This window comes from Colletes latitarsis, chromosome 1, assembly GCF_051014445.1.
Source record: "Colletes latitarsis isolate SP2378_abdomen chromosome 1, iyColLati1, whole genome shotgun sequence".
NCBI classification, from domain to species: Eukaryota; Metazoa; Arthropoda; class Insecta; order Hymenoptera; family Colletidae; genus Colletes; species Colletes latitarsis.
Window position 1 is genome coordinate 24,131,791 of NC_135134.1, and position 72,089 is coordinate 24,203,879.

Sequence of the window (72,089 nt, forward strand, 5' to 3'; positions counted from 1 at the left end):
GGTACTGATAAATATTTTTGAGGGAAACGCATGTTAGGTCTAGGTTAGGCCTGGAATTTTCCCTCATCCGACACATACTTTCGCATTCTTCACATACTTGTTGAACGTATCCTGGGTTTTTTCTGGTTTGGATCACGTAGCGATGTGGTACCACACTGAAACTGTCGATTAAACCTGCTTCCGATCAATATTTTTGAGAATAACTCATGTTAGGTCTAGGTTAGTTCTGGGATTTGCTCTCATCAGGCTCGTACTTTCGCAAATTTCTCATACTTGATGGACAGATTCTGTGCTTTTTCTGGTTTGGATCACGTAGTAATGTGGTACCACACTGAAACAGTCGATTAAACCTGGTCTTGATAAATACTCTTGAGGGTAACGCATGTTAGGTCTAGGTTAGGCCTGGGATTTTCCCTCATCCGACACATACTTTCGCATTCTTCACATACGTGTTGAACGGATCCTGGGTTTTTCCTGGTTTGGATCACGTAGTAATGTGGTAGCACACTGAAACAGTCCATAAAACCTGGTTTCGATCAATATTTTAGAGAATAACTCATGTTAGGTCTAGGTTAGGTCTGGGATTTTCCTTCATCAGACTCATACTTTCGCATTCTTCACATACTTGTTGAACGGATCCTGGGTTTTTTCTGGTTTGGATCACGTTGTTATGTGGTATCACACTGAAACAGTCCATTAAACCTGGTTTCGATCAATATTTTAGAGAATAACGCATGTTAGGTCTTGGTTAGGTCTGGGATTTGCTCTCATCAGGCTCGTACTTTCGCATATTTCTCATAGTTGATGGCCAGATTCTGGGCTTTTTCTGGTTTGGATCACGTAGTAATGTGGTACCACACTGGAATAGTCGATTAAACCTGGTCTTGATAAATATTCTTGAGGGTAACGCATGTTAGGTCTAGGTTAGGCCTGGGATTTTCCCTCATCCGACACATACTTTCGCATTCTTCACATACGTGTTGAACGGATCCTGGGTTTTTTCTGGTTTGGATCACGTAGTAATGTGGTAGCACACTGAAACAGTCCATTAAACCTGGTTTCGATCAATATTTTAGAGAATAACTCATGTTAGGTCTAGGTTAGGTCTGGGATTTTCCTTCATCAGACTCATACTTTCGCATTCTTCACATACTTGTTGAACGGATCCTGGGTTTTTTCTGGTTTGGATCACGTTGTTATGTGGTATCACACTGAAACAGTCCATTAAACCTGGTTTCGATCAATATTTTAGAGAATAACGCATGTTAGGTCTTGGTTAGGTCTGGGATTTGCTCTCATCAGGCTCGTACTTTCGCATATTTCTCATAGTTGATGGCCAGATTCTGGGCTTTTTCTGGTTTGGATCACGTAGTAATGTGGTACCACACTGGAATAGTCGATTAAACCTGGTTTCTATCAATATTTTTGAGGGTGACGCATGTTAGGTCTAGGTTAGGCCTGGGATTTTCCCTCATCAGACACATACTTTCGCATTCTCCACATACTTGTTGGTCAGATCCCGTGTTTTTTCTGGTTTGGATCACGTAGTAATGTGGTACCACACAGAAACAGTCGATTCAACCTGGTTTGGTCAATATTTTAGAGGATAACGCATGTTAGGTCTGGGATAGGTCTGGGATTTGCCCTCATCAGGCTCATAGTTTCGCGTTTTCCACATACTTGTTGAACAGATCCTGGGTTTTTTCTGGTTTGGATCACGTAGAAATGTGGTACCGCACTGAAACATTCAACTAAACCCGGTACTGATAAATATTTTTGAGGGAAACGCATGTTAGGTCAAGGTTAGGCCTGGAATTTCCCGTCATCAGACACATACTTTCGCATTCTTCACATACGTGTTGAACGGATCCTGGGTTTTTTCTGGTTTGGATCACGTAGTAATGTGGTAGCACACTGAAACAGTCCATAAAACCTGGTTTCGATCAATATTTTAGAGAATAACTCATGTTAGGTCTAGGTTAGGTCTGGGATTTTCCTTCATCAGACTCATACTTTCGCATTCTTCACATACTTGTTGAACGGATCCTGGGTTTTTTCTGGTCTGGATCACGTTGTTATGTGGTATCACACTGAAACAGTCCATTAAACCTGGTTTCGATCAATATTTTAGAGAATAACGCATGTTAGGTCTTGGTTAGGTCTGGGATTTGCTCTCATCAGGCTCGTACTTTCGCATATTTCTCATAGTTGATGGCCAGATTCTGGGCTTTTTCTGGTTTGGATCACGTAGTAATGTGGTACCACACTGGAATAGTCGATTAAACCTGGTCTTGATAAATATTCTTGAGGGTTGCGCATGTTAGGTCTAGGTTAGGCCTGGGATTTTCCCTCATCCGACACATACTTTCGCATTCTTCACATACGTGTTGAACGGATCCTGGGTTTTTTCTGGTTTGGATCACGTAGCGATGTGGTACCACACTAAAACTGTCGATTAAACCTGCTTTCGATCAATATTTTAGAGAATAACGCATGTTAGGTCTTGGTTAGGTCTGGGATTTGCTCTCATCAGGCTCGTACTTTCGCATATCTCTCATAGTTGATGGCCAGATTCTGGGCTTTTTCTGGTTTGGATCACGTAGTAATGTGGTACCACACTGGAATAGTCGATTAAACCTGGTTTCTATCAATATTTTTGAGGGTGACGGATGTTAGGTCTAGGTTAGGCCTGGGATTTTCCCTCATCAGACACATACTTTCGCATTCTGCACATACTTGTAGGTCAGATCCCGTGTTTTTTCTGGTTTGGATCACGTAGTAATGTGGTACCACACAGAAACAGTCGATTCAACCTGGTTTGGTCAATATTTTAGAGGATAACGCATGTTAGGTCTGGGATAGGTCTGGGATTTGCCCTCATCAGGCTCATAGTTTCGCGTTTTCCACATACTTGTTGAACAGATCCTGGGTTTTTTCTGGTTTGGATCACGTAGAAATGTGGTACCGCACTGAAACATTCAACTAAACCCGGTACTGATAAATATTTTTGAGGGAAACGCATGTTAGGTCAAGGTTAGGCCTGGAATTTCCCGTCATCAGACACATACTTTCGCATTCTTCACATACTTGTTGAACAGATCCAGGGTTTTTTCTGGTTTGGATCACGTAGTAATGTGGTACCTCACGGAAACAGTCCATTAAACCCGGTTTCGATCAATATTTTAGAGAATAACGCATGAGAGATCTTGGTTAGGTCTGGGATTTGATCTCATCAGGCTCGTAGTTTCGCATATTTCTCATAGTTGATGGCCAGATTCTGGGCTTTTTCTGGTATGGATCAAGTAGTAATGTGGTACCACACTGAAATAGTCGATTAAACCTGGTTCCTATCAATATTTTTGAGGGTAACGCATGTTAGGTCTAGGTTAGGCCTGGAATTTTCCCTCATCAGACACATACTTTCGCATTCTTCACATACTTGTTGAACGTATCCTGGGTTTTTTCTGGTTTGGATCACGTAGCGATGTGGTACCACACTAAAACTGTCGATTAAACCTGCTTTCGATCAATATTTTTGAGAATAACTCATGTTAGGTCTAGGTTAGTTCTGGGATTTGCTCTCATCAGGCTCGTACTTTCGCAAATTTCTCATACTTGATGGACAGATTCTGTGCTTTTTCTGGTTTGGATCACGTAGTAATGTGGTACCACACTGAAACAGTCGATTAAACCTGGTTTCGATCAATATTTTAGAGAATAACGCATGTTAGGTCTTGGTTAGGTCTGGGATTTGCTCTCATCAGGCTCGTACTTTCGCATATTTCTCATAGTTGATGGCCAGATTCTGGGCTTTTTCTGGTTTGGATAACGTAGTAATGTGGTATCACACTGAAACAGTCCATTAAACCTGGTTTCTATCAATATTTTTGAGGGTGACGCATGTTAGGTCTAGGTTAGGCCTGGGATTTTCCCTCATCAGACACATACTTTCGCATTCTCCACATACTTGTTGGTCAGATCCCGTGTTTTTTCTGGTTTGGATCACGTAGTAATGTGGTACCACACTGAAACAGTCGATTAAACCTGGTATGGTCAATATTTTAGAGGATAACGCATGTTAGGTCTGGGATAGGTCTGGGATTTGCCCTCATCAGGCTCATAGTTTCGCGTTTTTCATATACTTGTTGAACAGATCCTGGGTTTTTTCTGGTTTGGATCACGTAGTAATGTGGTGCCACATTGAAACAGTCGATTAAACCTGGTTTCGATCAATATTATTGAGGGTAACGCATGTAAGGTCTAGGTTAGGTCTGGGATTTTCCTTCATCAGACTCATACTTTCGCATTCTTCACATACTTGTTGAACGGATCCTGGGTTTTTTCTGGTTTGGATCACGTAGTTATGTGGTATCACACTGAAACAGTCCATTAAACCTGGTTTCGATCAATATTTTAGAGAATAACGCATGTTAGGTCTTGGTTAGGTCTGGGATTTGCTCTCATCAGGCTCGTACTTTCGCATATTTCTCATAGTTGATGGCCAGATTCTGGGCTTTTTCTGGTTTGGATCACGTAGTAATGTGGTACCACACTGGAATAGTCGATTAAACCTGGTTTCTATCAATATTTTTGAGGGTGACGCATGTTAGGTCTAGGTTAGGCCTGGGATTTTCCCTCATCAGACACATACTTTCGCATTCTCCACATACTTGTTGGTCAGATCCTGTGTTTTTTCTGGTTTGGATCACGTAGTAATGTGGTACCACACAGAAACAGTCGATTCAACCTGGTTTGGTCAATATTTTAGAGGATAACGCATGTTAGGTCTGGGATAGGTCTGGGATTTGCCCTCATCAGGCTCATAGTTTCGCGTTTTCCACATACTTGTTGAACAGATCCTGGGTTTTTTCTGGTTTGGATCACGTGGAAATGTGGTACCACACTGAAACATTCAATTAAACCCGGTACTGATATATATTTTTGAGGGAACCGCATGTTAGATCAAGGTTAGGCCTGGAATTCCCCGTCATCAGACACATACTTTCGCATTCTTCACATACTTGTTGAACAGATCCTGGGTTTTTTCTGGTTTGGATCACGTAGTAATGTGGTACCTCACCGAAACAGTCCATTAAACCCGGTTTCGATCAATATTTTAGAGAATAACGCATGATAGATCTTGGTTAGGTCTAGGATTTGATCTCATCAGGCTCGTAGTTCCGCATATTTCTCATAGTTGATGGCCAGATTCTGGGCTTTTTCTGGTATGGATCAAGTAGTAATGTGGTACCACACTGAAATAGTCGATTAAACCTGGTTCCTATCAATATTTTTGAGGGTAACGCATGTTAGGTCTAGGTTAGGCCCGGGATTTTCCGTCATCAGACACATACATTCGCATTCATCACATACTTGTTGAACAGATCCTGGGTTTTTTCTGGTTTGGATCACGTAGAAATGTGGTACCTCACTGAAACAGTCCATTAAACCCGGTTTCGATCAATATTTTAAAGAATTACGCATGATAGATCTTGGTTAGGTCTGGGATTTGATCTCATCAGGCTCGTAGTTTCGCATATTTCTCATAGTTGAGGGCCAGATTCTGGGCTTTTTCTGGTTTGGGTCACGTAGTAATGTGGTACCGCACTGAAACATTCAATTAAACCTGGTCTTGATAAATATTTCAGAGGATAACGCATGTTAGGTCTGGGTTAGGTCTAGGATTTGCCCTAATCTGGCTCATAATTCCGCATATTTCTCATACTTCATGGCTATATCCTGGACTTTTTCTGGATTGGATCACGTAGTAATGTGGTACCACACTGAAACAGTAAATGAAACCCAGTTTCGATCGATATTTAAGAGGATAACGCATGTTAGGTCTGGGTTAGGCCTGGGATTTGCCCTCATCAGACACATACTTTCGCATTTTCCACATACTTGTTGAACAGATCCTGGGTTTTTTCTGGCTTGGATCGCGTAGAAATGTGGTACCACACTGAAACATTCAATTAAACCTGGTACTGATAAATATTTTTGAGGGAAACGCATGTTAGGTCTAGGTTAGGCCTGGAATTTTCCCTCATCCGACACATACTTTCGCATTCTTCACATACTTGTTGAACGTATCCTGGGTTTTTTCTGGTTTGGATCACGTAGCGATGTGGTACCACACTGAAACTGTCGATTAAACCTGCTTCCGATCAATATTTTTGAGAATAACTCATGTTAGGTCTAGGTTAGTTCTGGGATTTGCTCTCATCAGGCTCGTACTTTCGCAAATTTCTCATACTTGATGGACAGATTCTGTGCTTTTTCTGGTTTGGATCACGTAGTAATGTGGTACCACACTGAAACAGTCGATTAAACCTGGTCTTGATAAATACTCTTGAGGGTAACGCATGTTAGGTCTAGGTTAGGCCTGGAATTTTCCCTCATCCGACACATACTTTCGCATTCTTCACATACTTGTTGAACGGATCCTGGGTTTTTTCTGGTTTGGATCACGTTGTTATGTGGTATCACACTGAAACAGTCCATTAAACCTGGTTTCGATCAATATTTTAGAGAATAACGCATGTTAGGTCTTGGTTAGGTCTGGGATTTGCTCTCATCAGGCTCGTACTTTCGCATATTTCTCATAGTTGATGGCCAGATTCTGGGCTTTTTCTGGTTTGGATCACGTAGTAATGTGGTACCACACTGGAATAGTCGATTAAACCTGGTCTTGATAAATATTCTTGAGGGTAACGCATGTTAGGTCTAGGTTAGGCCTGGGATTTTCCCTCATCCGACACATACTTTCGCATTCTTCACATACGTGTTGAACGAATCCTGGGTTTTTTCTGGTTTGGATCACGTAGTAATGTGGTAGCACACTGAAACAGTCCATTAAACCTGGTTTCGATCAATATTTTAGAGAATAACTCATGTTAGGTCTAGGTTAGGTCTGGGATTTTCCTTCATCAGACTCATACTTTCGCATTCTTCACATACTTGTTGAACGGATCCTGGGTTTTTTCTGGTTTGGATCACGTTGTTATGTGGTATCACACTGAAACAGTCCATTAAACCTGGTTTCGATCAATATTTTAGAGAATAACGCATGTTAGGTCTTGGTTAGGTCTGGGATTTGCTCTCATCAGGCTCGTACTTTCGCATATTTCTCATAGTTGATGGCCAGATTCTGGGCTTTTTCTGGTTTGGATCACGTAGTAATGTGGTACCACACTGGAATAGTCGATTAAACCTGGTTTCTATCAATATTTTTGAGGGTGACGCATGTTAGGTCTAGGTTAGGCCTGGGATTTTCCCTCATCAGACACATACTTTCGCATTCTCCACATACTTGTTGGTCAGATCCCGTGTTTTTTCTGGTTTGGATCACGTAGTAATGTGGTACCACACAGAAACAGTCGATTCAACCCGGTACTGATAAATATTTTTGAGGGAAACGCATGTTAGGTCAAGGTTAGGCCTGGAATTTCCCGTCATCAGACACATACTTTCGCGTTTTCCACATACTTGTTGAACAGATCCTGGGTTTTTTCTGGTTTGGATGACGTTGTTATGTGGTATCACACTGAAACAGTCCATTAAACCTGGTTTCGATCAATATTTTAGAGAATAACGCATGTTAGGTCTTGGTTAGGTCTGGGATTTGCTCTCATCAGGCTCGTACTTTCGCATATTTCTCATAGTTGATGGCCAGATTCTGGGCTTTTTCTGGTTTGGATCACGTAGTAATGTGGTACCACACTGGAATAGTCGATTAAACCTGGTTTCTATCAATATTTTTGAGGGTGACGCATGTTAGGTCTAGGTTAGGCCTGGGATTTTCCCTCATCAGACACATACTTTCGCATTCTCCACATACTTGTTGGTCAGATCCCGTGTTTTTTCTGGTTTGGATCACGTAGTAATGTGGTACCACACAGAAACAGTCGATTCAACCCGGTACTGATATATATTTTTGAGGGAAACGCATGTTAGGTCAAGGTTAGGCCTGGAATTTCCCGTCATCAGACACATACTTTCGCGTTTTCCACATACTTGTTGAACAGATCCTGGGTTTTTTCTGGTTTGGATCACGTAGAAATGTGGTACCGCACTGAAACAGTCCATTAAACCCGGTTTCGATCAATATTTTAGAGAATAACGCATGATAGATCTTGGTTAGGTCTGGGATTTGATCTCATCAGGCTCGTAGTTTCGCATATTTCTCATAGTTGATGGCCAGATTCTGGGCTTTTTCTGGTATGGATCAAGTAGTAATGTGGTACCACACTGAAATAGTCGATTAAACCTGGTTCCTATCAATATTTTTGAGGGTAACGCATGTTAGGTCTAGGTTAGGCCCGGGATTTTCCGTCATCAGACACATACTTTCGCATTCATCACATACTTGTTGAACGTATCCTGGGTTGTTTCTGGTTTGGATCACGTAGCGATGTGGTACCACACTGAAACTGTCGATTAAACCTGCTTTCGATCAATATTTTTGAGAATAACTCATGTTAGGTCTAGGTTAGTTCTGGGATTTGCTCTCATCAGGCTCGTACTTTCGCAAATTTCTCATACTTGATGGACAGATTCTGTGCTTTTTCTGGTTTGGATCACGTAGTAATGTGGTACCACACTGAAACAGTCGATTAAACCTGGTCTTGATAAATATTCTTGAGGGTAACGCATGTTAGGTCTAGGTTAGGCCTGGGATTTTCCCTCATCCGACACATACTTTCGCATTCTTCACATACGTGTTGAACGGATCCTGGGTTTTTTCTGGTTTGGATCACGTAGTAATGTGGTAGCACACTGAAACAGACCATAAAACCTGGTTTCGATCAATATTTTAGAGAATAACTCATGTTAGGTCTAGGTTAGGTCTGGGATTTTCCTTCATCAGACTCATACTTTCGCATTCTTCACATACTTGTTGAACGGATCCTGGGTTTTTTCTGGTTTGGATCACGTTGTTATGTGGTATCACACTGAAACAGTCCATTAAACCTGGTTTCGATCAATATTTTAGAGAATAACGCATGTTAGGTCTTGGTTAGGTCTGGGATTTGCTCTCATCAGGCTCGTACTTTCGCATATTTCTCATAGTTGATGGCCAGATTCTGGGCTTTTTCTGGTTTGGATCACGTAGTAATGTGGTACCACACTGGAATAGTCGATTAAACCTGGTCTTGATAAATATTCTTGAGGGTAACGCATGTTAGGTCTAGGTTAGGCCTGGGATTTTCCCTCATCCGACACATACTTTCGCATTCTTCACATACGTGTTGAACGGATCCTGGGTTTTTTCTGGTTTGGATCACGTAGTAATGTGGTAGCACACGGAAACAGTCCATTAAACCTGGTTTCGATCAATATTTTAGAGAATAACTCATGTTAGGTCTAGGTTAGGTCTGGGATTTTCCTTCATCAGACTCATACTTTCGCATTCTTCACATACTTGTTGAACGGATCCTGGGTTTTTTCTGGTTTGGATCACGTTGTTATGTGGTATCACACTGAAACAGTCCATTAAACCTGGTTTCGATCAATATTTTAGAGAATAACGCATGTTAGGTCTTGGTTAGGTCTGGGATTTGCTCTCATCAGGCTCGTACTTTCGCATATTTCTCATAGTTGATGGCCAGATTCTGGGCTTTTTCTGGTTTGGATCACGTAGTAATGTGGTACCACACTGGAATAGTCGATTAAACCTGGTTTCTATCAATATTTTTGAGGGTGACGCATGTTAGGTCTAGGTTAGGCCTGGGATTTTCCCTCATCAGACACATACTTTCGCATTCTCCACATACTTGTTGGTCAGATCCCGTGTTTTTTCTGGTTTGGATCACGTAGTAATGTGGTACCACACAGAAACAGTCGATTCAACCTGGTTTGGTCAATATTTTAGAGGATAACGCATGTTAGGTCTGGGATAGGTCTGGGATTTGCCCTCATTAGGCTCATAGTTTCGCGTTTTCCACATACTTGTTGAACAGATCCTGGGTTTTTTCTGGTTTGGATCACGTAGAAATGTGGTACCGCACTGAAACATTCAACTAAACCCGGTACTGATAAATATTTTTGAGGGAAACGCATGTTAGGTCAAGGTTAGGCCTGGAATTTCCCGTCATCAGACACATACTTTCGCATTCTTCACATACTTGTTGAACAGATCCTGGGTTTTTTCTGGTTTGGATCACGTAGTAATGTGGTACCTCACCGAAACAGTCCATTAAACCCGGTTTCGATCAATATTTTAGAGAATAACGCAGGATAGATCTTGGTTAGGTCTGGGATTTGATCTCATCAGGCTCGTAGTTTCGCATATTTCTCATAGTTGATGGCCAGATTCTGGGCTTTTTCTGGTATGGATCAAGTAGTAATGTGGTACCACACTGAAATAGTCGATTAAACCTGGTTCCTATCAATATTTTTGAGGGTAACGCATGTTAGGTCTAGGTTAGGCCCGGGATTTTCCGTCATCAGACACATACTTTCGCATTCATCACATACTTGTTGAACAGATCCTGGGTTTTTTCTGGTTTGGATCACGTAGATATGTGGTACCTCACTGAAACAGTCCATTAAACCCGGTTTCGATCAATATTTTAGAGAATAACGCATGATAGATCTTGGTTAGGTCTGGGATTTGATCTCATCAGGCTCGTAGTTTCGCATATTTCTCATAGTTGATGGCCAGATTCTGGGCTTTTTCTGGTTTTGATCACGTAGTAATGGGGTACCGCACTGAAACATTCAATTAAACCTGGTCTTGATAAATATATCAGAGGATAACGCATGTTAGGTCTGGGTTAGGTCTAGGATTTGCCCTAATCTGGCTCATAATTCCGCATATTTCTCACACTTCATGGCTATATCCTGGACTTTTTCTGGATTGCATCACGTAGTAATGTGGTACCACACTGAAACAGTAAATGAAACCCAGTTTCGATCGATATTTAAGAGGATAACGCATGTTAGGTCTGGGTTAGGCCTGGGATTTGCCCTCATCAGACACATACTTTCGCATTTTCCACATACTTGTTGAACAGATCCTGGGTTTTTTCTGGTTTGGATCGCGTAGAAATGTGGTACCACACTGAAACATTCAATTAAACCTGGTACTGATAAATATTTTTGAGGGAAACGCATGTTAGGTCTAGGTTAGGCCTGGAATTTTCCCTCATCAGACACATACTTTCGCATTCTTCACATACTTGTTGAACGTATCCTGGGTTTTTTCTGGTTTGGATCACGTAGCGATGTGGTACCACACTAAAACTGTCGATTAAACCTGCTTTCGATCAATATTTTTGAGAATAACTCATGTTAGGTCTAGGTTAGTTCTGGGATTTGCTCTCATCAGGCTCGTACTTTCGCAAATTTCTCATACTTGATGGACAGATTCTGTGCTTTTTCTGGTTTGGATCACGTAGTAATGTGGTACCACACTGAAACAGTCGATTAAACCTGGTTTCGATCAATATTTTAGAGAATAACGCATGTTAGGTCTTGGTTAGGTCTGGGATTTGCTCTCATCAGGCTCGTACTTTCGCATATTTCTCATAGTTGATGGCCAGATTCTGGGCTTTTTCTGGTTTGGATCACGTAGTAATGTGGTATCACACTGAAACAGTCCATTAAACCTGGTTTCTATCAATATTTTAGAGGGTGACGCATGTTAGGTCTAGGTTAGGCCTGGGATTTTCCCTCATCAGACACATACTTTCGCATTCTCCACATACCTGTTGGTCAGATCCTGTGTTTTTTCTGGTTTGGATCACGTAGTAATGTGGTACCACACTGAAACAGTCGATTAAACCTGGTATGGTCAATATTTTAGAGGATAACGCATGTTAGGTCTGGGATAGGTCTGGGATTTGCCCTCATCAGGCTCATAATTTCGCATATTTCTCATACTTCATGGCTAGATCCTGGACTTTTTCTGGATTGGATCACGTAGTAATGTGGTACCACACTGAAACATTCAATTAAACCTGGTCTTGATAAATATTTCAGAGGATAACGCATGTTAGGTCTGGGTTAGGTCTAGGATTTTCCCTAATCTGGCTCATAATTCCGCATATTTCTCATACTTCATGGCTATATCCTGGACTTTTTCTGGATTGGATCACGTAGTAATGTGGTACCACACTGAAACAGTAAATGAAACCCAGTTTCGATCGATATTTAAGAGGATAACGCATGTTAGGTCTGGGTTAGGCCTGGGATTTGCCCTCATCAGACTCATACTTTCGCATTTTCCACATACTTGTTGAACAGATCCTGGGTTTTTTCTGGTTTGGATCACGTAGAAATGTGGTACCACACCGAAACATTCAATTAAACCTGGTACTGATAAATATTTTTGAGGGAAACGCATGTTAGGTCTAGGTTAGGCCTGGAATTTTCCCTCATAAGACACATACTTTCGCATTCTTCACATACTTGTTGAACGGATCCTGGGTATTTTTCTGGTTTGCATCACGTAGTGATGTGGTACCACACTGAAACAGTCCATTAAACCTGGTTTCGATCAATATTTTAGAGGATAACGCACGTTAGGTCTAAGTTAGGCCTGGGATTTTCCCTCATCAGACACATACTTTCGCAATCTTCACATACTTGATGAACGTATCCTGGGTTTTTTCTGGTTTGGATCACGTAGCGATGTGGTACCACACTGAAACATTCAATTAAACCTGGTACTGATAAATATTTTTGCGAATAACACATGTTAGGTCTAGGTTAGTTCTGGGACTTGCCCTAATCGGGCTCATAATTTCGCATATTTCTCATACTTCATGGCTAGATCCTGGGCTTTTTCTGGATTGGTTCACGTAGTGATGTGGTACCACCCTGAAACAGTAAATTAAACCTCGTTTCGATCAATATTTTAGAGGATAACGCAAGTTAGGTCTGCGATAGGTCCGGGATTTGCCCTCATCGGGGTCATATTTTCGCGTTTTTCACTTACTTGTTGAACAGATCCCTGGCTTTTTCTGGTTTGGATCACGTAGTAATGTGGTACCACACTGAAACAGTCGATTAGACCTGGAGACGATCAATATTTTTGAGGATAACGCATGTTATGTATAGGTTAGTTCTGGGGTTTGCCCTCATCAGGGTCATATTTTCGCATATTTCTCATAGTTGATGGCCAGATTCTGGGCTTTTTCTGGTTTGAATCACATTGTAATGTGGTACCACACTGACGCATTCAATAAAACCTGGTCTTGATAAATATTTTAGAGGATAACGCATGTTAGGTCTGGGTTAGGTCTAGGATTTGCCCTAATCGGGCTCATAATTTCGCATATTTCTCATACTTCATGGCTAGATCCTGGGCTTTTTCTGGACTGGTTCACGTAGTAATGTGGTACCACCATGAAACAGTAAATTAAACCTCGTTTCAATCAATATTTTAGGGGATAACGCAAGTTATGTCTGGGATAGGTCCGGGATTTGCCCTCATCGGGGTCATATTTTCGCATTTTTCGCATACTTGTTGAACAGATCCTGGGTTTTTTCTGGTTTCGATCATGTAGTAATGTGGTACCACACTGAAACAGTCCATTAAACCAGGTTTCGATCAATATTTTAGAGAATAACGCATGTTAGGTCTTGGTTAGGTCTGGGATTTGCTCTCATCAGGCTCGTACTTTCGCATATTTCTCATAGCTGATGGCCAGATTCTGGGCTTTTTCTGGTTTGGATCACGTAGTAATGTGGTACCACACTGAAACAGTCCATTAAACCTGGTTTCGATCAATATTTTAGAGAATAACTCATGTTAGGTCTAGGTTAGGTCTGGGATTTTCCTTCATCAGGCTCGTACTTTCGCATATTTCTCATAGTTGATGGCCAGATTCTGGGCTTTTTCTGGTTTGGATCACGTAGTAATGTGGTACCACACTGGAATAGTCGATTAAGCCTGGTTTCTATCAATATTTTTGAGGGTGACGCATGTTAGGTCTAGGTTAGGCCTGGGATTTTCCCTCATCAGACACATACTTTCGCGTTTTTCACATACTTGTTGAACAGATCCTGGGTTTTTTCAGGTTTGGATCACGTAGTAATGTGGTACCACACTGAAACATTCAATTAAACCTGGTCTTGATAAATATTTCAGAGGATAACGCATGTTAGGTCTGGGTTAGGTCTAGGATTTGCCCTAATCTGGCTCATAATTCCGCATATTTCTCATACTTCATGGCTATCCTTCAGGGGCTGCCAGCCTTTCAGCTGCAGTACGGGCTTAACGAACCCGGGGTACCCGAGTCATACACACACCGTAAGCCTCCTGTTGGTCGTCACAACGACCCATTCACAATTCCCTATTGGTTTTGTGAATGGTACGTGACGGCAGGAGGAACGGGGGTCTTGGCTTAACCGCCTGGGCCACGAGTATGTCGACTCTATAAAATCGCCCTCCAATCCTAAGCTATGGTGCGCGGCGATGGGATGCATGGTTGGGGGAGAAGGCCCAATCCCAAGCGACCACCTCCGGGGAACCTGCCGAACCCCCGGAGTATATAGGCTTACCCGGGTAAGGCGGCTCTGCCCGGGCGGACCTTTTCTTCCGACCTGCTCGTGGGAATATTATGGAGTTCAATATTAAAACGGTGATGGGACGGGGTAAGTCAGAGGGGGAGGACGAAGGCGGTGTTGGGACTGGAGTGACGGCGCTCGCGCCGCCTCCAGCGCCTGGCCCGGCTTCGTGGAAAGTGGAGGAGGACGACGAGACTGCGTCAGTCTCGTCCTTCTCCTCCACCAGGAGCCTCATAGGCTCTAAGAGGAAGAGGACGGGGCAGGCCGTCGTCGAGGTGGGCGGGGCGATGAGCCCGTCGGTGAGGCTGAGTTGCCTCAGGGACGAGGTGACCGAGGAGATATCGGAGAGGATCTCCTCGTCCCTGAGGCGGGTGGAGAAAGTCGCCGCTGCCTGCGCCTTTAAGGGGCAGAAAAGCGGTGGCGCGGAGGCCCTGAAGGCCGCGGCGGAGGAAATGAGGGAGGCGGCGCGGGAGCTCAGAGGGCGGAACGCCCGTCTGCAGCTCCTGTTGGAGGAGGAGCGACAGGGGAGGAGGAGGGCAGAGGCGCTGTGGAACGGCGCGGCCCTCCCTCCCATCCTCCCTCCTCCTCCACCGCCGCGTCCCTCGGCGCAGGTAAAGAAGCGGAGTGCGGCGGCAGTGGTGCGGGGCACCGCGGGCCCCTCCACCCGCACTCCGCCCGTGAAGAAGTCCCCGTCCTCCTCAGAAGACGATCTTCTGAGGAGGATTGGGGACATGATTGATGGCAAGCTGGCCGCCTTCCGGGAGGAGCTCCTCGCCGGAAGAGCGGTCAGCAGGAAGGCGGTGCCTCCCCGACCTGTTCCGGTACAGTCGGGGAAGGCAAAGAAGGGCGGAGTGAAGGCTCCGCCCAGCGTTGCGGCACCAGGGCCCCGGGTCGCGACCCCCAAGGGGGGTGGTGTACCCGTGGTCGCGGTGGTCGCGTCCTCCACAGCACCCTCCCAAGGGGGCGTGGCGTGGAGTGAGGTGGTGGGGCGGAAGGCGAAGCGGGCGGCGAGGAAGGCCTCGCAACCGCAGCCTCCACCTCCGCCGCCGGCGGCCAAGGTAAAGGCCGCGAAGGTCGGGAAGGCACGACAAGGTCGTCCCCCAATAACGGCAGCGGTGACGCTGACCGTTGCGCAGGGGGGCGACCTGACCCTCGCGGAGGCGATGCGGCTCGCCAGGGAGAATATCTCCCTGGAAGAGCTGGGCATCGCCTCCGTGAGGGCGAAGAGGGCCGTGACCGGGGGTCTCTTGCTGGAGATCCCCGGTGCAGAAGGCGGCGCGAAGGCGGATCGTCTCGCCCAGAGGCTCCGGGAGCAGCTGGGCAAGCGAGGTGTCCGGGTCGCCCGGCCCACGAAGCGCACGGAGATGCGCGTTTGTGGGCTGGACGACTCGGTCAGCGCACAGGATGTGTCCCGTGCCCTTGCGAGGGCGGGGGACTGTCCTGTGGAGGACCTGCGGATCGGAGAGATCCGCAGGTCGCCCTCCGGCCTCGGGTCGGTGTGGGCCCGGTGCCCCCTCTCCGCCGCCCGTAAGGTGGCGGAATCCGGGAAGGTGTTGGTGGGGTGGGTTTCGGCGCGAGTGGAAATCCTCGCGCCGCGCCCGCTCCAGTGTCACCGCTGCCTCGAATTGGGGCACGTGAGGCAGTGGTGCACCTCGCCGGTGGACCGCAGCGGTCAGTGTTACCGCTGCGGTGCCAAAGAGCACCGTGCGAGCCAGTGCTCGGCGGCCCCCCACTGCCCGCTGTGTGCGGACATGGGGAGGCCAGCCGATCACAGGGTGGGGAGCAAGAAGTGCTCCCCCCCCTCCCGGAAGGAGAGGAAGAGGCGGGCTGCACCGGCTCCGGTGCCGAGGGCGGTGGCATCGTCCTCCATGGAGGTGGACGGTGCTACGGGGACGGACGGCCGGGAGGAGGCTGGCGCGGCCATTAATTAATGCCGCCCCGCCTCCTCCTCCAGGCCAACCTCAACCACTGCCGCGCGGCACAGGACTTGATGTCCCAAGTCCTCGCGGAGTGGGGGGTTGGCCTGGCGGTCGCCGCCGAGCCGTACCGCGTCCCTGATCACCCTCATTGGGTGGGCGACGCGGACGGCTTGGTGGCGACGGTATGGGGAGGGGGCGACGGGTCCCCACCGTTCTCCTTGTTGGAGCGCGGTCGGGGATTCGTCGCCGTGGACTGGGGGGGAGTCGCTGTGGTGGGGTGCTACATTTCGCCCCGTAGCGGTCACGCTGCGTTCGAGCTGTACTTGGCCGAGGTCGCGGCATGCGTGCAGCGCTACGCGGCCCGGCCGGTGCTGGTCCTGGGGGATTTTAATGCCAAGTCGGTGACTTGGGGATCCCCCAGGACCACCGTTCGTGGCGGGATCCTGGGCGATTGGGCGGCGGGGCTCGACCTCCGGGTATTGAACCGGGGGTCGGAGCACACATGCGTGCGGCGATATGGGGGGTCCATCGTGGATGTTGGATTCGCGACCCCCAACGCCGTGCGCATGGTGTCGGGTTGGCACGTGGTCGCGGGGGCAGAGACACTCTCCGATCACCGGTACATCCGGATGGAGGTCTCTGCCGCCGCGAGTGCATCCCGACACGGCCGCCTGCGTGGCACCCCACCACGCCGCTGGGCGCTTCGGCGCCTGGACAAGGACGCCCTGATGGCAGCTGCCCTCGCTGCAACTTGGCCGCAGGGAGCGGCCGAGTTGCCGAGCATAGAGGAGGAGGTCGCCCGGCTCGGAGCATTGGTCGCGGGTATTTGCGACGCGGCGATGCCTCGGGTCGGGCGGGCTTCTCCTCGCCGGGCGGTGTACTGGTGGTCGGACGCGATCGCGGAGTTGCGAGTCGCGACTGTCCGCGCCCGACGCCAGTACACCCGCGCGCGCCGTCGTCAACGTACAGGCGACGGCGTGGCGCGAGCGAGGGCAGCTGATGACCTGTATGGAGCATACCGCGTGGCGCGGGTTGCTCTGCAGGTCGCCATCAAACGGGCCAAGACCCAGGCATGGAAGGAGCTCCTCCAGACCCTTGATGACGATCCATGGGGGCGCCCATATAAGGTGGTGCTGAATAAGCTCCGCCCGTGGGCGCACCCCGTCACCGAGGGTCTTGACCCCCGACTGCTGGAGGACGCGGCCAATACACTCCTCCCAATTGGGGAGAGGGGCCCGCGTCCTCCGGCGGCGGCGGCTGTCCCAGTGGAGTGGACGGCCGAGCTGGGGGTCACGCAGGAGGAGCTGGCAGCGGCCATCAGACGGCTCGGGGTTCGTAACACGGCCCCGGGTCCGGATGGTGTGCCCGGCCGGGTTTGGGTCTTGACCCAGGGCGTCCTTGGGGCCGACCTCAGGCGGTTGTTCGACCGCTGCCTGAGGGACGGGCGATTCCCCCCCAGTTGGAAGGAGGCGAGGATTGTCCTCCTCCGGAAGGAGGGTCAGCCCGCGGAGTCTCCCTCCGCATACCGGCCCATTTGTCTCCTCGACGAGGTGGGCAAGCTCTTCGAGCGTGTGATTGCTGCCCGCCTCGTCGAGCACCTGTCGCGGGGTGATCCCGGTCTGGCCGACTGCCAGTTCGGTTTCCGGGGGGGCCGATCGACTATCGACGCGATAGGTCGTGTGAGGGCCCTCTCGGAGGCGGCCGTCTCCCGGGGAGGGGTGGCATTGGCAATATCCTTGGATATTGCCAATGCCCTTAACACCCTCCCCTGGGAAGAGATAAGGAGGGGACTCGAATATCATCGAGTCCCCCCTTGTCTCAGGGCGGTCGTCGGGGATTATCTCCGCGGCAGGTGGATCGAGTATCCGGGCCGGGATGGTGATATGCAGAGGGAGGTGTACTGCGGTGTTCCGCAGGGGTCGGTCCTCGGGCCACTCCTGTGGAACATCGCGTACGACTCGGTGTTGCGGGCCGGCCTCCCCGACGGCGTCAGCACGGTGTGTTATGCGGATGACACACTGGTGCTGGCCGTCGGGGCGCACTGGGTGAGGGCCATGCGTCGCGCGGAGGAGGGGTCGCAACGCGTCGTCGACCGGATCAGGGGGATGGGGATGACGGTGGCGGTCCATAAGACCGAGGTGATTGCGTTTCATTCACCTCGGCAGGATCCGCCACCCCCTCTGATCCGGGTGGGTGGGGCTGACATCGAGGTGAAGCCCCAGATCAGGTATCTAGGGCTGATCCTCGATAGCCACTGGCGTTTCGAGGAGCATTTCCGCTGTCTGGTCCCCCGGTTGGAAAGGATGGTTGCGGCTCTGGGCCGGATCCTGCCCAACCTGGGGGGCCCGGCGGGCCGAGTTCGTCGCCTCTATGTGGCAATGGTCCAGTCGGTGGCCCTATACGGGGCCCCCGTCTGGGCGGACGACCTGGCTGCCTCCCGGCGCAGCATGACCATGCTGCGTCGGGTGCAGAGGCGCATGGCGCTCAGGGTCGTCCGCGGGTATCGGACCATGTCACATGAGGCGGCGACGGTTCTAGCGGGGATGCCGCCCATGGACCTGCTCGCGCGGTCGCACGCGGTGATGTACCGGCACCGCGTCGACCGTCGCGCGGGGGTGGGGGCGGTCCCGGGCGGGCAGGAACCTGCTTGGGGCGATTTGAAGCGCCAGGCCCGGCAGTCCGTGTTGCTCGCGTGGCAGGAGCGGCTGGCTCTGCCAACCGCGGGGCACCGGACTGTCGGGGCTGTTCGGCCACTCCTGAAGGAGTGGCTGGACAGAGGCCATGGCAGCCTCACCTACCGGCTGGCACAGGTATTTTCCGGGCATGGCAGCTTCGGAAGATACCTGTGCCGGATAGGGAAGGAGCCGACGGCGCGTTGCTGCCACTGCGACGCTGAGCAGGACACGGCGGATCATACCCTGGAGGTATGCCCCGCGTGGGAGGGGGAGCGCCGTGTCCTGGTCGGCGTCGTCGGGCGGGATGTCTCGCTGCCGGGCGTGGTGCGCGCCATGCTCGGCAGCGAGGAGAAGTGGAGGGCCGTGGCCTCCTTCTGCGAGAACGTAATGTTGCAGAAGGAGGCCGCGGGGAGGGAGCGCGAGCTTCAGCGCGCCGCTGAAGTGGCCCCGTCCCGCCGCTATGAGGCAGTGTGTCTACTGGGGGGACCGATTGTCCCCCCGGGGGATGGGCGCGAAAGCGCGGGCACGGGGAGGATACCGGAAGAATGCTTCGAGCGATTCCCGGTATCCTCCCAAAGCGTGCCGAAGTGTCACCGTGGGGTTTTTAGTGGGTAGGTCCCGCGCCTGTCGTTGTACGGGCGCGGGGAATCCCACACACCCCTCCCACCTCTCCCCAAGGAGGTGGGAGGGAGTCTTTCGAAGATTTTCCCCACGACAAAAAAAAAAAAAAAAAAAAAAAAAAAAATACTTCATGGCTATATCCTGGACTTTTTCTGGATTGGATCACGTAGTAATGTGGTACCACACTGAAACAGTAAATGAAACCAAGTTTCGATCGATATTTAAGAGGATAACGCATGTTAGGTCTGGGTTAGGCCTGGGATTTGTCCTCATCAGACACATACTTTCGCATTCGTCACATACTTGTTGAACGGATCCTGGGTTTTTTGTGGTTTGGATCACGTAGTAATGTGGTACCACACTGAAACATTCAATTAAACCTGGTCTTGATAAATGTTTAAGAGAATAACGCATGTTGGGTCTGGTATAGGTCTGGGATTTGCCCTCATCAGGCTCATAGTTTCGCGTTTTTCACATACTTGTTGAACAGATCCTGGGTTTTTTCAGGTTTGGATCACGTAGTAATGTGGTACCACACTGACACATTCAATTAAACCTGGTCTTGATAAATATTTTAGAGGATAACGCATGTTAGGTCTGGGTTAGGTCTAGGATTTGCCCTCATCAGGCTCATACTTTCGCATATTTCTCATACTTGATGGCTAGATCCAGGGCTTTTTCTGCATTGGATCACGTAGTAATGTGGTACCACACTGAAACAGTCAATTAAACCTGGTTTCCTTCAATATTTTTGAGGATAACTTATGTTAGGTCTAGGTTAGGCCCGGGATTTGCCCTCATCAGACACATACTTTCGCATTCTTCACATACTTGTTGAACAGATCCTGGGTTTTTTCTGGTTTGGATCACGTAGTAATGTGGTACCTCACTGATACAGTCCATTAAACCCGGTTTCGACCAATATCTTAGAGAATAACGCATGATAGATCTTGGTTAGGTCTGGGATTTGTTTTCATCAGGCTCGTACTTTCGCATATTTCTCATAGTTGATGGCCAGATCCTGGGTTTTTTCTGGTTTTGATCACGTTGAAATGTGGTACCACACTGAAACATTCAATTAAACCTGGTACTGATAAATATTTTTGAGGGTAACGCATGTTAGGTCTAGGTTGGGCCTGGGATTTTCCCTCATCAGACACATACTTTCGCATTCTTCACATACTTCTTGAACAGATCCTGGGTTTTTTCTGGTTTGGATCACGTAGTAATGTGGTACCTCACTGAAACAGTCCATTAAACCCGGTTTCGATCAATATCCTAGAGAATAACGCATGATAGATCTTGGTTAGGTCTGGGATTTGTTTTCATCAGGCTCGTTCTTTCGCATATTTCTCATAGTTGTAGGCCAGATTCTGGGCTTTTTCTGGTTTGGATCACGTAGTAATGTGGTACCACACTGAAACATTCAATTAAACCTGGTCTTGATAAATATTTTAGAGGATAACGCATGTTAGGTCTGGGTTAGGTCTAGGATTTGCCCTCATCAGGCTCATACTATCGCATATTTCTCATACTTGATGGCTAGATCCAGGGCTTTTTCTGGATTGGATCACGTAGTAATGTGGTACCACACTGAAACGGTAAATGAAACCCAGTTTCGATCGATATTTTACAGGATAACGCATGTTATGTCTGGGTTAGGCCTGGGATTTGCCCTCATCAGACACATACTTTCGCATTCTTCACATACTTGTTGAACGGATCCTGGGTTTTTTGTGGTTTGGATCACGTAGTAATGTGGTACCACACGGAATCATTCAATTAAACCTGGTCTTGATAAATGTTTTAGAGGATAACGCATGTTGGGTCCGGGATAGGTCTGGGATTTGCCCTCATCAGGCTCATAGTTTCGCGTTTTCACATACTTGTTGAACAGATCCTGGGTTTTTTCTGTTTTGGATAACGTAGTAATGTGGTACCACACTGAAAAAGTCCATTAAATCTGGTTTCGATCAATATTTTAGAGGACAACGCAAGTTAGGTCTGGGATAGGTCTGGGATTTGCCCGGATCAGGCTCGTACTTTCGCATATTTCTCATACTTGGTGGCCAGATTCTGGGCTTCTTCTGGTTTGGATCCCGTAGTATTGTGGTACCACACTGAAACATTCAATTAAACCTGGTCATGATATGTATTTTAGAGGATAACGCATGTTAGGTCTGGGTTATGTCTAGGATTTGCCCTAATCAGACACATACTTTCGCATTTTCCACATACATGTAGAACAGATCCTGGGTTTTTTCTGGTTTGGATCACGTAGCAATGTGGTACCACACTGAAACATTCAATTAAACCTGGTCTTGATAAATATTTTTGAGGGTAACGCATGTTAGGTCTAGGTTAGGCCTGGGATTTTCCCTCATCAGACACATACTTTCGCATTCTTCACATACTTGTTGAACGGATCCTTGGTTTTTTCTGCTTTGGATCACGTAGTAATGTGGCAGCACACTGAAACAGTCCATTAAACCTGGTTTCGATCAATATTTTTGAGGATAACGCATGTTAGATCCAGGTTAGGCCAGGGATTTGACCTCGTCAGGCTCATACTTTCGCATTCTTCACATACTTGTTGTACAGATCCTGGGTTTTTTTCTGGTTTGGATCACGTAGTAATGTGGTACCACATTGAGACATTCTATTAAACCTGGTGTTGATAAGTACTTTAAAGGATAACGCATGTTAGGTCTGGGATAGGTCTGGGATTTGCCCTCATCAGGCTCATACTTTCGCATATTACTCATACTTGATGGCTAGATCCAGGGCTTTTTCTGGATTGGATCACGTAGTAATGTGGTACCACACTGAAACAGTCAATTAAACCTGGTTTCCATCAATATTTTAGACAACGCAAGTTAGGTCTGGTATAGGTCTGGCATTTGCCCTCATCAGGGTCATATTTTCGCGTTCTTCACATACTTGTTGAACAGATCCTGGGTATTTTTCTGGTTTGGAACAGGTACTAATGTGGTACCACACTGAAACAGTCCATTAAACCTGGTTTCGATCAATATTTTAGAGAATAACGCATGTTAGGTCATGGTTAGGCCTGGGATTTGACCTCGTCAGGCTCATACTTTCGCATTCTTCACATACTTGTTGTACAGATCCTTTTTTTTTTTTTTTTTTTTTTGTCGTGGGGAAAATCTTCGAAAGTACAACGACAGGCGCGGGACCTACCCACTAAAAACCCCACGGTGACACTTCGGCACGCTTTGGGAGGATACCGGGAATCGCTCGAAGCATTCTTCCGGTATCCTCCCCGTGCCCGCGCTTTCGCGCCCATCCCCCGGGGGGACAATCGGTCCCCCCAGTAGACACACTGCCTCATAGCGGCGGGACGGGGCCACTTCAGCGGCGCGCTGAAGCTCGCGCTCCCTCCCCGCGGCCTCCTTCTGCAACATTACGTTCTCGCAGAAGGAGGCCACGGCCCTCCACTTCTCCTCGCTGCCGAGCATGGCGCGCACCACGCCCGGCAGCGAGACATCCCGCCCGACGACGCCGACCAGGACACGGCGCTCCCCCTCCCACGCGGGGCATACCTCCAGGGTATGATCCGCCGTGTCCTGCTCAGCGTCGCAGTGGCAGCAACGCGCCGTCGGCTCCTTCCCTATCCGGCACAGGTATCTTCCGAAGCTGCCATGCCCGGAAAATACCTGTGCCAGCCGGTAGGTGAGGCTGCCATGGCCTCTGTCCAGCCACTCCTTCAGGAGTGGCCGAACAGCCCCGACAGTCCGGTGCCCCGCGGTTGGCAGAGCCAGCCGCTCCTGCCACGCGAGCAACACGGACTGCCGGGCCTGGCGCTTCAAATCGCCCCAAGCAGGTTCCTGCCCGCCCGGGACCGCCCCCACCCCCGCGCGACGGTCGACGCGGTGCCGGTACATCACCGCGTGCGACCGCGCGAGCAGGTCCATGGGCGGCATCCCCGCTAGAACCGTCGCCGCCTCATGTGACATGGTCCGATACCCGCGGACGACCCTGAGCGCCATGCGCCTCTGCACCCGACGCAGCATGGTCATGCTGCGCCGGGAGGCAGCCAGGTCGTCCGCCCAGACGGGGGCCCCGTATAGGGCCACCGACTGGACCATTGCCACATAGAGGCGACGAACTCGGCCCGCCGGGCCCCCCAGGTTGGGCAGGATCCGGCCCAGAGCCGCAACCATCCTTTCCAACCGGGGGACCAGACAGCGGAAATGCTCCTCGAAACGCCAGTGGCTATCGAGGATCAGCCCTAGATACCTGATCTGGGGCTTCACCTCGATGTCAGCCCCACCCACCCGGATCAGAGGGGGTGGCGGATCCTGCCGAGGTGAATGAAACGCAATCACCTCGGTCTTATGGACCGCCACCGTCATCCCCATCCCCCTGATCCGGTCGACGACGCGTTGCGACCCCTCCTCCGCGCGACGCATGGCCCTCACCCAGTGCGCCCCGACGGCCAGCACCAGTGTGTCATCCGCATAACACACCGTGCTGACGCCGTCGGGGAGGCCGGCCCGCAACACCGAGTCGTACGCGATGTTCCACAGGAGTGGCCCGAGGACCGACCCCTGCGGAACACCGCAGTACACCTCCCTCTGCATATCACCATCCCGGCCCGGATACTCGATCCACCTGCCGCGGAGATAATCCCCGACGACCGCCCTGAGACAAGGGGGGACTCGATGATATTCGAGTCCCCTCCTTATCTCTTCCCAGGGGAGGGTGTTAAGGGCATTGGCAATATCCAAGGATATTGCCAATGCCACCCCTCCCCGGGAGACGGCCGCCTCCGAGAGGGCCCTCACACGACCTATCGCGTCGATAGTCGATCGGCCCCCCCGGAAACCGAACTGGCAGTCGGCCAGACCGGGATCACCCCGCGACAGGTGCTCGACGAGGCGGGCAGCAATCACACGCTCGAAGAGCTTGCCCACCTCGTCGAGGAGACAAATGGGCCGGTATGCGGAGGGAGACTCCGCGGGCTGACCCTCCTTCCGGAGGAGGACAATCCTCGCCTCCTTCCAACTGGGGGGGAATCGCCCGTCCCTCAGGCAGCGGTCGAACAACCGCCTGAGGTCGGCCCCAAGGACGCCCTGGGTCAAGACCCAAACCCGGCCGGGCACACCATCCGGACCCGGGGCCGTGTTACGAACCCCGAGCCGTCTGATGGCCGCTGCCAGCTCCTCCTGCGTGACCCCCAGCTCGGCCGTCCACTCCACTGGGACAGCCGCCGCCGCCGGAGGACGCGGTCCCCTCTCCCCAATTGGGAAGAGTGTATTGGCCGCGTCCTCCAGCAGTCGGGGGTCAAGACCCTCGGTGACGGGGTGCGCCCACGGGCGGAGCTTATTCAGCACCACCTTATATGGGCGCCCCCATGGATCGTCATCAAGGGTCTGGAGGAGCTCCTTCCATGCCTGGGTCTTGGCCCGTTTGATGGCGACCTGCAGAGCAACCCGCGCCACGCGGTATGCTCCATACAGGTCATCAGCTGCCCTCGCTCGCGCCACGCCGTCGCCTGTACGTTGACGACGGCGCGCGCGGGTGTACTGGCGTCGGGCGCGGACAGTCGCGACTCGCAACTCCGCGATCGCGTCCGACCACCAGTACACCGCCCGGCGAGGAGAAGCCCGCCCGACCCGAGGCATCGCCGCGTCGCAAATACCCGCGACCAATGCTCCGAGCCGGGCGACCTCCTCCTCTATGCTCGGCAACTCGGCCGCTCCCTGCGGCCAAGTTGCAGCGAGGGCAGCTGCCATCAGGGCGTCCTTGTCCAGGCGCCGAAGCGCCCAGCGGCGTGGTGGGGTGCCACGCAGGCGGCCGTGTCGGGATGCACTCGCGGCGGCAGAGACCTCCATCCGGATGTACCGGTGATCGGAGAGTGTCTCTGCCCCCGCGACCACGTGCCAACCCGACACCATGCGCACGGCGTTGGGGGTCGCGAATCCAACATCCACGATGGACCCTCCATATCGCCGCACGCATGTGTGCTCCGACCCCCGGTTCAATACCCGGAGGTCGAGCCCCGCCGCCCAATCGCCCAGGATCCCGCCGCGAACGGTGGTCCTGGGGGATCCCCAAGTCACCGACTTGGCATTAAAATCCCCCAGGACCAGCACCGGCCGGGCCGCGTAGCGCTGCACGCATGCCGCGACCTCGGCCAAGTACAGCTCGAACGCAGCGTGACCGCTACGGGGCGAAATGTAGCACCCCACCACAGCGACTCCCCCCCAGTCCACGGCGACGAATCCCCGACCGCGCTCCAACAAGGAGAACGGTGGGGACCCGTCGCCCCCTCCCCATACCGTCGCCACCAAGCCGTCCGCGTCGCCCACCCAATGAGGGTGATCAGGGACGCGGTACGGCTCGGCGGCGACCGCCAGGCCAACCCCCCACTCCGCGAGGACTTGGGACATCAAGTCCTGTGCCGCGCGGCAGTGGTTGAGGTTGGCCTGGAGGAGGAGGCGGGGCGGCATTAATTAATGGCCGCGCCAGCCTCCTCCCGGCCGTCCGTCCCCGTAGCACCGTCCACCTCCATGGAGGACGATGCCACCGCCCTCGGCACCGGAGCCGGTGCAGCCCGCCTCTTCCTCTCCTTCCGGGAGGGGGGGGAGCACTTCTTGCTCCCCACCCTGTGATCGGCTGGCCTCCCCATGTCCGCACACAGCGGGCAGTGGGGGGCCGCCGAGCACTGGCTCGCACGGTGCTCTTTGGCACCGCAGCGGTAACACTGACCGCTGCGGTCCACCGGCGAGGTGCACCACTGCCTCACGTGCCCCAATTCGAGGCAGCGGTGACACTGGAGCGGGCGCGGCGCGAGGATTTCCACTCGCGCCGAAACCCACCCCACCAACACCCTCCCGGATTCCGCCACCTTACGGGCGGCGGAGAGGGGGCAGAATAGCCGTGGGTTTCCCGTGCGTTTCCTGCCAAAAGGCCCTACACGCACGGCCCCCACGGGCGCGGGATTGGGATACGCCCAATCAGCGCGTCCCCGTCTGGACGAGGACTACCAGTATGTCGGCGGGATGTAGGTCCCGACGACAAGTCACTGGTGGGGCCGAGCGCCTTTCCTCGCTCTACCGACATAGCAGGTCTGTGCCCGAGCTGTATCCGCAGCTCCCCCGTCGAAGGCCAAGAATGGGCCCTCTAGCCAGCATGTAGCTATCAACCACTGCCCCCGCGATGGTCCTTCCCACGACCGGGCCCGAGGCACTCCTCGGTGGGCCCCCGGTCCCCGCGGTACCAGTCTAGATCACTGGTCGGATCCGCGTGGCATGCCACTACCGATTGGTGGCCCTACAACCACCGGCATCGGTCGGCCCGCGCCTCGGGTACGTGGAGACGCTACCCTCCAAAGGGTCCCACAGGAATCAACCACTAGGGTCTTTGACCTGCAGGACCCCCCCTGCGACCACAGGACACCCCACACACAATCACACATTTCTTCTCATTCGCACTCTTCTAGCAAACACATCCACCGCAAACTTACAGAATCTTTCGTACGTTTCCTTGCATTCCAATACACCACTCACATCCACATACCCATCCTCTCTCCTAACCGACACACCACACTCAACTGGGCACCTCACATCAGCATACAACGGACATTCAACCAACACATGCTTCCAATCCTCACACTCAGCACCACACAAACACTCCTTACTTACACTCAACCCACGGTCATACAAAAATGCATTCATACTGCCATGCCCAGTCAACAAGTAACACACATACAGCCCTGGCTCAAAACTCACATTCATCCCCGAAAACCTAACACTCGGTATAAATTCATACGTCACTCTTCCATTCCGACTCTCGTCCCATCTTCTCTGCCAGTGTTCATATGCTCTCACATTCATAAACTTCTTGCACTCCTCCAGCGACATACCCTCCACCTCAGTATCATCCACAAAATCCCTCACACTCAACCTCACACCCCTAGCTATCTTAAACGATGCACTCCTCACCCTACACTCGAGGTCCCATGGCAATGCCCCCATGAGCACTTGCATGGCCTCCGTCGACACTGTCCTACACACATTCAAACACGCATACATAACCAGCCGCTGACATCTATTCAACAAATCCCTTGCATACCGAAACTCCATCACATCACCCCATACACTGGCACCATACATAACACACGACACAAACAAACCCTTATATATCATTCGCATAGCACGCTTTCTCACACCCCATTCACGCCTAAGCACACGCCTCATCTGCCCTACCACATTCGTAACTTTCACTCTGAAATACTCTAAATGCACTTTAAAGTGCATCCTCTCACTCATCCACACACCCAAATACTTAACACTCTCCACATACGCAATCAATCTACCACCCACACGGACATTCGGACGTCTGGTAGCAGCCAGACTCCCTTTCAACAACATCAAAACAGTCTTACTCTCAGACACACCCACACCAACACGCTGCCCCCAATCACTCACAATCGTCATCCACTCCGTTCCCTTTCGCTCTAGCTCCACCCGATTCCGCCCTTCCACCAACAAAACCAAATCATCCGCATACGCCACACACTTACATCCAGCCTCGGTCAGCCGCCACAGGAGTTCATCCATCATCAGGTTCCATATAAATGGACCACAGATGGAACCCTGCGGACAGCCCCGCCGCACCTCCTTCCACACTACATCATTCGCACCCACCATACACACCATACTCTCCCTAAAATAACTCTCCCATAACCCGATCTCCTCGCATCCCACATCCCTTAACTTCCCAATCACCCTCCCCCATTCAAGATTATCAAACGCACCCTTGAAATCGACAAACACTCCAAGCACATACTTCCTCTCACTATTTCTCACACACTCCTTCACACACAACCAAGCACTCTCCGTCGACCTGCCCCTCACAAACCCATGCTGCGCCGGGCTCATCCTATCACCCACCTTCCGCTCAAGCCTCCTCACCATCATCTTCTCCAGCACTTTCCCAAACACCGACAGCAGACATATCGGCCTGTAGGACCCAGGATCCGACCGCACCTTCTCCGGCGATTTCAACAACACAATCATTCTCGCTTTCTTCCACTCAACCGGAAAATACCCCCCGGCCAAGCACAAATCATACACTCTCTTCAACCACTCCGGAATCACCCTCCACACAACACGCAACATTTCCACACTGATCCCATCCAACCCCGGCGCCTTACGCAACTTCAAAGCTCTCACAGATTCATCCACTTCATTCCATTCAAAACCCATCCCACCGAGGTCCCCATACAGCCTCCGTCCTTCATCCATACCTATGTTGGCAGCAGGGAAAAACCTGTCCATCAACATATCCACACTCTCCCTCCACGTACTCGACACCACACCATCCACTCTCACCGCACTCAATCTATCCCTCGCATACTTCCCACGACAAATTTTGTACACAGGACCCCACGGATCAAGGTTGGAAGATTCACTCACAAACTCTCTCCAATTCCGTTCCTTCGCTCTCCACATCTCACCCTTGTACTCCGACAACAACCTCCTATACTCCATCCTCCTTTCATCAACATTCACACCCCGTCTCCTAGCCTTCTGAAGCCTACGTCTACCCTTCCTCACTTCCCTCTTCAGCCTCTCCAAAGCCTCCGTCCACCACACAATCTTCCCCACATTCACGCGCTTAACCTCCTTAAACCTTCTCCTGTTCGCCTCACGTATCCACGACATCATTATCTCCAACATCCTATCCACACCCATCCCATTCATGTCCCCTCCATACGACCGCAAGCCCTCCCTCAAATCATCCATATATCCCTCCCAGTCAGCATTCCTAGTGGACCATCTGGTCCCCACACCCACTTCATCCCTACCCACCTGATCACTCGTCATCACAACCAAAATCACATTATGATCACTCACCCCCCAATCATGCTTAACACTCCATTCAAACCTGCACCCCACACACACATCATTCACAATCGTCACATCTATATCACTCTCACCCCTCATACCCGAAAACGTATAATATTCACTCGGCTCATTCAACACAGACATCCCATTCGCCAAGATCCATTCCTCTAACACCTCCCCACGCATCTCACTCACCCGTGACCGGCCACCGCCCTTGCTAAACCACAAGGGCGAAACAGCGTTCGCATCCATCCCAACTAACACACACTTGCCCCTCGCAAAATTCCGCACCCCATCCATATACGCCAAATACGGCTCGATGTCCTGCCCATACTGGCAGTACATCGACACAACATACATCTCCCCAAAATCCCCTTTCAACCAAACACAGACACCCCACTCATTCGTACACTCTCTCACACACATAACCTCCAACCGCGCATCATTCACAACTATAGCAGCTCTAACCACTCCACCCTCACACACATACACATCCATACCAAGCGGCAAACCTCTCACCCTCCCATCCATAAAATACGGTTCCTGCAATAGTGCAACACTCACACCACGCTCACTTACAACCTTACCCAAATCACACATTACCGCATACGCTCTCTGACAATTACACTGCACTATATTAAGTCCCGTATTAGCCATTGCTAATTCTCTGTCTCTCTCTATCTAACATTCTCAAATACTCCGGGCACTCCTCAGACACAACCGCGTGATCACACCTCATACCCCTAATCTTGCAGTTACGACACACCACATCCTTCTTACAACTACCTCTCAAATGTCCAGTCTCACCACACCGCTGACACAATCTCTCAGTCACACTACACTCACGCATCATGTGCCCAAAAGCATAACACTTATGACATCTCAGCACACTCAAGAACTCTCTCACCTTACACGCATGCCATTTCACATACACACGTCCCTCCTTACACAGTACATCCCTCACCTTCCCACTCACCTCCATAATCACATTCCCAACACTCACATTCTTCCTATTCACCCTACTCAATATTCTCACCCGCTCCCTAAATTCACTCTCACTAACACTACCCTTAATATTCTTCTCATACATTTCATTCATGAACTCCTGACTCGCCATCTCATTCGGCACATCATACACAATCACCTTAGGACCTATCTTCCTAGGCAATTCCACTTTCAAACCAATTTCATCAAACTTCTTACATTCACGCACCGACTTCAAATCACTCTCACTCGCCGTCTCAATCGCTATACCACCCGCTCTGATCTTCCTCACCGCTTTCACACGCACATTCAACACACCACTCACCTCACGCATCACTTTCTCCTTCACCTGCTCACTCGTCGCTTTCACCGTCGCATCCTTAGGCCTAACGACCACCGCATACGACTTCGCATTCGACCGCACACTCTCCGACTTACTCACACCAGACATACCAGGCACACCCCTCACCACACTAGTACCAGCCACACTCGCATAACTCCCACCACCCTTCCCACTCATTCCACTCATCCCCATACTCATAAGCCCCTCGCACTCATCCAATCTTCCTTGCAGCCTCTCATTCTTATTCATCAGCCTAATCAGTTGCTCCTCATATTCACTCACAGCACTCAAAATAACCTGACTCGCAGCCTTGGACACTCTATTAGAATCAACAAACACAAACGCACGCAACCTCAACCCAATCATTCTCATCCTCGCCACATCATCATCCACGTCCTCGCCCACACTTTCCACTCCGCCGTCCCTAACATCTTTCATATCCTTTCTCCGCTTCCCCAACACCGGACTCCTCTCCCCACTACACACTGAAGAGGCCCTGGACCTAGCACAACCAGACCCAGATGCCCCCATCCCCACATCCACACACTCCTCCATCCGACTCTCCTTCTCGTCATTCCCCCCCTTATCCCCAGAAGAACAATAATCCATATAGTTCCCACGAGCAGGGACGAACTAAAAGTCACTTCCCGGGTGACGCCCTTTCCGAGAAGAAGGCTCGATACTCAGGAGATCGCCAGGTGTCCTGAGGTGACCGCTAGGGATTGAAGCTACCCCTCCAATCATGCATCCCATCACCGCGCATCATAGCTTGGGATTCGGGGGTAATTTACAGAGTTACCATCCTCACGGACCAGGCGGATAAGCCAAGACCCCCGGCCCGACCTGCCATCGCGTACCATTCGCAAAACCTAAAAGAAATTGCGAACGGGTCGTCGCGACGACCAACAGGGGGTTACGGTGTGTGTATGACTCAGGTACCCCGGGTTCGTTAAGCCCGTACTGCAGCTGAATGGCTGACAGCCCCTGGGGGGAGCGGAGAGGGGGCACCGGGCCCACACCGACCCGAGGCCGGAGGGCGACCTGCGGATCTCTCCGATCCGCAGGTCCTCCACAGGACAGTACCCCGCCCTCGCAAGGGCACGGGACACATCCTGTGCGCTGACCGAGTCGTCCAGCCCACAAACGCGCATCTCCGTGCGCTTCGTGGGCCGGGCGACCCGGGCACCTCGCTCGCCCAGCTGCTCCCGGAGCCTCTGGGCGAGACGATCCGCCTTCGCGCCGCCTTCTGCACCGGGGATCTCCAGCAAGAGACCCCCGGTCACGGCCCTCTTCGCCCTCACGGAGGCGATGCCCAGCTCTTCCAGGGAGATATTCTCCCTGGCGAGCCGCATCGCCTCCGCGAGTGTCAGGTCGCCCCCCTGCGCAACGGTCAGCGTCACCGCTGCCGTTTTTGGGGGACGACCTGGTCGTGCCTTCCCGACCTTCGCGGCCTTTACCATGGCCGCCGGCGGCGGAGGCGGAGGCTGCGGTTGCGAGGCCTTCCTCGCCGCCCGCTTCGCCTTCCGCCCCACCACCTCACTCCACGCCACCCCCCCTTGGGAGGGTGCTGTGGAGGACGCGACCACCGCGACCACGGGTACACCACACCCCTTGGGGGTCGCGACCCGGGCCCCTGGTGCCGCAACGCTGGGCGGAGCCTTCACTCCGCCCTTCTTTGCCTTCCCCGACTGTACCGGAACAGGTCGGGGAGGCACCGCCTTCCTGCTGACCGCTCTTCCGGCGACGAGCTCCTCCCGGAAGGCGGCCAGCTTGCCATCAATCATGTCCCCAATCCTCCTCAGAAGATCGTCTTCTGAGGAGGACGGGGACTTCTTCACGGGCGGAGTGCGGGTGGAGGGGCCCGCGGTGCCCCGCACCACTGCCGCCGCACCCCGCTTATTTACCTCCGCCGAGGGACGCGGCGGTGGAGGAGGAGGGAGGATGGGAGGGAGGGCCGCGCTGTTCCACAGCGCCTCTGCCCTCCTCCTTCCCTGTCGCTCCTCCTCCAACAGGAGCTGCAGACGGGCGTTCCGCCCTCTGAGCTCACGCGCCGCCTCCCTCATTTCCTCCGCCGCGGCCTTCAGGGCCTCCGCGCCACCGCTTTTCTGCCCCTTAAAGGCGCAGGCAGCGGCGACTTTCTCCACCCGCCTCAGGGACGAGGAGATCCTCTCCGATATCTCCTCGGTCACCTCGTCCCTGAGGCAACTCAGCCTCACCGACGGGCTCATCGCCCCGCCCACCTCGACGACGGCCTGCCCCGTCCTCTTCCTCTTAGAGCCTATGTGGCTCGTGCTGGAGGAGAAGGACGAGACCGACGCCGTCTCGTCGTCCTCCTCCACCCTCCACGAAGCCGGACCTGGCGCTGAGTGGGGCGCGAGCGCCGCCACCCTAACCCCAACCCCGTCTCCGTCCTCCCCAACCGACAAAACCCGCCCCATCCCCATTTTATTTTCTGTGTCCATAATAGTCCCACGAGATGGTCGGAAATAAAGGTCCACCCGGGCAGAGCCGCCTTACCCGGGTAAGCCTAATACTCCGGGGGTTCGGCAGGTTCCCCGGAGGTGGTCGCTTGGGATTGGGCCTTCTCCCCCAACCATGCATCCCATCGCCGCGCACCATAGCTTAGGATTGGAGGGCGATTTTATAGAGTAGCCATACTCGTGGCCCAGGCGGTTAAGCCAAGACCCCCGTTCCTCATGCCGTCACGTACCATTCACAAAACCAATAGGGAATTGTGAATGGGTCGTTGTGACGACCAACAGGAGGCTTACGGTGTGTGTATGACTCGGGTACCCCGGGTTCGTTAAGCCCGTACTGCAGCTGAAAGGCTGGCAGCCCCTGAGGGGGTTGTACAGATCCTGGGTTTTTTTCTGGTTTGGATCACATAGTAATGTGGTACCACACTGAAACAGTAGATTAAACCTGGTTTCGATCAGTATTTTTGAGGGTAACGCATGTTAGGTCTAGGTTAGGACTGGGATTTTCCCTCATCAGGGTCATATTTTCGCGTTCCTCACATACTTGTTGAACAGATCCTGGGTATTTTTCTGGTTTGGAACAGGTACTAATGTGGTACCACACTGAAACAGTCCATTAAACCTGGTTTCGATCAATATTTTAGAGAATAACTCATGTTAGGTCTAGGCTAGGTCTGGGATTTTCCTTCATCAGACTCATACTTTCGCATTCTTCACATACTTGTTGAACGGATCCTGGTTTTTTCTGGTTTGGATCACGTAGTAATGTGGTATCACACTGAAACAGTCCATTAAACCTGGTTTCGATCAATATTTTAGAGAATAACGCATGATAGATCTTGGTTAGATCTGGGATTTGATCTCATCAGGCTCGTACTTTCGCATATTTCTCATAGTTGATGGCCAGATTCTGGGCTTTTTCTGGTTTGGATCACGTAGTAATGTGGTACCACACTGAAACATTCAATTAAACCTGGTCTTGATAAATATTTTAGAGGATAACGCATGTTAGGTCTGGGTTAGGTCTAGGATTTGCCCTCATCAGGCTCATACTATCGCATATTTCTCATACTTGATGGCTAGATCCAGGGCTTTTTCTGGATTGGATCACGTAGTAATGTGGTACCACACTGAAACAGTAAATGAAACCCAGTTTCGATCGATATTTTACAGGATAACGCATGTTAGGTCTGGGTTAGGCCTGGGATTTGCCCTCATCAGACACATACTTTCGCATTCTTCACATACTTGTTGAACGGATCCTGGGTATTTTTCTGGTTTGGATCACGTAGTGATGTGGTACCACACTGAGACAGTCCATTAAACCTGGTTTCGATCAATATTTTAGAGGATAACGCATGTTAGGTCTAAGTTAGGCCTGGGATTTTCCCTCATCAGACACATACTTTCGCATTCTTCACATACTTGTTGAACGTATCCTGGGTTTTTTCTGGTTTGGTTCACGTAGTAATGTGGTACCACACTGAAACAGTCCATTAAACCTGGTTTCGATCAATATTTTTGAGAATAACTCATGTTAGGTCTAGGTTAGGTCTGGGATTTGCTCTCATCAGGCTCGTACTTTCGCATATTTCTCATACTTGATGGCCAGATTCTGGGCTTTTTCTAGTTTGGATCCTGTAGTAATGTGGTACCACACTGAGACAGTCCATTTAACCTGGTTTCTATCAATATTTTAGAGGATAACGCATGTTATGTCTAGGTTAGGCCTGGGATTTGCCCTCATCAGGCACATACTTTCGCATTCTCCACATACTTGTTGAACAGATCCTGGGTTTTTTCAGGTTTGGATCACGTAGTAATGTGGTACCACACTTAAACATTCAATTAAACCTGGTCTTGATAAATATTTTAGAGGATAACGCTTGTTAGGTCTGGGTTAGGTCTAGGATTTGCCCTCATCAGGCTCATACATTCGCATATTACTCATACCTGATGGCTACATCCAGGGCTTTTTCTGGATTGGATCACGTAGTAATGTGGTACCACACTGAAACAGTCAATTAAACCTGGTTTCCATCAATATTTTACAGGACAACGCAAGTTAGGTCTGGTATAGGTCTCGGATTTGCCTTCATCAGGGTCATATTTTCGCGTTCTTCACATACTTGTTGAACAGATCCTGGGTATTTTTCTGGTTTGGATCAGGTAGTAATGTGGTAGCACACTGAAACAGTCGATTAAACCTGGTTTCGATCAATATTTATGAGGATAACGCGTGTTAGGTCTGGGTTAGGTCTAGGATTTGCCCTCATCAGGCTCATACATTCGCATATTACTCATACTTGATGGCTAGATCCAGGGCTTTTTCTGGATTGGATCACGTAGTAATGTGGTACCACACTGAAACAGTAAATGAAACCCAGTTTCGATCGGTATTTTACAGGATAACGCATGTTAGGTCTGGGTTAGGCCTGGGATTTGCCCTCATCAGACAAATACTTTCGCATTCGTCACATACTTGTCGAACGGATCCTGGGTTTTTTGTGGTTTGGATCACATAGTAATGTGGTACCACACTGAAACATTCAATTAAACCTGGTCTTGATAAATATTTTAGAGGATAACGCATGTTAGGTCTGGGTTAGGTCTAGGATTTGCCCTCATCAGGCTCATACTTTCGCATATTACTCATACTTGATGGCTAGATCCAGGGCTTTTTCTGGATTGGATCACGTAGTAATGTGGTAGCACACTGAGACAGTCCATTTAACCTGGTTTCTATCAATATTTTAGAGGATAACGCATGTTATGTCTAGGTTAGGCCTGGGATTTGCCCTCATCAAACACATACTTTCGCATTCTCCACATACTTGTTGAACAGATCCTGGGTTTTTTCAGGTTTGGATCACGTAGTAATGTGGTACCACACTGAAACAGTCGCTTAAACCTGGTTCGATCAATATTTTTGAGGATAACGCATGTTAGGTCTAGGTTAGGCCTGGGATTTGCCCTCATCAGACACATACTTTCGCATTCGTCACATACTTGTTGAACGGATCCTGGGTTTTTTCAGGTTTGGATCACGTAGTAATGTGGTAGCACACCGAAACAGTCCATTAAACCTGGTTTCGATCAATATTTTTGAGGATAACGCATGTTAGATCTAGGTTAGGCCTGGGATTTGCCCTCATCAGACACATACTTTCGCATTCTCCACATACTTGTTGAACAGATCCTGGGTATTCTTCTGGTTTTAATCAGGTAGTAATGTGGTACCACACTGAAACAGTCCATTAAACCTGGTTTCGATCAATATTTTAGAGAATAACGCATGTTAGGTCATGGTTAGGTCTGGGATTTGCTCTCATCAGGCTCGTACTTTCGCATATCTCATACTTGATGGCCAGATTCTGGACTTTTTCTGGTTTGGATCCTGTAGTAATGTGGTACCCCACTGAAACAGTCCATTAAACCTGGTTTCGATCAATATTTTAGAGAATAACGCATGTTAGGTCATGGTTAGGTCTGGGATTTGCTCTCATCAGGCTCGTACTTTCGCATATCTCATACTTGATGGCCAGATTCTGGACTTTTTCTAGTTTGGATCCTGTAGTAATGTGGTACCCCACTGAAACAGTCCATTTAGCCTGGTTTCGACCAATATTTTAGAGGATAACGCATGTTATGTCTAGGTTAGGCCTGGGATTTGCCCTCATCAGACACATACTTTCGCATTCTCCACATACTTGTTGAACAGATCCTGGGTATTCTCCTGGTTTTAATCAGGTAGTAATGTGGTACCACACTGAAACAGTCCATTAAACCTGGTTTCGATCAATATTTTAGAGAATAACGCATGTTAGGTCATGGTTAGGTCTGGGATTTGCTCTCATCAGGCTCGTACTTTCGCATATCTCATACTTGATGGCCAGATTCTGGACTTTTTCTAGTTTGGATCCTGTAGTAATGTGGTACCCCACTGAAACAGTCCATTTAGCCTGGTTTCGACCAATATTTTAGAGGATAACGCATGTTATGTCTAGGTTAGGCCTGGGATTTGCCATCATCAGACACATACTTTCGCATTCGTCACATACTTGTTGAACGGATCCTGGGTTTTTTCAGGTTTGGATCACGTAGTAATGTGGTACCACACTGAAACATTCAATTAAACCTGGTCTTGATAAATATTTTAGAGGATAACGCATGTTAGGTCTGGGTTAGGTCTATGATTTGCCCTCATCCGGCTCGATACTTTCGCATATTTCTCATACTTGATGGCTAGATCTAGGGCTTTTTCCGGATTGGATCAGGTAGTAATGTGGTACCACACTGAAACAGTAAATGAAACCCAGTTTCGATCGATATTTTAGAGGATAACGCATGTTAGGTCTGGGTTAGGCCTGGGATTTGCCCTCATCAGACACATACTTTCGCATTTTCCACATACTTGTTGAACAGATCCTGGGTTTTTTCTGGTTTGGATCACGTAGAAATGTGGTGCCACACTGAAACATTAAATTAAACCTGGTACTGATAAATATTTTTGAGGGTCACGCATGTTAGGTCTAGGTTAGGCCTGGGATTTGCCCTCATCAGACACATACTTTCGCATTCTCCACATACTTGTTGAACGGATCCTGGGTTTTTTCTGGTTTGGATCACGTAGTAATGTGGTACCACACTGAAACATTCAATTAAACCTGGTCTTGATAAATATTTTAAAGGATAACGCATGTTAGGTCTGGGATAGGTCTGGGATTTGCCCCCATCAGGCTCATAGTTTCGCGTTTTTCACATACTTGTTGAACAGATCCTGGGTTTTTTCTGGTTTGGGTCACGTAGTAATGTGGTACCACACTGAAGCAGTCCATTCAACCTGGTTTCGATCAATATTTTAGAGGATAACGCATGTTAGGTCTGGGTTAGGTCTAGGATTTGCCCTCATCAGGCTCATACTTTCGTATATGACCCATACTTGATGGCTAGATCCAGGGCTTTTTCTGGATTGGATCACGTAGTAATGTGGTACCACCCTGAAACAGTCAATTAAACCTGGTTTCCATCAATATTTTAGAGGATAACGCATGTTAGGTCTAGGTTAGGTCTGGGATTTGCTCTCATCAGGCTCATAATTTCGCGTTCTTCACATACTTGTTGAACAGATCCTGGGTTTTTTTCTGGTTTGGGTCACGTAGTAATGTGGTACCACACTGAAGCAGTCCATTCAACCTGGTTTCGATCAATATTTTAGAGGATAACGCATGTTAGGTCTGGGTTAGGTCTATGATTTGCCCTCATCAGGCTCGATACTTCCGCATATTTCTCATACTTGATGGCTAGATCCAGGGCTTTTTCTGGATTGGATCACGTAGTAATGTAGTAGCACACTGAGACAGTCCATTTAACCTGGTTTCTATCAATATTTTAGAGGATAACGCATGTTATGTCTAGGTTAGGCCTGGGATTTGCCCTCATCAGACACATACTTTCGCATTCTCCACATACTTGTTGAACGGATCCTGGGTTTTTTCTGGTTTGGATCACGTAGTAATGTGGTACCACACTGAAACATTCAATTAAACCTGGTCTTGATAAATATTTTAAAGGATAACGCATGTTAGGTCTGGGATAGGTCTGGGATTTGCCCCCATCAGGCTCATAGTTTCGCGTTTTTCACATACTTGTTGAACAGATCCTGGGTTTTTTCTGGTTTGGGTCACGTAGTAATGTGGTACCACACTGAAGCAGTCCATTCAACCTGGTTTCGATCAATATTTTAAAGGATAACGCAAGTTAGGTCTGCGATAGGTCCGGCATTTGCCCTCATCGGGGTCATATTTTCGCATTTTTCACATACTTGTTGAACAGATCCCTGGCTTTTTCTGATTTGGATCACGTAGTAATGTGGTACCACACTGAAACAGTCGATTAAACCTGGTTTCGATCAATATTTTAGAGGATAACGCATGTTATGTCTAGGTTAGGCCGGGGATTTGCCCTCATCAGACTCATACTTTCGCGTTTGACACATACTTGTTGAACAGATCCTGGGTTTTTTCTGGATTGGATCAGGTAGTGATGTGGTACCACAAAGAAACAGTCGATTAAACCTGGTTTCGATCAATATTTTAGAGGATAACGCAAGTTATGTCTGGGATAGTTCTGGAATTTGCCCTCATCAGGCTCATACTTTCGCATTCTCCACATACTTGCTGAACAGATCCTGGGTTTTTTCTGGTTTGGATCGCGTAGTAATGTGGTACCACACTGAAACAGTCCATTAAACCTGATCTTGATCAATATTTTATAGGATAACGCATGTTAGGTCTGGGATAGGTCTGGGATTTGCCCTCATCAGGCTCATAGTTCCGCATTTTTCACATACTTGTTGATCAGATCCTGGGTTTTTTCTGGTTTGGATCCCGTAGTAATGAGGTACCACACTGAAACAGTCCATTAAACCTGGTTTCGGTCAATGTTTTAGAGAATAACGCATGTTAGGTCTAGGGTAGGTCTGGGATTTGCTCTCATCGGGCTCATTCTTTCGCATATTTCTCATACTTCATGGCTAGATCCTGGGCTATTTCTGGATTGCATCATGTAGTAATGTAGTACCACTCTCAAACAGTCAATTAAACCTGGATTCCATCAATATTTTAGAGGACAACGCAAGTTAGGTCTGGGATAGGTCTGGGATTAGCCCACATCAGGATCATACTTTCACATTTATCACATACTTGTTGAACAGATCCTGGGTTTTTTCTGGTTTGGATCACGTAGTAGTGTGGTACCACACTGATACAGTCCATTAAACCTGGTTTGGATCAATATTTTAGAGAATAATTCATGTTATGTCTAGGTTAGTCCTGGGATTTGCCCTCATCAGGGTCATATTTTCGCGTTCTTGACATACTTGTTGACCAGATCCTTGGTATTTTTCTGGTTTTGATCAGGTAGCAATGTGGTACCACACTGAAACAGTCGATTAAACCTGGTTTCGATCAATATTTTTGAGGGTAACGCATGTTAGATCTAGGTTAGGCGTGGGATTTTCTCTCATCAGACATATACTTTCGCATTCTCCACATACTTGTTGAACAGATCCTGGGTTTTTTCTAGTTTGGATCACGTAGTATTGTGGTACCACACTGAAACAGTCCATTAAACCTGGTTTCGATCAATATTTTAGAGAATAACGAATGTTAGGTCTTGGTTAGGTCTGGGATTTGCTCACATCAGGCTCGTATTTTCGCATATTTCTCATAGTTGATGGCCAGATTCTGGGCTTTATCTGGTTTGGATCACGTAGTAATGAGATGCCACACTGAAACAGTCAATTAAACCTGGTCTTGATAAATATTTTAGAGGATAACGCACGTTTGGTCTATGTTAGGTCTAGGATTTGCCCTCAGCAGGCTCATACTTTCGCATATTTCTCATACTTGATGGCTACATCCTGGGCTTTTTCTGGATTGGATCACGTAGTAATGTGGTACCACACTGAAACAGTCCATTAAACCTGGTTTCGATCAATATTTTAGAGAATAATTCATGTTAGGTCTAGGTTAGTTCTGGGATTTGCTCTCATCAGGCTCGTACTTTCGCATATTTCTCATACTTGATGGGCTGATTCTGGGCTTTTTCTGATTTGGATCACGTAGTAATGTGGTACCACACTGAAACAGTCGATTAAACCTGGTTACGATCAATATTTTTCAGGGTAACGCATGTTAGGTCTGGGATAGGTCTGGGATTTGCCCTCATCAGACACATACTTTCGCATTTTTCACATACTTGTTGATCAGATCCTGGGTTTTTTCTGGTTTGGATCCCGTAGTAATGTGGTACCACACTGAAACAGTCCATTAAACCTGGTTTCGATCAATACTTTAGAGAATAACACATGTTATGTCTAGGTTAGTCCTGGGATTTGCCCGTATCAGGGTCATATTTTCGTATTCTCCACATACATGTTGAACAAATCCTGGGTTTTTTCTAGTTTGGATCACGTAGTATTGTGGTACCACACTGAAACAGACCATTAAACCTGGTTTCGATCAATATTTTAGAGAATAACGCATGTTAGGTCTTGGTTAGGTCTGGGATTTGCTCACATCAGGCTCGTATTTTCGCATATTTCTCATAGTTGATGGCCAGATTCTGGGCTTTATCTGGTTTGGATCACGTAGTAATGTGGTACCACACTGAAGCAGTCCATTAAACCTGGTTTCGATCAATATTTTAGAGGATAACGCAAGTTAGGTCTGGGATAGGTGTGGGATTTGCCCTCATCAGGGCCATATTTTCGCATTTTTCACATACTTGTAGAACGGATCCCATGCTTTTTCTGGTTTTGGATCACGTAGTAATGTGGTACCACACTGAAACAGTCCATTAAACGTGATTTCGATCAATATTTTAGATGTTAACGCAAGTTATGTCTGGGATAGGTCTGGGATTTGCCCTCGTCAGGCTCATAGTTTCGCGTTTCTTACATACTTGTAGAACAGATCCTGGGTTTGTTCTGGTTTGGATCCCGTAGTAATGTGGTACCACACTGAAACAGTCCATTCAACCTGGTTTCGATCAATATTTTAGAGGATAACGCATGTTATGTCTAGGTTAGTCCTGGGATTTGGCCTCATCAGGGTCATATTTTCGCGTTCTTCACATACTTGTTGAACAGATCCTTGGTATTTTTCTGGTTTTGATCAGGTAGTAATGAGGTACCACACTGAAACAGTCGATTAAACCTGGTTTCGATCAATATTTTTGAGGGTAACGCATGTTAGATCTAGGTTAGGCCTGGGATTTTCTCTCATCAGACATATACTTTCGCATTCTCCACATACTTGTTGAACAGATCCTGGGTTTTTTCTAGTTTGGATCACGTAGTATTGTGGTACCACACTGAAACAGTCCATTAAACCTGGTTTCGATCAATATTTTAGAGAATAACGAATGTTAGGTCTTGGTTAGGTCTGGGATTTGCTCACATCAGGCTCGTATTTTCGCATATTTCTCATAGTTGATGGCCAGATTCTGGGCTTTATCTGGTTTGGATCACGTAGTAATGAGATGCCACACTGAAACAGTCAATTAAACCTGGTCTTGATAAATATTTTAGAGGATAACGCATGTTTGGTCTATGTTAGGTCTAGGATTTGCCCTCAGCAGGCTCATACTTTCGCATATTTCTCATACTTGATGGCTACATCCTGGGCTTTTTCTGGATTGGATCACGTAGTAATGTGGTACTACACTGAAACAGTCCATTAAACCTGGTTTCGATCAATATTTTAGAGAATAATTCATGTTAGGTCTAGGTTAGTTCTGGGATTTGCTCTCATCAGGCTCGTACTTTCGCATATTTCTCATACTTGATGGGCTGATTCTGGGCTTTTTCTGATTTGGATCACGTAGTAATGTGGTACCACACTGAAACAGTCGATTAAACCTGGTTACGATCAATATTTTTCAGGGTAACGCATGTTAGGTCTAGGTTAGGCCTGGGATTTTCCCTCATCAGACACATACTTTCGCATTCTTCACATACTTGTTGAACGGATCCTGGATTTTTCTGGTTTGGATCACGTAGTAATGTGGTACCACACTGAAACATTCAATTAAACCTGGTCTTGATAAATATTTTTGAGGATAACGCATGTTAGGTCTGGGTTAGGTCTAGGATTTGCCCTAATCAGTCCCATAATATCGCATATTTCTCATACTTCATGGCTAGATCCTGGGCTTTTTTTGGATTGGATCACGTAGTAATGTGGTACCACACTGAAATAGTCGATTAAACCTGGTTTCTATCAATATTTTTGAGGGTGACGCATGTTAGATCTAGGTTAGGCCTGGGATTTTCCCTCATCAGACACATACTTTCGCATTCTCCACATATTTGTTGGTCAGATCCTGTGTTTTTTCTCGTTTGGATCACGTAGTAATGTGGTACCACTCTGAAACAGTCGATTAAACCTGGTCTTGATAAATATTTCAGAGGATAACGCATGTTAGGTCTGGGTTAGGTCTAGGATTTGCCCTAATCAGGCTCATAATTCCCCATATTTCTCATACTTCATGGCTAGATCCTGGGCTTTTTCTGGATTGGTTCACGTAGTGATGTGGTACCACCCTGAAACAGTAAATTAAACCTAGTTTCGATCAATATTTTAAAGGATAACGCAAGTTAGGTCTGCGATAGGTCCGGCATTTGCCCTCATCGGGGTCATATTTTCGCATTTTTCACATACTTGTTGAACAGATCCCTGGCTTTTTCTGATTTGGATCACGTAGTAATGTGGTACCACACTGAAACAGTCGATTAAACCTGGTTTCGATCAATATTTTAGAGGATAACGCATGTTATGTCTAGGTTAGGCCGGGGATTTGCCCTCATCAGACTCATACTTTCGCGTTTGACACATACTTGTTGAACAGATCCTGGGTTTTTTCTGGATTGGATCAGGTAGTGATGTGGTACCACAAAGAAACAGTCGATTAAACCTGGTTTCGATCAATATTTTAGAGGATAACGCAAGTTATGTCTGGGATAGTTCTGGAATTTGCCCTCATCAGGCTCATACTTTCGCATTCTCCACATACTTGCTGAACAGATCCTGGGTTTTTTCTGGTTTGGATCGCGTAGTAATGTGGTACCACACTGAAACAGTCCATTAAACCTGATCTTGATCAATATTTTATAGGATAACGCATGTTAGGTCTGGGATAGGTCTGGGATTTGCCCTCATCAGGCTCATAGTTCCGCATTTTTCACATACTTGTTGATCAGATCCTGGGTTTTTTCTGGTTTGGATCCCGTAGTAATGAGGTACCACACTGAAACAGTCCATTAAACCTGGTTTCGGTCAATGTTTTAGAGAATAACGCATGTTAGGTCTAGGGTAGGTCTGGGATTTGCTCTCATCGGGCTCATTCTTTCGCATATTTCTCATACTTCATGGCTAGATCCTGGGCTATTTCTGGATTGCATCATGTAGTAATGTAGTACCACCCTCAAACAGTCAATTAAACCTGGATTCCATCAATATTTTAGAGGACAACGCAAGTTAGGTCTGGGATAGGTCTGGGATTAGCCCACATCAGGATCATACTTTCACATTTATCACATACTTGTTGAACAGATCCTGGGTTTTTTCTGGTTTGGATCACGTAGTAGTGTGGTACCACACTGATACAGTCCATTAAACCTGGTTTGGATCAATATTTTAGAGAATAATTCATGTTATGTCTAGGTTAGTCCTGGGATTTGCCCTCATCAGGGTCATATTTTCGCGTTCTTGACATACTTGTTGACCAGATCCTTGGTATTTTTCTGGTTTTGATCAGGTAGCAATGTGGTACCACACTGAAACAGTCGATTAAACCTGGTTTCGATCAATATTTTTGAGGGTAACGCATGTTAGATCTAGGTTAGGCGTGGGATTTTCTCTCATCAGACATATACTTTCGCATTCTCCACATACTTGTTGAACAGATCCTGGGTTTTTTCTAGTTTGGATCACGTAGTATTGTGGTACCACACTGAAACAGTCCATTAAACCTGGTTTCGATCAATATTTTAGAGAATAACGAATGTTAGGTCTTGGTTAGGTCTGGGATTTGCTCACATCAGGCTCGTATTTTCGCATATTTCTCATAGTTGATGGCCAGATTCTGGGCTTTATCTGGTTTGGATCACGTAGTAATGAGATGCCACACTGAAACAGTCAATTAAACCTGGTCTTGATAAATATTTTAGAGGATAACGCATGTTTGGTCTATGTTAGGTCTAGGATTTGCCCTCAGCAGGCTCATACTTTCGCATATTTCTCATACTTGATGGCTACATCCTGGGCTTTTTCTGGATTGGATCACGTAGTAATGTGGTACCACACTGAAACAGTCCATTAAACCTGGTTTCGATCAATATTTTAGAGAATAATTCATGTTAGGTCTAGGTTAGTTCTGGGATTTGCTCTCATCAGGCTCGAACTTTCGCATATTTCTCATACTTGATGGGCTGATTCTGGGCTTTTTCTGATTTGGATCACGTAGTAATGTGGTACCACACTGAAACAGTCGATTAAACCTGGTTACGATCAATATTTTTCAGGGTAACGCATGTTAGGTCTAGGTTAGGCCTGGGATTTTCCCTCATCAGACACATACTTTCGCATTCTTCACATACTTGTTGAACGGATCCTGGATTTTTCTGGTTTGGATCACGTAGTAATGTGGTACCACACTGAAACATTCAATTAAACCTGGTCTTGATAAATATTTTTGAGGATAACGCATGTTAGGTCTGGGTTAGGTCTAGGATTTGCCCTAATCAGTCCCATAATATCGCATATTTCTCATACTTCATGGCTAGATCCTGGGCTTTTTCTGGATTGGATCACGTAGTAATGTGGTACCACACTGAAATAGTCGATTAAACCTGGTTTCTATCAATATTTTTGAGGGTGACGCATGTTAGATCTAGGTTAGGCCTGGGATTTTCCCTCATCAGACACATACTTTCGCATTCTCCACATAGTTGTTGGTCAGATCCTGTGTTTTTTCTCGTTTGGATCACGTAGTAATGTGGTACCACTCTGAAACAGTCGATTAAACCTGGTCTTGATAAATATTTCAGAGGATAACGCATGTTAGGTCTGGGTTAGGTCTAGGATTTGCCCTAATCAGGCTCATAATTCCCCATATTTCTCATACTTCATGGCTAGATCCTGGGCTTTTTCTGGATTGGTTCACGTAGTAATGTATTACCACACTGAAACAGTCGATTAAACCTGGTGTCGATCAATATTTTTGAGGATAACGCACGTTAGGTCTAAGTTAGTTCTGGGGTTTGCCCTCATCAGGGTCATACTTCCGCATTCTTCACATACTTGTTGAACGGATCCTGGGTTTTTTCTGGTTTGAATCACGTAGTAATGTGGTACCACACTGAAACAGTCGATTAAACCTGGTCTTGATATATATTTTAGAGGATAACGCATGTTAGGTCTGGGTAAGGTCTAAGATTTGCCATCATCAGGCTCATAATTTCGCATATTTCTCATACTTCATGGCTAGATCCTGGGCTTTGTCTGGATTGGATCACGTAGTATTGTGGTACCACACTGAAACACTAAATTAAACCTGGTATCGATCAATATTTTAGAGGATAACGCAAGTTTGGTGTGGGATAGGTGTGGGATTTGCCCTCATCAGGGTCATATTTTCGCATTTTTCACATACTTGTAGAACAGATCCCAGGCTTTTTCAGGTTTGTATCACGTAGTAATGTGGTACCGCACTGAAGCAATCCATTAAACCTGGTTTCGAGCAATATTTTATAGGATAACGCATGTTTGGTCTTGGATAGGTCTGGGATTTGCTCTCATCAGACTCGTACTTTCGCATATTTCTGATACTTGATGGCCAGATTCTGGGCCCTTTCTGGTTTGGATCACGTAGTAATGTGGTACCACACTGAAACAGTCGATTAAACCTGGTTTCGATCAATATTTTAGAGGATAACGCATGTTATGTCTAGGTTAGGCCGGGGATTTGCCCTCATCAGACTCATACTTTCGCGTTTGACACATACTTGTTGAACAGATCCTGGGTTTTTTCTGGATTGGATCAGGTAGTGATGTGGTACCTCAAAGAAACAGTCGATTAAACCTTGTTTCGATCAATATTTTAGAGGATAACGCAAGTTATGTCTGGGATAGTTCTGGAAGTTGCCCTCATCAGGCTCATACTTTCGCGTTTTTCACATACTTGCTGAACGGATCCTGGGTTTTTTCTGGTTTGGATCGCGTAGTAATGTGGTACCACACTGAAACAGTCCATTAAACCTGATCTTGATCAATATTTTATAGGATAACGCATGTTAGGTCTGGGATAGGTCTGGGATTTGCCCTCATCAGGCTCATAGTTCCGCATTTTTCACATACTTGTTGATCAGATCCTGGGTTTTTTCTGGTTTGGATCACGTAGTAATGTGGTACCACACTGAAATAGTCGATTAAACCTGGTTTCTATCAATATTTTTGAGGGTGACGCATGTTAGATCTAGGTTAGGCCTGGGATTTTCCCTCATCAGACACATACTTTCGCATTCTCCACATAGTTGTTGGTCAGATCCTGTGTTTTTTCTCGTTTGGATCACGTAGTAATGTGGTACCACTCTGAAACAGTCGATTAAACCTGGTCTTGATAAATATTTCAGAGGATAACGCATGTTAGGTCTGGGTTAGGTCTAGGATTTGCCCTAATCAGGCTCATAATTCCCCATATTTCTCATACTTCATGGCTAGATCCTGGGCTTTTTCTGGATTGGTTCACGTAGTAATGTATTACCACACTGAAACAGTCGATTAAACCTGGTGTCGATCAATATTTTTGAGGATAACGCACGTTAGGTCTAAGTTAGTTCTGGGGTTTGCCCTCATCAGGGTCATACTTCCGCATTCTTCACATACTTGTTGAACGGATCCTGGGTTTTTTCTGGTTTGAATCACGTAGTAATGTGGTACCACACTGAAACAGTCGATTAAACCTGGTCTTGATATATATTTTAGAGGATAACGCATGTTAGGTCTGGGTAAGGTCTAAGATTTGCCATCATCAGGCTCATAATTTCGCATATTTCTCATACTTCATGGCTAGATCCTGGGCTTTGTCTGGATTGGATCACGTAGTATTGTGGTACCACACTGAAACACTAAATTAAACCTGGTATCGATCAATATTTTAGAGGATAACGCAAGTTTGGTGTGGGATAGGTGTGGGATTTGCCCTCATCAGGGTCATATTTTCGCATTTTTCACATACTTGTAGAACAGATCCCAGGCTTTTTCAGGTTTGTATCACGTAGTAATGTGGTACCGCACTGAAGCAATCCATTAAACCTGGTTTCGAGCAATATTTTATAGGATAACGCATGTTTGGTCTTGGATAGGTCTGGGATTTGCTCTCATCAGACTCGTACTTTCGCATATTTCTGATACTTGATGGCCAGATTCTGGGCCCTTTCTGGTTTGGATCACGTAGTAATGTGGTACCACACTGAAACAGTCGATTAAACCTGGTTTCGATCAATATTTTAGAGGATAACGCATGTTATGTCTAGGTTAGGCCGGGGATTTGCCCTCATCAGACTCATACTTTCGCGTTTGACACATACTTGTTGAACAGATCCTGGGTTTTTTCTGGATTGGATCAGGTAGTGATGTGGTACCACAAAGAAACAGTCGATTAAACCTTGTTTCGATCAATATTTTAGAGGATAACGCAAGTTATGTCTGGGATAGTTCTGGAAGTTGCCCTCATCAGGCTCATACTTTCGCGTTTTTCACATACTTGCTGAACGGATCCTGGGTTTTTTCTGGTTTGGATCGCGTAGTAATGTGGTACCACACTGAAACAGTCCATTAAACCTGATCTTGATCAATATTTTATAGGATAACGCATGTTAGGTCTGGGATAGGTCTGGGATTTGCCCTCATCAGGCTCATAGTTCCGCATTTTTCACATGCTTGTTGATCAGATCCTGGGTTTTTTCTGGTTTGGATCCCGTAGTAATGAGGTACCACACTGAAACAGTCCATTAAACCTGGTTTCGGTCAATGTTTTAGAGAATAACGCATGTTAGGTCTAGGGTAGGTCTGGGATTTGCTCTCATCGGGCTCATTCTTTCGCATATTTCTCATACTTCATGGCTAGATCCTGGGCTATTTCTGGATTGCATCATGTAGTAATGTAGTACCACCCTCAAACAGTCAATTAAACCTGGATTCCATCAATATTTTAGAGGACAACGCAAGTTAGGTCTGGGATAGGTCTGGGATTTGCCCTCATCAGACACATACTTTCGCATTTTTCACATACTTGTTGAACAGATCCTGGGTTTTTTCTGGTTTGGATCACGTAGTAGTGTGGTACCACACTGATACAGTCCATTAAACCTGGTTTGGATCAATATTTTAGAGAATAATTCATGTTATGTCTAGGTTAGTCCTGGGATTTGCCCTCATCAGGGTCATATTTTCGCGGTCTTGACATACTTGTTGACCAGATCCTTGGTATTTTTCTGGTTTTGATCAGGTAGCAATGTGGTACCACACTGAAACAGTCGATTAAACCTGGTTTCGATCAATATTTTTGAGGGTAACGCATGTTAGATCTAGGTTAGGCCTGGGATTTTCTCTCATCAGACATATACTTTCGCATTCTCCACATACTTGTTGGTCAGATCCTGTGTTTTTTCTCGTTTGGATCACGTAGTAATGTGGTACCACTCTGAAACAGTCGATTAAACCTGGTCTTGATAAATATTTCAGAGGATAACGCATGTTAGGTCTGGGTTAGGTCTAGGATTTGCCCTAATCAGGCTCATAATTCCCCATATTTCTCATACTTCATGGCTAGATCCTGGGCTTTTTCTGGATTGGTTCACGTAGTGATGTGGTACCACCCTGAAACAGTAAATTAAACCTAGTTTCGATCAATATTTTAGAGGATAACGCAAGTTAGGTCTGCGATAGGTCCGGCATTTGCCCTCATCGGGGTCATATTTTCGCATTTTTCACATACTTGTTGTACAGATCCCTGGCTTTTTCTGATTTGGATCACGTAGTAAAGTGGTACCACACTGAAACAGTCGATTAAACCTGGTGTCGATCAATATTTTTGAGGATAACGCATGTTATGTATAGGTTAGTTCTGGGGTTTGCCCTCATCAGGGTCATATTTTCGCGTATTTCTCATAGTTGATGGCCAGATTCTCGGCTTTTTCTGGTTTGGATCACATTGTAATGTGGTACCACACTGATGCATTCAATAAAACCTGGTCTTGATAAATATTTTAGCGGATAACGCATGTTAGGTCTAGGATTTGCCCTAATCGGGCTCATAATTTCGCATATTTCTCATACTTCATGGCTAGATCCTGGACTTTTTCTGGACTGGTTCACGTAGTAATGTGGTACCACCATGAAACAGTAAATTAAACCTCGTTTCGATCAATATTTTAGGGGATAACGCAAGTTAGGTCTGGGATAGGTCCGGGATTTGCCCTCATCGGGGTCATATTTTCGCATTATTCACATACTTGTTGAACAGATCCTGGGTTTTTTCTGGTTTCGATCATGTAGTAATGTGGTAGCACACTGAAACAGTCCATTAAACCAGGTTTCGATCAATATTTTAGAGAATAACGCATGTTAGGTCTTGGTTAGGTCTGGGATTTGCTCTCATCAGGCTCGTACATTCGCATATTTCTCACAGTTGATGGCCAGATTCTGGGCTTTTTCTGGTTTGGATCACGTAGTAATGTGGTACCACACTGAAACAGTCGATTAAACCTGGTTTCGATCAATATCTTAGATGATAACGCTAGTTATGTCTGGGATAGGTCTGCGATTTGCCCTCGTCAGGCTCATACTTTCGCATTCTTCACATACTTGTTGTACTGATCCTGGGTTTTTTTCTTGTTTGGATCACGTAGTAATGTGGTACCACACTGAAACAGTAGATTAAACCTGGTCCTGATAAATATTCTTGAGGGTAACGCATGTTAGGTCTAGGTTAGGCCTGGGATTATCCCTCATCCGACACATACTTTCGCATTCTTCACATACTTGTTGAACAGATCCTGGGTTTTTTCTGGTTTCGATCATGTAGTAATGTGGTACCACACTGAAACATTCAATTAAACCTGGTCTTGATAAATATTTCAGAGGATAACGCATATTAGGTCTGGGTTAGGTCTAGGATTTGCCCTAATCAGGCTCATAATTTTGCATACTTCTCATACTTCATGGCTAGATCCTGGACTTTTTCTGGATTGGATCACGTAGTAATGTGGTACCACACTGAAACATTCAATTAAACCTGGTCTTGATAAATGTTTCAGAGGATAACGCATGTTAGGTCTGGGTTAGGTCTAGGATTTGCCCTAATCAGGCTCATAATTTCGCATATTTCTCATACTTCATGGCTAGATCCTGGACTTTTTCTGGATTGGATCACGTAGTAATGTGGTACCACACTGAAACATTCAATTAAACCTGGTCTTGATAAATATTTCAGAGGATAACGCATGTTAGGTCTGGGTTAGGTCTAGGATTTGCCCTAATCTGGCTCATAATTCCGCATATTTCTCATACTTCATGGCTATATCCTGGACTTTTTCTGGATTGGATCACGTAGTAATGTGGAACCACACTGAAACAGTCCATTAAACCTGGTTTCGATCAATATTTTAGAGAATAATTCATGTTAGGTCTAGGTTAGGTCTGGGATTTGCTCTCATCAGGCTGGTACTTTCGCATATTTCTCATACTTGATGGCCAGATCCTAGGCTTCCACTGGTTTGGATCACGTAGTAATGTGATGCCACACTGAAACAGTCAATTAAACCTGGTCTTGATAAATAATTTAGAGGATAACGCATGTTAGGTCTGGGTTAGGTGTAGGATTTGCCCTAATCAGGCTCATAATTTCGCATATTTCTCATACTTCATGGCTAGATCCTGGGCTTTTTCTGGTTTGGATCACGCAGTAATGTGGTACCACACTGAAACAGTCCATTAAACCTGGTTTCGATCAATATTTTAGAGAATAATTCATGTTAGGTCTAGGTTAGGTCTGTGATTTGCTCTCATCAGGCTCATACTTTCGCATATTTCTCATTCTTGTTGGCCAGATCCTGGGCTTCCACTGGTTTGGATCAGGTAGTAATATGATGCCACACTAAAACAGTCAATTAAACCTGGTTTTGATCAATATTTTAGAGGATCACGCAAGTTATGTCTGGGACAGGTCTGGGGATTTGCCCTCATCAGGCTCATACTTTCGCGTTTTTCACATTCTTATTGAACAGAACCTGGGTTTTTTCTGGTTTGGATCACGTAGTAATGTGGTACCACACTGAGGCAGTCCATTAAACCTGGTTTCGATCATTATTTTAGAGAATAATACATGTTAGGTCTAGGTTAGTTCTGGGATTTGCTCTCATCAGGCTCGTACTTTCGCATATTTCTCATACTTGATGGGCAGATTCTGGGCTTTTTCTGATTTGGATCACGTAGTAATGTGGTACCACACTGAAACAGTCGATTAAACCTGGTTACGATCAATATTTTTCAGGGTAACGCATGTTAGGTCTAGGTTAGGCCTGGGATTTTCCCTCATCAGACACATACTTTCGCATTCTTCACATACTTGTTGAACGGATCCTGGATTTTTCTGGTTTGGATCACGTAGTAATGTGGTACCACACTGAAACATTCAATTAAACCTGGTCTTGATAAATATTTTTGAGGATAACGCATGTTAGGTCTGGGTTAGGTCTAGGATTTGCCCTAATCAGTCCCATAATATCGCATATTTCTCATACTTCATGGCTAGATCCTGGGCTTTTTCTGGATTGGATCACGTAGTAATGTGGTACCACACTGAAATAGTCGATTAAACCTGGTTTCTATCAATATTTTTGAGGGTGACGCATGTTAGATCTAGGTTAGGCCTGGGATTTTCCCTCATCAGACACATACTTTCGCATTCTCCACATAGTTGTTGGTCAGATCCTGTGTTTTTTCTCGTTTGGATCACGTAGTAATGTGGTACCACTCTGAAACAGTCGATTAAACCTGGTCTTGATAAATATTTCAGAGGATAACGCATGTTAGGTCTGGGTTAGGTCTAGGATTTGCCCTAATCAGGCTCATAATTCCCCATATTTCTCATACTTCATGTCTAGATCCTGGGCTTTTTCTGGACTGGTTCACGTAGTAATGTGGTACCACCCTGAAACAGTAAATTAAACCTCGTTTCGATCAATATTTTAGGGGATAACGCAAGTTAGGTCTGGGATAGGTCCGGGATTTGCCCTCATCGGGGTGATATTTTCGCATTTTTCGCATACTTGTTGAACAGATCCTGGGTTTTTTCTGGTTTCGATCATGTAGTAATGTGGTACCACACTGAAACAGTGCATTAAACCAGGTTTCGATCAATATTTTAGAGAATAACGCATGTTAGGTCTTGGTTAGGTCTGGGATTTGCTCTCATCAGGCTCGTACTTTCGCATATTTCTCATAGTTGATGGCCAGATTCTGGGCTTTTTCTGGTTTGGATCACGTAGTAATGTGGTATCACACTGAAACAGTCCATTAAACCTGGTTTCGATCAATATTTTAGAGAATAACGCATGTTAGGTCTTGGTTAGGTCTGGGATTTGCTCTCATCAGCCTCGTACTTTCGCATATTTCTCATAGTTGATGGCCAGATTCTGGGCTTTTTCTGGTTTGGATCACGTAGTAATGTGGTACCACACTGAAACAGTCGATTAAACCTGGTCTTGATAAATATTCTTGAGGGTAACGCATGTTAGGTCTAGGTTAGGCCTGGGATTTTCCCTCATCCGACACATACTTTCGCATTCTTCACATACTTGTTGAACGGATCCTGGGTTTTTTCTGGTTTGGATCACGTAGTAATGTGGTAGCACACTGAAACAGTCCATTAAACCTGGTTTCGATCAATATTTTAGAGAATAACTCATGTTAGGTCTAGGTTAGGTCTGGGATTTTCCTTCATCAGACTCATACATCCGCATTCTTCACATACTTGTTGAACGGATCCTGGGCTTTTTCTGGATTGGTTCACGTAGTAATGTGGTACCACCCTGAAACAGTAAATTAAACCTCGTTTCGATCAATATTTTAGGGGATAACGCAAGTTAGGTCTGGGATAGGTCCGGGATTTGCCCTCATCGGGGTCATATTTTCGCATTTTTCGCATACTTGTTGAACAGATCCTGGGTTTTTTCTGGTTTCGATCATGTAGTAATGTGGTACCACACTGAAACAGTGCATTAAACCAGGTTTCGATCAATATTTTAGAGAATAACGCATGTTAGGTCTTGGTTAAGTCTGGGATTTGCTCTCATCAGGCTCGTACTTTCGCATATTTCTCATAGTTGATGGCCAGATTCTGGGCTTTTTCTGGTTTGGATCACGTAGTAATGTGGTATCACACTGAAACAGTCCATTAAACCTGGTTTCGATCAATATTTTAGAGAATAACGCATGTTAGGTCTTGGTTAGGTCTGGGATTTGCTCTCATCAGCCTCGTACTTTCGCATATTTCTCATAGTTGATGGCCAGATTCTGGGCTTTTTCTGGTTTGGATCACGTAGTAATGTGGTACCACACTGAAACATTCAATTAAACCCGGTACTGATATATATTTTTGAGGGAACCGCATGTTAGATCAAGGTTAGGCCTGGAATTTCCCGTCATCAGACACATACTTTCGCATTCTTCACATACTTGTTGAACAGATCCTGGGTTTTTTCTGGTTTGGATCACGTAGTAATGTGGTACCTCACCGAAACAGTCCATTAAACCCGGTTTCGATCAATATTTTAGAGAATAACGCATGATAGATCTTGGTTAGGTCTAGGATTTGATCTCATCAGGCTCGTACTTTCGCATATTTCTCATAGTTGATGGCCAGATTCTGGGCTTTTTCTGGTTTGGATCACGTAGTAATGTGGTACCACACTGGAATAGTCGATTAAACCTGGTTTCTATCAATATTTTTGAGGGTGACGCATGTTAGGTCTAGGTTAGGCCTGGGATTTTCCCTCATCAGACACATACTTTCGCATTCTTCACATACGTGTTGAACGGATCCTGGGTTTTTTCTGGTTTGGATCACGTAGTAATGTGGTAGCACACTGAAACAGTCCATTAAACCTGGTTTCGATCAATATTTTAGAGAATAACTCATGTTAGGTCTAGGTTAGGTCTGGGATTTTCCTTCATCAGACTCATACTTTCGCATTCTTCACATACTTGTTGAACGGATCCTGGGTTTTTTCTGGTTTGGATCACGTTGTTATGTGGTATCACACTGAAACAGTCCATTAAACCTGGTTTCGATCAATATTTTAGAGAATAACGCATGTTAGGTCTTGGTTAGGTCTGGGATTTGCTCTCATCAGGCTCGTACTTTCGCATATTTCTCATAGTTGATGGCCAGATTCTGGGCTTTTTCTGGTTTGGATCACGTAGTAATGTGGTACCACACTGGAATAGTCGATTAAACCTGGTTTCTATCAATATTTTTGAGGGTGACGCATGTTAGGTCTAGGTTAGGCCTGGGATTTTCCCTCATCAGACACATACTTTCGCATTCTCCACATACTTGTTGGTCAGATCCCGTGTTTTTTCTGGTTTGGATCACGTAGTAATGTGGTACCACACAGAAACAGTCGATTCAACCTGGTTTGGTCAATATTTTAGAGGATAACGCATGTTAGGTCTGGGATAGGTCTGGGATTTGCCCTCATCAGGCTCATAGTTTCGCGTTTTCCACATACTTGTTGAACAGATCCTGGGTTTTTTCTGGTTTGGATCACGTAGAAATGTGGTACCGCACTGTAACATTCAACTAAACCCTGTACTGATAAATATTTTTGAGGGAAACGCATGTTAGGTCAAGGTTAGGCCTGGAATTTCCCGTCATCAGACACATACTTTCGCATTCTTCACATACTTGTTGAACAGATCCTGGGTTTTTTCTGGTTTGGATCACGTAGTAATGTGGTACCTCACCGAAACAGTCCATTAAACCCGGTTTCGATCAATATTTTAGAGAATAACGCATGAGAGATCTTGGTTAGGTCTGGGATTTGATCTCATCAGGCTCGTAGTTTCGCATATTTCTCATAGTTGATGGCCAGATTCTGGGCTTTTTCTGGTATGGATCAAGTAGTAATGTGGTACCACACTGAAATAGTCGATTAAACCTGGTTCCTATCAATATTTTTGAGGGTAACGCATGTTAGGTCTAGGTTAGGCCTGGAATTTTCCCTCATCAGACACATACTTTCGCATTCTTCACATACTTGTTGAACGTATCCTGGGTTTTTTCTGGTTTGGATCACGTAGCGATGTGGTACCACACTAAAACTGTTGATTAAACCTGCTTTCGATCAATATTTTTGAGAATAACTCATGTTAGGTGTAGGTTAGTTCTGGGATTTGCTCTCATCAGGCTCGTACTTTCGCAAATTTCTCATACTTGATGGACAGATTCTGTGCTTTTTCTGGTTTGGATCACGTAGTAATGTGGTACCACACTGAAACAGTCGATTAAACCTGGTTTCGATCAATATTTTAGAGAATAACGCATGTTAGGTCTTGGTTAGGTCTGGGATTTGCTCTCATCAGGCTCGTACTTTCGCATATTTCTCATAGTTGATGGCCAGATTCTGGGCTTTTTCTGGTTTGGATAACGTAGTAATGTGGTATCACACTGAAACAGTCCATTAAACCTGGTTTCTATCAATATTTTTGAGGGTGACGCATGTTAGGTCTAGGTTAGGCCTGGGATTTTCCCTCATCAGACACATACTTTCGCATTCTCCACATACTTGTTGGTCAGATCCCGTATTTTTTCTGGTTTGGATCACGTAGTAATGTGGTACCACACTGAAACAGTCGATTAAACCTGGTATGGTCAATATTTTAGAGGATAACGCATGCTAGGTCTGGGATAGGTCTGGGATTTGCCCTCATCAGGCTCATAGTTTCGCGTTTTTCATATACTTGTTGAACAGATCCTGGGTTTTTTCTGGTTTGGATCACGTAGTAATGTGGTGCCACATTGAAACAGTCGATTAAACCTGGTTTCGATCAATATTATTGAGGGTAACGCATGTAAGGTCTAGGTTAGGTCTGGGATTTTCCTTCATCAGACTCATACTTTCGCATTCTTCACATACTTGTTGAACGGATCCTGGGTTTTTTCTGGTTTGGATCACGTAGTAATGTGGTACCACACTGGAATAGTCGATTAAACCTGGTTTCTATCAATATTTTTGAGGGTGACGCATGTTAGGTCTAGGTTAGGCCTGGGATTTTCCCTCATCAGACACATACTTTCGCATTCTCCACATACTTGTTGGTCAGATCCCGTGTTTTTTCTGGTTTGGATCACGTAGTAATGTGGTACCACACAGAAACAGTCGATTCAACCTGGTTTGGTCAATATTTTAGAGGATAACGCATGTTAGGTCTGGGATAGGTCTGGGATTTGCCCTCATCAGGCTCATAGTTTCGCGTTTTCCACATACTTGTTGAACAGATCCTGGGTTTTTTCTGGTTTGGATCACGTAGAAATGTGGTACCGCACTGAAACATTCAACTAAACCCGGTACTGATAAATATTTTTGAGGGAAACGCATGTTAGGTCAAGGTTAGGCCTGGAATTTCCCGTCATCAGACACATACTTTCGCATTCTTCACATACGTGTTGAACGGATCCTGGGTTTTTTCTGGTTTGGATCACGTAGTAATGTGGTAGCACACTGAAACAGTCCATAAAACCTGGTTTCGATCAATATTTTAGTGAATAACTCATGTTAGGTCTAGGTTAGGTCTGGGATTTTCCTTCATCAGACTCATACTTTCGCATTCTTCACATACTTGTTGAACGGATCCTGGGTTTTTTCTGGTTTGGATCACGTTGTTATGTGGTATCACACTGAAACAGTCCATTAAACCTGGTTTCGATCAATATTTTAGAGAATAACGCATGTTAGGTCTTGGTTAGGTCTGGGATTTGCTCTCATCAGGCTCGTAGTTTCGCATATTTCTCATAGTTGATGGCCAGATTCTGGGCTTTTTCTGGTATGGATCAAGTAGTAATGTGGTACCACACTGAAATAGTCGATTAAACCTGGTTCCTATCAATATTTTTGAGGGTAACGCATGTTAGGTCTAGGTTAGGCCCGGGATTTTCCGTCATCAGACACATACATTCGCATTCATCACATACTTGTTGAACAGATCCTGGGTTTTTTCTGGTTTGGATCACGTAGAAATGTGGTACCTCACTGAAACAGTCCATTAAACCCGGTTTCGATCAATATTTTAAAGAATTACGCATGATAGATCTTGGTTAGGTCTGGGATTTGATCTCATCAGGCTCGTAGTTTCGCATATTTCTCATAGTTGAGGGCCAGATTCTGGGCTTTTTCTGGTTTGGGTCACGTAGTAATGTGGTACCGCACTGAAACATTCAATTAAACCTGGTCTTGATAAATATTTCAGAGGATAACGCATGTTAGGTCTGGGTTAGGTCTAGGATTTGCCCTAATCTGGCTCATAATTCCGCATATTTCTCATACTTCATGGCTATATCCTGGACTTTTTCTGGATTGGATCACGTAGTAATGTGGTACCACACTGAAACAGTAAATGAAACCCAGTTTCGATCGATATTTAAGAGGATAACGCATGTTAGGTCTGGGTTAGGCCTGGGATTTGCCCTCATCAGACACATACTTTCGCATTTTCCACATACTTGTTGAACAGATCCTGGGTTTTTTCTGGCTTGGATCGCGTAGAAATGTGGTACCACACTGAAACATTCAATTAAACCTGGTACTGATAAATATTTTTGAGGGAAACGCATGTTAGGTCTAGGTTAGGCCTGGAATTTTCCCTCATCCGACACATACTTTCGCATTCTTCACATACTTGTTGAACGTATCCTGGGTTTTTTCTGGTTTGGATCACGTAGCGATGTGGTACCACACTGAAACTGTCGATTAAACCTGCTTCCGATCAATATTTTTGAGAATAACTCATGTTAGGTCTAGGTTAGTTCTGGGATTTGCTCTCATCAGGCTCGTACTTTCGCAAATTTCTCATACTTGATGGACAGATTCTGTGCTTTTTCTGGTTTGGATCACGTAGTAATGTGGTACCACACTGAAACAGTCGATTAAACCTGGTCTTGATAAATACTCTTGAGGGTAACGCATGTTAGGTCTAGGTTAGGCCTGGGATTTTCCCTCATCCGACACATACTTTCGCATTCTTCACATACGTGTTGAACGGATCCTGGGTTTTTCCTGGTTTGGATCACGTAGTAATGTGGTAGCACACTGAAACAGTCCATAAAACCTGGTTTCGATCAATATTTTAGAGAATAACTCATGTTAGGTCTAGGTTAGGTCTGGGATTTTCCTTCATCAGACTCATACTTTCGCATTCTTCACATACTTGTTGAACGGATCCTGGGTTTTTTCTGGTTTGGATCACGTTGTTATGTGGTATCACACTGAAACAGTCCATTAAACCTGGTTTCGATCAATATTTTAGAGAATAACGCATGTTAGGTCTTGGTTAGGTCTGGGATTTGCTCTCATCAGGCTCGTACTTTCGCATATTTCTCATAGTTGATGGCCAGATTCTGGGCTTTTTCTGGTTTGGATCACGTAGTAATGTGGTACCACACTGGAATAGTCGATTAAACCTGGTCTTGATAAATATTCTTGAGGGTAACGCATGTTAGGTCTAGGTTAGGCCTGGGATTTTCCCTCATCCGACACATACTTTCGCATTCTTCACATACGTGTTGAACGGATCCTGGGTTTTTTCTGGTTTGGATCACGTAGTAATGTGGTAGCACACTGAAACAGTCCATTAAACCTGGTTTCGATCAATATTTTAGAGAATAACTCATGTTAGGTCTAGGTTAGGTCTGGGATTTTCCTTCATCAGACTCATACTTTCGCATTCTTCACATACTTGTTGAACGGATCCTGGGTTTTTTCTGGTTTGGATCACGTTGTTATGTGGTATCACACTGAAACAGTCCATTAAACCTGGTTTCGATCAATATTTTAGAGAATAACGCATGTTAGGTCTTGGTTAGGTCTGGGATTTGCTCTCATCAGGCTCGTACTTTCGCATATTTCTCATAGTTGATGGCCAGATTCTGGGCTTTTTCTGGTTTGGATCACGTAGTAATGTGGTACCACACTGGAATAGTCGATTAAACCTGGTTTCTATCAATATTTTTGAGGGTGACGCATGTTAGGTCTAGGTTAGGCCTGGGATTTTCCCTCATCAGACACATACTTTCGCATTCTCCACATACTTGTTGGTCAGATCCCGTGTTTTTTCTGGTTTGGATCACGTAGTAATGTGGTACCACACAGAAACAGTCGATTCAACCTGGTTTGGTCAATATTTTAGAGGATAACGCATGTTAGGTCTGGGATAGGTCTGGGATTTGCCCTCATCAGGCTCATAGTTTCGCGTTTTCCACATACTTGTTGAACAGATCCTGGGTTTTTTCTGGTTTGGATCACGTAGAAATGTGGTACCGCACTGAAACATTCAACTAAACCCGGTACTGATAAATATTTTTGAGGGAAACGCATGTTAGGTCAAGGTTAGGCCTGGAATTTCCCGTCATCAGACACATACTTTCGCATTCTTCACATACGTGTTGAACGGATCCTGGGTTTTTTCTGGTTTGGATCACGTAGTAATGTGGTAGCACACTGAAACAGTCCATAAAACCTGGTTTCGATCAATATTTTAGAGAATAACTCATGTTAGGTCTAGGTTAGGTCTGGGATTTTCCTTCATCAGACTCATACTTTCGCATTCTTCACATACTTGTTGAACGGATCCTGGGTTTTTTCTGGTCTGGATCACGTTGTTATGTGGTATCACACTGAAACAGTCCATTAAACCTGGTTTCGATCAATATTTTAGAGAATAACGCATGTTAGGTCTTGGTTAGGTCTGGGATTTGCTCTCATCAGGCTCGTACTTTCGCATATTTCTCATAGTTGATGGCCAGATTCTGGGCTTTTTCTGGTTTGGATCACGTAGTAATGTGGTACCACACTGGAATAGTCGATTAAACCTGGTCTTGATAAATATTCTTGAGGGTAGCGCATGTTAGGTCTAGGTTAGGCCTGGGATTTTCCCTCATCCGACACATACTTTCGCATTCTTCACATACGTGTTGAACGGATCCTGGGTTTTTTCTGGTTTGGATCACGTAGTAATGTGGTAGCACACTGAAACAGTCCATTAAACCTGGTTTCGATCAATATTTTAGAGAATAACTCATGTTAGGTCTAGGTTAGGTCTGGGATTTTCCTTCATCAGACTCATACTTTCGCATTCTTCACATACTTGTTGAACGGATCCTGGGTTTTTTCTGGTTTGGATCACGTTGTTATGTGGTATCACACTGAAACAGTCCATTAAACCTGGTTTCGATCAATATTTTAGAGAATAACGCATGTTAGGTCTTGGTTAGGTCTGGGATTTGCTCTCATCAGGCTCGTACTTTCGCATATCTCTCATAGTTGATGGCCAGATTCTGGGCTTTTTCTGGTTTGGATCACGTAGTAATGTGGTACCACACTGGAATAGTCGATTAAACCTGGTTTCTATCAATATTTTTGAGGGTGACGGATGTTAGGTCTAGGTTAGGCCTGGGATTTTCCCTCATCAGACACATACTTTCGCATTCTCCACATACTTGTAGGTCAGATCCCGTGTTTTTTCTGGTTTGGATCACGTAGTAATGTGGTACCACACAGAAACAGTCGATTCAACCTGGTTTGGTCAATATTTTAGAGGATAACGCATGTTAGGTCTGGGATAGGTCTGGGATTTGCCCTCATCAGGCTCATATTTTCGCGTTTTCCACATACTTGTTGAACAGATCCTGGGTTTTTTCTGGTTTGGATCACGTAGAAATGTGGTACCGCACTGAAACATTCAACTAAACCCGGTACTGATAAATATTTTTGAGGGAAACGCATGTTAGGTCAAGGTTAGGCCTGGAATTTCCCGTCATCAGACACATACTTTCGCATTCTTCACATACTTGTTGAACAGATCCAGGGTTTTTTCTGGTTTGGATCACGTAGTAATGTGGTACCTCACCGAAACAGTCCATTAAACCCGGTTTCGATCAATATTTTAGGGAATAACGCATGAGAGATCTTGGTTAGGTCTGGGATTTGATCTCATCAGGCTCGTAGTTTCGCATATTTCTCATAGTTGATGGCCAGATTCTGGGCTTTTTCTGGTATGGATCAAGTAGTAATGTGGTACCACACTGAAATAGTCGATTAAACCTGGTTCCTATCAATATTTTTGAGGGTAACGCATGTTAGGTCTAGGTTAGGCCTGGAATTTTCCCTCATCAGACACATACTTTCGCATTCTTCACATACTTGTTGAACGTATCCTGGGTTTTTTCTGGTTTGGATCACGTAGCGATGTGGTACCACACTAAAACTGTCGATTAAACCTGCTTTCGATCAATATTTTTGAGAATAACTCATGTTAGGTCTAGGTTAGTTCTGGGATTTGCTCTCATCAGGCTCGTACTTTCGCAAATTTCTCATACTTGATGGACAGATTCTGTGCTTTTTCTGGTTTGGATCACGTAGTAATGTGGTACCACACTGAAACAGTCGATTAAACCTGGTTTCGATCAATATTTTAGAGAATAACGCATGTTAGGTCTTGGTTAGGTCTGGGATTTGCTCTCATCAGGCTCGTACTTTCGCATATTTCTCATAGTTGATGGCCAGATTCTGGGCTTTTTCTGGTTTGGATAACGTAGTAATGTGGTATCACACTGAAACAGTCCATTAAACCTGGTTTCTATCAATATTTTTGAGGGTGACGCATGTTAGGTCTAGGTTAGGCCTGGGATTTTCCCTCATCAGACACATACTTTCGCATTCTCCACATACTTGTTGGTCAGATCCCGTGTTTTTTCTGGTTTGGATCACGTAGTAATGTGGTACCACACTGAAACAGTCGATTAAACCTGGTATGGTCAATATTTTAGAGGATAACGCATGTTAGGTCTGGGATAGGTCTGGGATTTGCCCTCATCAGGCTCATAGTTTCGCGTTTTTCATATACTTGTTGAACAGATCCTGGGTTTTTTCTGGTTTGGATCACGTAGTAATGTGGTGCCACATTGAAACAGTCGATTAAACCTGGTTTCGATCAATATTATTGAGGGTAACGCATGTAAGGTCTAGGTTAGGTCTGGGATTTTCCTTCATCAGACTCATACTTTCGCATTCTTCACATACTTGTTGAACGGATCCTGGGTTTTTTCTGGTTTGGATCACGTAGTTATGTGGTATCACACTGAAACAGTCCATTAAACCTGGTGTCGATCAATATTTTAGAGAATAACGCATGTTAGGTCTTGGTTAGGTCTGGGATTTGCTCTCATCAGGCTCGTACTTTCGCATATTTCTCATAGTTGATGGCCAGATTCTGGGCTTTTTCTGGTTTGGATCACGTAGTAATGTGGTACCACACTGGAATAGTCGATTAAACCTGGTTTCTATCAATACTTTTGAGGGTGACGCATGTTAGGTCTAGGTTAGGCCTGGGATTTTCCCTCATCAGACACATACTTTCGCATTCTCCACATACTTGTTGGTCAGATCCTGTGTTTTTTCTGGTTTGGATCACGTAGTAATGTGGTACCACACAGAAACAGTCGATTCAACCTGGTTTGGTCAATATTTTAGAGGATAACGCATGTTAGGTCTGGGATAGGTCTGGGATTTGCCCTCATCAGGCTCATAGTTTCGCGTTTTCCACATACTTGTTGAACAGATCCTGGGTTTTTTCTGGTTTGGATCACGTAGAAATGTGGTACCACACTGAAACATTCAATTAAACCCGGTACTGATATATATTTTTGAGGGAACCGCATGTTAGATCAAGGTTAGGCCTGGAATTCCCCGTCATGAGACACATACTTTCGCATTCTTCACATACTTGTTGAACAGATCCTGGGTTTTTTCTGGTTTGGATCACGTAGCGATGTGGTACCACACTAAAACTGTCGATTAAACCTGCTTTCGATCAATATTTTTGAGAATAACTCATGTTAGGTCTAGGTTAGTTCTGGGATTTGCTCTCATCAGGCTCGTACTTTCGCAAATTTCTCATACTTGATGGACAGATTCTGTGCTTTTTCTGGTTTGGATCACGTAGTAATGTGGTACCACACTGAAACAGTCGATTAAACCTGGTTTCGATCAATATTTTAGAGAATAACGCATGTTAGGTCTTGGTTAGGTCTGGGATTTGCTCTCATCAGGCTCGTACTTTCGCATATTTCTCATAGTTGATGGCCAGATTCTGGGCTTTTTCTGGTTTGGATAACGTAGTAATGTGGTATCACACTGAAACAGTCCATTAAACCTGGTTTCTATCAATATTTTTGAGGGTGACGCATGTTAGGTCTAGGTTAGGCCTGGGATTTTCCCTCATCAGACACATACTTTCGCATTCTCCACATACTTGTTGGTCAGATCCCGTGTTTTTTCTGGTTTGGATCACGTAGTAATGTGGTACCACACTGAAACAGTCGATTAAACCTGGTATGGTCAATATTTTAGAGGATAACGCATGTTAGGTCTGGGATAGGTCTGGGATTTGCCCTCATCAGGCTCATAGTTTCGCATTTTTCATATACTTGTTGAACAGATCCTGGGTTTTTTCTGGTTTGGATCACGTAGTAATGTGGTGCCACATTGAAACAGTCGATTAAACCTGGTTTCGATCAATATTATTGAGGGTAACGCATGTAAGGTCTAGGTTAGGTCTGGGATTTTCCTTCATCAGACTCATAGTTTCGCGTTTTCCACATACTTGTTGGACAGATCCTGGGTTTTTTCTGGTTTGGATCACGTAGAAATGTGGTACCACACTGAAACATTCAATTAAACCCGGTACTGATATATATTTTTGAGGGAACCGCATGTTAGATCAAGGTTAGGCCTGGAATTTCCCGTCATCAGACACATACTTTCGCATTCTTCACATACTTGTTGAACAGATCCTGGGTTTTTTCTGGTTTGGATCACGTAGTAATGTGGTACCTCACCGAAACAGTCCATTAAACCCGGTTTCGATCAATATTTTAGAGAATAACACATGATAGATCTTGGTTAGGTCTAGGATTTGATCTCATCAGGCTCGTAGTTTCGCATATTTCTCATAGTTGATGGCCAGATTCTGGGCTTTTTCTGGTATGGATCAAGTAGTAATGTGGTACCACACTGAAATAGTCGATTAAACCTGGTTCCTATCAATATTTTTGAGGGTAACGCATGTTAGGTCTAGGTTAGGCCCGGGATTTTCCGTCATCAGACACATACATTCGCATTCATCACATACTTGTTGAACAGATCCTGGGTTTTTTCTGGTTTGGATCACGTAGAAATGTGGTACCTCACTGAAACAGTCCATTAAACCCGGTTTCGATCAATATTTTAAAGAATTACGCATGATAGATCTTGGTTAGGTCTGGGATTTGATCTCATCAGGCTCGTAGTTTCGCATATTTCTCATAGTTGAGGGCCAGATTCTGGGCTTTTTCTGGTTTGGGTCACGTAGTAATGTGGTACCGCACTGAAACATTCAATTAAACCTGGTCTTGATAAATATTTCAGAGGATAACGCATGTTAGGTCTGGGTTAGGTCTAGGATTTGCCCTAATCTGGCTCATAATTCCGCATATTTCTCATACTTCATGGCTATATCCTGGACTTTTTCTGGATTGGATCACGTAGTAATGTGGTACCACACTGAAACAGTAAATGAAACCCAGTTTCGATCGATATTTAAGAGGATAACGCATGTTAGGTCTGGGTTAGGCCTGGGATTTGCCCTCATCAGACACATACTTTCGCATTTTCCACATACTTGTTGAACAGATCCTGGGTTTTTTCTGGCTTGGATCGCGTAGAAATGTGGTACCACACTGAAACATTCAATTAAACCTGGTACTGATAAATATTTTTGAGGGAAACGCATGTTAGGTCTAGGTTAGGCCTGGAATTTTCCCTCATCCGACACATACTTTCGCATTCTTCACATACTTGTTGAACGTATCCTGGGTTTTTTCTGGTTTGGATCACGTAGCGATGTGGTACCACACTGAAACTGTCGATTAAACCTGCTTCCGATCAATATTTTTGAGAATAACTCATGTTAGGTCCAGGTTAGTTCTGGGATTTGCTCTCATCAGGCTCGTACTTTCGCAAATTTCTCATACTTGATGGACAGATTCTGTGCTTTTTCTGGTTTGGATCACGTAGTAATGTGGTACCACACTGAAACAGTCGATTAAACCTGGTCTTGATAAATACTCTTGAGGGTAACGCATGTTAGGTCTAGGTTAGGCCTGGGATTTTCCCTCATCCGACACATACTTTCGCATTCTTCACATACGTGTTGAACGGATCCTGGGTTTTTCCTGGTTTGGATCACGTAGTAATGTGGTAGCACACTGAAACAGTCCATAAAACCTGGTTTCGATCAATATTTTAGAGAATAACTCATGTTAGGTCTAGGTTAGGTCTGGGATTTTCCTTCATCAGACTCATACTTTCGCATTCTTCACATACTTGTTGAACGGATCCTGGGTTTTTTCTGGTTTGGATCACGTTGTTATGTGGTATCACACTGAAACAGTCCATTAAACCTGGTTTCGATCAATATTTTAGAGAATAACGCATGTTAGGTCTTGGTTAGGTCTGGGATTTGCTCTCATCAGGCTCGTACTTTCGCATATTTCTCATAGTTGATGGCCAGATTCTGGGCTTTTTCTGGTTTGGATCACGTAGTAATGTGGTACCACACTGGAATAGTCGATTAAACCTGGTCTTGATAAATATTCTTGAGGGTAACGCATGTTAGGTCTAGGTTAGGCCTGGGATTTTCCCTCATCCGACACATACTTTCGCATTCTTCACATACGTGTTGAACGGATCCTGGGTTTTTTCTGGTTTGGATCACGTAGTAATGTGGTAGCACACTGAAACAGTCCATTAAACCTGGTTTCGATCAATATTTTAGAGAATAACTCATGTTAGGTCTAGGTTAGGTCTGGGATTTTCCTTCATCAGACTCATACTTTCGCATTCTTCACATACTTGTTGAACGGATCCTGGGTTTTTTCTGGTTTGGATCACGTTGTTATGTGGTATCACACTGAAACAGTCCATTAAACCTGGTTTCGATCAATATTTTAGAGAATAACGCATGTTAGGTCTTGGTTAGGTCTGGGATTTGCTCTCATCAGGCTCGTACTTTCGCATATTTCTCATAGTTGATGGCCAGATTCTGGGCTTTTTCTGGTTTGGATCACGTAGTAATGTGGTACCACACTGGAATAGTCGATTAAACCTGGTTTCTATCAATATTTTTGAGGGTGACGCATGTTAGGTCTAGGTTAGGCCTGGGATTTTCCCTCATCAGACACATACTTTCGCATTCTCCACATACTTGTTGGTCAGATCCCGTGTTTTTTCTGGTTTGGATCACGTAGTAATGTGGTACCACACAGAAACAGTCGATTCAACCTGGTTTGGTCAATATTTTAGAGGATAACGCATGTTAGGTCTGGGATAGGTCTGGGATTTGCCCTCATCAGGCTCATAGTTTCGCGTTTTCCACATACTTGTTGAACAGATCCTGGGTTTTTTCTGGTTTGGATCACGTAGAAATGTGGTACCGCACTGAAACATTCAACTAAACCCGGTACTGATAAATATTTTTGAGGGAAACGCATGTTAGGTCAAGGTTAGGCCTGGAATTTCCCGTCATCAGACACATACTTTCGCATTCTTCACATACGTGTTGAACGGATCCTGGGTTTTTTCTGGTTTGGATCACGTAGTAATGTGGTAGCACACTGAAACAGTCCATAAAACCTGGTTTCGATCAATATTTTAGAGAATAACTCATGTTAGGTCTAGGTTAGGTCTGGGATTTTCCTTCATCAGACTCATACTTTCGCATTCTTCACATACTTGTTGAACGGATCCTGGGTTTTTTCTGGTCTGGATCACGTTGTTATGTGGTATCACACTGAAACAGTCCATTAAACCTGGTTTCGATCAATATTTTAGAGAATAACGCATGTTAGGTCTTGGTTAGGTCTGGGATTTGCTCTCATCAGGCTCGTACTTTCGCATATTTCTCATAGTTGATGGCCAGATTCTGGGCTTTTTCTGGTTTGGATCACGTAGTAATGTGGTACCACACTGGAATAGTCGATTAAACCTGGTCTTGATAAATATTCTTGAGGGTAGCGCATGTTAGGTCTAGGTTAGGCCTGGGATTTTCCCTCATCCGACACATACTTTCGCATTCTTCACATACGTGTTGAACGGATCCTGGGTTTTTTCTGGTTTGGATCACGTAGTAATGTGGTAGCACACTGAAACAGTCCATTAAACCTGGTTTCGATCAATATTTTAGAGAATAACTCATGTTAGGTCTAGGTTAGGTCTGGGATTTTCCTTCATCAGACTCATACTTTCGCATTCTTCACATACTTGTTGAACGGATCCTGGGTTTTTTCTGGTTTGGATCACGTTGTTATGTGGTATCACACTGAAACAGTCCATTAAACCTGGTTTCGATCAATATTTTAGAGAATAACGCATGTTAGGTCTTGGTTAGGTCTGGGATTTGCTCTCATCAGGCTCGTACTTTCGCATATCTCTCATAGTTGATGGCCAGATTCTGGGCTTTTTCTGGTTTGGATCACGTAGTAATGTGGTACCACACTGGAATAGTCGATTAAACCTGGTTTCTATCAATATTTTTGAGGGTGACGGATGTTAGGTCTAGGTTAGGCCTGGGATTTTCCCTCATCAGACACATACTTTCGCATTCTCCACATACTTGTAGGTCAGATCCCGTGTTTTTTCTGGTTTGGATCACGTAGTAATGTGGTACCACACAGAAACAGTCGATTCAACCTGGTTTGGTCAATATTTTAGAGGATAACGCATGTTAGGTCTGGGATAGGTCTGGGATTTGCCCTCATCAGGCTCATAGTTTCGCGTTTTCCACATACTTGTTGAACAGATCCTGGGTTTTTTCTGGTTTGGATCACGTAGAAATGTGGTACCGCACTGAAACATTCAACTAAACCCGGTACTGATAAATATTTTTGAGGGAAACGCATGTTAGGTCAAGGTTAGGCCTGGAATTTCCCGTCATCAGACACATACTTTCGCATTCTTCACATACTTGTTGAACAGATCCAGGGTTTTTTCTGGTTTGGATCACGTAGTAATGTGGTACCTCACCGAAACAGTCCATTAAACCCGGTTTCGATCAATATTTTAGAGAATAACGCATGAGAGATCTTGGTTAGGTCTGGGATTTGATCTCATCAGGCTCGTAGTTTCGCATATTTCTCATAGTTGATGGCCAGATTCTGGGCTTTTTCTGGTATGGATCAAGTAGTAATGTGGTACCACACTGAAATAGTCGATTAAACCTGGTTCCTATCAATATTTTTGAGGGTAACGCATGTTAGGTCTAGGTTAGGCCTGGAATTTTCCCTCATCAGACACATACTTTCGCATTCTTCACATACTTGTTGAACGTATCCTGGGTTTTTTCTGGTTTGGATCACGTAGCGATGTGGTACCACACTAAAACTGTCGATTAAACCTGCTTTCGATCAATATTTTTGAGAATAACTCATGTTAGGTCTAGGTTAGTTCTGGGATTTGCTCTCATCAGGCTCGTACTTTCGCAAATTTCTCATACTTGATGGACAGATTCTGTGCTTTTTCTGGTTTGGATCACGTAGTAATGTGGTACCACACTGAAACAGTCGATTAAACCTGGTTTCGATCAATATTTTAGAGAATAACGCATGTTAGGTCTTGGTTAGGTCTGGGATTTGCTCTCATCAGGCTCGTACTTTCGCATATTTCTCATAGTTGATGGCCAGATTCTGGGCTTTTTCTGGTTTGGATAACGTAGTAATGTGGTATCACACTGAAACAGTCCATTAAACCTGGTTTCTATCAATATTTTTGAGGGTGACGCATGTTAGGTCTAGGTTAGGCCTGGGATTTTCCCTCATCAGACACATACTTTCGCATTCTCCACATACTTGTTGGTCAGATCCCGTGTTTTTTCTGGTTTGGATCACGTAGTAATGTGGTACCACACTGAAACAGTCGATTAAACCTGGTATGGTCAATATTTTAGAGGATAACGCATGTTAGGTCTGGGATAGGTCTGGGATTTGCCCTCATCAGGCTCATAGTTTCGCGTTTTTCATATACTTGTTGAACAGATCCTGGGTTTTTTCTGGTTTGGATCACGTAGTAATGTGGTGCCACATTGAAACAGTCGATTAAACCTGGTTTCGATCAATATTATTGAGGGTAACGCATGTAAGGTCTAGGTTAGGTCTGGGATTTTCCTTCATCAGACTCATACTTTCGCATTCTTCACATACTTGTTGAACGGATCCTGGGTTTTTTCTGGTTTGGATCACGTAGTTATGTGGTATCACACTGAAACAGTCCATTAAACCTGGTGTCGATCAATATTTTAGAGAATAACGCATGTTAGGTCTTGGTTAGGTCTGGGATTTGCTCTCATCAGGCTCGTACTTTCGCATATTTCTCATAGTTGATGGCCAGATTCTGGGCTTTTTCTGGTTTGGATCACGTAGTAATGTGGTACCACACTGGAATAGTCGATTAAACCTGGTTTCTATCAATACTTTTGAGGGTGACGCATGTTAGGTCTAGGTTAGGCCTGGGATTTTCCCTCATCAGACACATACTTTCGCATTCTCCACATACTTGTTGGTCAGATCCTGTGTTTTTTCTGGTTTGGATCACGTAGTAATGTGGCACCACACAGAAACAGTCGATTCAACCTGGTTTGGTCAATATTTTAGAGGATAACGCATGTTAGGTCTGGGATAGGTCTGGGATTTGCCCTCATCAGGCTCATAGTTTCGCGTTTTCCACATACTTGTTGAACAGATCCTGGGTTTTTTCTGGTTTGGATCACGTAGAAATGTGGTACCACACTGAAACATTCAATTAAACCCGGTACTGATATATATTTTTGAGGGAACCGCATGTTAGATCAAGGTTAGGCCTGGAATTCCCCGTCATCAGACACATACTTTCGCATTCTTCACATACTTGTTGAACAGATCCTGGGTTTTTTCTGGTTTGGATCACGTAGCGATGTGGTACCACACTAAAACTGTCGATTAAACCTGCTTTCGATCAATATTTTTGAGAATAACTCATGTTAGGTCTAGGTTAGTTCTGGGATTTGCTCTCATCAGGCTCGTACTTTCGCAAATTTCTCATACTTGATGGACAGATTCTGTGCTTTTTCTGGTTTGGATCACGTAGTAATGTGGTACCACACTGAAACAGTCGATTAAACCTGGTTTCGATCAATATTTTAGAGAATAACGCATGTTAGGTCTTGGTTAGGTCTGGGATTTGCTCTCATCAGGCTCGTACTTTCGCATATTTCTCATAGTTGATGGCCAGATTCTGGGCTTTTTCTGGTTTGGATAACGTAGTAATGTGGTATCACACTGAAACAGTCCATTAAACCTGGTTTCTATCAATATTTTTGAGGGTGACGCATGTTAGGTCTAGGTTAGGCCTGGGATTTTCCCTCATCAGACACATACTTTCGCATTCTCCACATACTTGTTGGTCAGATCCCGTGTTTTTTCTGGTTTGGATCACGTAGTAATGTGGTACCACACTGAAACAGTCGATTAAACCTGGTATGGTCAATATTTTAGAGGATAACGCATGTTAGGTCTGGGATAGGTCTGGGATTTGCCCTCATCAGGCTCATAGTTTCGCATTTTTCATATACTTGTTGAACAGATCCTGGGTTTTTTCTGGTTTGGATCACGTAGTAATGTGGTGCCACATTGAAACAGTCGATTAAACCTGGTTTCGATCAATATTATTGAGGGTAACGCATGTAAGGTCTAGGTTAGGTCTGGGATTT